The sequence below is a fragment of the Ranitomeya imitator genome, chromosome 4, assembly GCF_032444005.1.
Source record: "Ranitomeya imitator isolate aRanImi1 chromosome 4, aRanImi1.pri, whole genome shotgun sequence".
NCBI classification, from domain to species: domain Eukaryota; kingdom Metazoa; phylum Chordata; class Amphibia; order Anura; family Dendrobatidae; genus Ranitomeya; species Ranitomeya imitator.
In genome coordinates, this window is record NC_091285.1 from 638,490,128 (window position 1) to 638,555,132 (window position 65,005).

The following is a 65,005-nucleotide window of genomic DNA, read 5'->3' on the forward strand; positions in this document are numbered from 1 at the left end:
GTGGAGAAGATTTTGGATTCTCGTGTTTCTAGACGGAAACTCCAGTATCTGGTTAAATGGAAGGGTTATGCTCAGGAAGATAATTCCTGGGTTTTTGCCTCTGATGTTCATGCTTCCGATCTTGTTCGTGCCTTTCATGCGGCTCATCCTGGTCGGCCTGGGGGCTCTGGTGAGGGTTCGGTGACCCCTCCTCAAGGGGGGGGTACTGTTGTGAATTCTGTGGCTGAATTCACTCCTGTGGTCACAAGTGGTACTGCAGCTTCTGAGCTTCCTCCCCCAGGTGTTCTGGTGAGCTCGTTAACTGCTTCATTACTTAACTCTGCCTGATGCTGCTATCCTTGCTCCTTGTCAATGTTTCAGTGTTGGATCTGAGCTTCTCCTGATTGTTCCTGTGACCTGCTGCTCTGTATAGCTAAGTGCCTTTTGCTTTTTGTTGCTTTTTTTCTGTCCAGCTTGTCTTTTGTTTTGCTGGAAGCTCTGAGACGCAAAGGGTGTACCGCCGTGCCGTTAGTTCGGCACGGTGGGTTTTTTTTGCCCCCTTTGCGTGGTTTTGCTTTAGGGTTTTTTGTAGACTGCAAAGTTCGCTTTACTGTCTTCGCTCTGTCCTAGAATATCGGGCCCCACTTTGCTGAATCTATTTCATCCCTACGTTTTGTCTTTTCATCTTACTCACAGTCATTATATGTGGGGGGCTGCCTTTTCCTTTGGGGAATTTCTCTGGGGCAAGTCAGGCCTATTTTTCTATCTTCAGGCTAGCTAGTTTCTTAGGCTGTGCCGAGTTGCCTAGGTAGTTGTTAGGCGCAATCCACAGCCGCTTTTAGTTGTGTTTAGGATAGGATCAGGTGTGCAGTCTACAGAGTTTCCACGTCTCAGAGCTCGTTCTTGTATTTTTGGGTATTTGTCAGATCACTGTGTGCGCTCTGATCGCTAAGCACACTGTGTTTCTGGATTGCCTTCATAACACCTGTCATTAGCAAACATAACATTGTCGTCCTTTTCTGTCATGGCATTTGTGGATTCAGGTGCTGCCCTGAACTTAATGGACTTAGAATTCGCCAGGCGCTGTGGTTTTTCCTTGCAGCCTTTGCAGAGCCCTATTCCTTTGAGGGGTATTGATGCTACACCCTTGGCCAAGGATAAACCTCAGTACCGGACGCAGATGACTATGTACATGGCTCCAGCACATCAGGCAGATTGCCGTTTTCTGGTGTTGCATAACCTGCATGATGTTGTTGTACTGGGTTTTCCATGGTTACAGGAACATAATCCGGTGCTGGATTGGAAAACTATGTCTGTGACTAGTTGGGGTTGTCAAGGGGTACATAGTGACGTTCCTTTGATGTCAATTTCCTCTTCCCCCTCTTCTGATGTTCCTGAATTTTTGTCAGATTTCCAGGATGTATTCGATGAGCCCAAGTCCAGTTCCCTTCCTCCACATAGGGACTGTGATTGTGCTATTAACTTGATTCCTGGTTGCAAGTTCCCTAAGGGCCGACTTTTCAATCTGTCTGTGCCAGAGCATGCCGCCATGCGGAGTTATGTTAAGGAGTCTTTGGAGAAGGGGCATATTCGGCCCTCTTCGTCACCATTGGGAGCGGGTTTCTTTTTTGTTGCTAAGAAGGATGGCTCCTTGAGACCCTGTATTGATTATCGTCTTCTTAATAAGATCACGGTCAAATTCCAATACCCCTTGCCTTTGCTTACTGATTTGTTTGCTCAGATTAAGGGGGCTAGTTGGTTTACTAAGATTGACCTCCGAGGGGCATATAATCTTGTTCGTATTAAACAGGGTGACGAATGGAAAACTGCATTTAATACGCCCAAAGGCCATTTTGAATACCTTGTGATGCCATTTGGGCTCTCTAATGCTCCATCTGTGTTCCAGTCTTTCATGCATGATATTTTCCGCAATTATCTTGATAAATTCATGGTCGTATATTTGGATGATATTTTGATTTTTTCCGATGATTAGGAGTCTCATGTGAAGCAGGTCAGGATGGTGTTCCAGATCCTTCGTGATAATGCTTTGTTTGTGAAGGGGTCTAAGTGCCTATTCGGAGTTCAGAAGGTCTCTTTTTTGGGTTTTATTTTTTCTCCCTCGTCTATAGAAATGGATCCTGTTAAGGTCCAAGCTATTCATGGCTGGATTCAACCCACATCTGTGAAGGGCCTTCAAAAAAATTTGGGCTTTGCTAATTTCTATCGCCATTTCATTGCCATCTTTTCCAGTGTGGTTAAGCCCCTTACTGATTTGACGAAGAAAGGCGCTGATGTGACGAATTGGTCCTCTGAGGCTGTTGAGGCCTTTCAGGAGCTTAAACGCTGATTTACTTCTGCCCCTGTGTTGCGTCAGCCGGATGTTTCTCTTCCTTTTCAGCTTGAGGTTGACGCTTCTGAGACTGGGGCAGGGGCCGTTTTGTCTCAGAGGGAGTCTGATGGTTCTTTGATGAAACCGTGTGCTTTTTTTTCCAGAAAGTTTTCGCCTGCGGAACGCAATTATGATGTCGGCAAATGGGAGTTGTTGGCTATGAAGTGGGCGTTTGAGGAGTGGTGACATTGGCTTGAGGGAGCTAGGCACCGCGTTGTGGTCCTGACCGATCATAAGAATCTGATTTACCTCGAGTCGGCCAAGCGGCTGAATCCTAGACAGGCTCGATGGTCCCTGTTTATCTCCCGTTTTGAATTTGTGGTCTCGTATCTTCCGGGATCTAAGAATGTTAAGGCTGATGCCCTCTCTAGGAGTTTTTCGCCTGATTCTCCTGGAGTCCTTGAGCCGGTTGGCATTCTTAAGGAAGGGGTGATTCTTTCTGCCATCTCCCCTGATTTGCAGCGGGTGCTTCAAGAATTTCAGGCTGATAGGCCTGACCGCTGTCCTGTGGGGAAGCTGTTTGTTCCTGATAGATGGACAAGTAAGGTGATTTCTGAGGTTCATTGTTCAGTGTTGGCTGGTCATCCTGGTATTTTTGGTACCAGAGATTTGGTTGCTAGGTCATTTTGGTGGCCTTCCTTGTCGCGCGATGTCCGTGCTTTTGTGCAGTCCTGTGGGACTTGCGCCCGAGCCAAGCCTTGCTCTTCCCGCGCTAGTGGGTTGCTTTTGCCTTTGCCGGTCCCTGAGAGGCCCTGGACGCATATTTCCATGGATTTTATTTCGGATCTTCCTGTTTCCCAGAAGATGTCTGTTATCTGGGTTGTTTGTGACCGGTTCTCTAAAATGGTCCATCTGGTACCTTTGCCTAAGTTGCCTTCCTCCTCAGATCTGGTTCCAATGTTTTTTCAGCATGTGGTTCGTTTGGATGGCATTCCGGAGAATATTGTGTCTGACAGAGGTTCTCAGTTTGTCTCTAGATTTTGGCGGGCCTTTTGTGCTAGGATGGGCATTGATTTGTCTTTTTCTTCGGCGTTTCATCCTCAGACTAATGGCCAAACTGAGCGAACTAATCAGACCTTGGAGACCTATTTGAGATGCTTTGTGTCTGCTGATCAGGATGATTGGGTGTCTTTCTTGCCGTTGGCTGAGTTTGCCCTTAATAATCGGGCTAGTTCGGCTACTTTGGTTTCACCTTTCTTTTGTAATTTTGGTTTTCATCCTCGTTTTTCTTCTGGGCAGGTTGAGCCTTCTGATTGTCCTGGTGTTAATTCTGTGGTGGACAGGCTGCAGCAGATTTAGACTCATGTGGTGGACAATTTGACGTTGTCTCAGGAAAGGGCTCAACGTTTTGCTAACCGCCGTCGGTGTGTTGGTCCCCGGCTTCGTGTGGGGGATTTGGTTTGGTTGTCTTGTTGTCATATTCCTATGAAGGTTTCGTCCCCTAAGTTTAAGCCTCGGTTTATTGGTCCTTATAAAATTTCTGAAATTATTAATCCGGTGTCTTTTCGTTTGGCTCTTCCAGCCTCTTTTGCCATTCATAATGTTTTCCATAGATCTTTGTTGCGGAGATATGTGGTGCCCGTTGTTCCCTCGGTTGACCCTCCTGCCCCGGTGTTGGTTGAGGGAGAGTTGGAATATGAGGTTGAGAAGATTTTGGATTCTCGTTTTTCGAGGCGGAGGCTTCAGTATCTAGTCAAGTGGAAGGGTTATGGCCAGGAGGATAATTCTTGGGTTGTTGCCTCCGATGTCCATGCCACCGATTTGGTTCGTGCTTTTCACTTGGCTCGTCCTGATCGGCCTGGGGGCTCTGGTGAGGGTTCGGTGACCCCTCCTCAAGAGGGTGGGGGTACTGTTGTGAATTCCGCTGTTGGGCTCCCTCCGGTGGTTTTAAGTGGCACTTTTGTGAGTTCTGCTCTTGGGCTCCCTCTTGTGGTTTCAAGTGGTATGGCTGCTCCTTGGAGTTAGCTGTCTTCAGCTGCTTCCACTGATCATCTTTTCTGCTCGGCTATTTAAGCCTGGCTCTTTCCTTCAGCCAGTGCCACTTGTAAATGGTTATCTGTTATCCTGACCAGTTCAGCTAAGCTAAGTTCTTGCTTGCACTTTTCTGTTCACAGATTGTGGACTTATCCGTTCTGTGCTTTCTATGTTTGTCCAGCGTTATCAGTATGAATTAATTCTGTCTTGCTGGAAGCTCTGGGAAGCAGATTTACCCTCCACACCTTTAGTCAGGTGTGGAGATTTTTTGTAAACTCTGCGTGGATTTTTGTAGTGTTTTATACTGACCGCACAGTATTCCATCCTGTCCTATCTATCTAGCTAGACTGGCCTCCTGTGCTCATCCTGGTTTCATTCTGTGTATGTCTTTTCCCTCTCCACTCACAGTCATTACTTGTGGGGGGCTAATCTATCCTTTGGGGATTTTCTCTGAGGCAAGATAACTTTCCTGTTTCTATCTTTAGGGGTAGTTAGCTCTTAGGCTGTTACGAGATGCCTAGGGAGAGTTAGGAGCATCCCACGGCTACTTCTAGTGTTGTGTTGAGCTTAGGGACTGCGGTCAGTACAGTTACCACTTCCTTCAGAGCTTGTTCCATGTTGCTCCTAAACCACCGCATCATAACACTCGACCCTTTATTTTTATTTCAGTGGTTTGAGTTAACAGTGTATTATTTAAAGTTCAAGAAGCGGTTAATGAAAGAGCAGTATGCATTCTTTACTGTAAAAGCAGTGAAACTATGGATTCTTTACTGTAAGAGCAGTGAGACTATGGATTCTTTACTGTAAGAGCAAGGAAACTATGGATTCTGTACTGTAAGAGCAGTGAGACTATAGATTCTTTTCTGTAAGAGCAGTGAGACTATGGATTATTTACAGTAAGAGCAGTGAGATTATGGTTTCTTTACTGCAAGAGCAGTGAGACTATGGATTCTTTACTGTAAGAGCAGTGAGACTATAGATTCTTTTCTGTAAGAGCAGTGAGACTATGGATCCTTTTCTGTAAGACCAATGAGACTATGGATTCTTTACTGTAAGACCAGTAAGACTATGGCTTCTTTACAGTAAAAGCAGCGAGACTATGGATTCTTTACTGTAAGAGCAGTACGACTATGGATTCTTTACTGTAAAAGCAGCGAGACTATGGATTCTTTACTGTTAGAGCAGTAAGGCTATGGATTATTTACTTTAAGAACAGTGAGACTATAGATTATTAACTGTAAGAGCAGTGAGACTACGGATTCTTTACTGTAAGAGCAGTGAGACTATAGATTCTTTACTCTAAGAGCAGTGAAACTATGGATTCTTTACTGTAAGAGCAATGAGACTATGGATTATTTACTGTAATAGCAGTGAGACTATAGATTCTTTTCTGTAAGAGCAGTGAGACTATGGATTATTTTCTGTAAGAGCAGTGAGACTATGGATTCTTTACTGTAAGAGCAGTGAGATTATGGATTCTTTATTGTAAGTGCGGCAAGACTATGGATTCTTTACTGTAGGAGCAATGAGACTATGGATTCTGTACTGTAAGAGCAATGAGACTATGGATTCTTTACTGTAAGAGCAGTGAGACTATAGATTATTTGCTGTAAATGCAGCAAGACTATGGATTCTTTACTGTAAGAGCAGCAATACCATGAATTCTTTACTGTAAGAGCAGTGAGACTATGGATTATTTACTGTAAAAGCAGCGAGACTATGGATTCTTTACTTTAAGAGCAGTGAGACTATATATTCTTTACTGTAAGAGCAGTGAGACTATGGATTCTTTACTGTAAGAGCAGTGAGACTATAGATTCTTTACTGTAAGAACAGTGAGGCTATGGATTCTTTACTTTAAGAGCAGTGAGACTATAGATTATTTACTGTAAGAGCAGTGAAACTTTGGATTCTTTACTGTAAGAGCAGTGAGGCTATGGATTCTTTACTGTAAGAACAGTGAGGCTATGGATTCTTTACTTTAAGAGCAGTGAGACTATAGATTATTTACTGTAAGAGCAGTGAGACTTTGGATTCTTTACTGTAAGAGCAGTGAGACTATAGATTATTTTCTGTAAGAGCAGTAGGACTATAGATTCTGTACTGTAAGAGCAACGAGACTATAGATTCTTTACAGTAAGAGCAATAAGACTATGGATTCTTTTCTATAAGAGTAGTGAGACTATAGATTATTTACTATAAGAGCAATTAAACTGTATTCTTCACTGTAATATCAGTGAGACTATGGATTATTAACTTTAAGAGCAGTGAGACTATGGATTCTTTACTTTAAGAGCAGTGAGACTATAGATTATTTACTGTAAGAGCAGTGAGACTATGGATTCTTTACTGTAAGGGCAGTGAGACTATAGATTCTTTTCTGTAAGAGCAGTAGGACTATAGATTCTGTACTGTAAGAGCAACGAGACTATGGATTCTTTACAGTAAGAGCAATAAGACTATGGATTCTTTTCTATAAGAGTAGTGAGACTATAGATTATTTACTATAAGAGCAATGAAACTGTATTCTTCACTGTAAGATCAGTGAGACTATGGATTATTAACTTTAAGAGCAGTGAGACTATGGATTCTTTACTTTAAGAGCAGTGAGACTATAGATTATTTACTGTAAGAGCAGTGAGACTATGGATTCTTTGCTGTAAGGGCAGTGAGACTATAGATTCTTTTCTGTAAGAGCAATGAGACTATGTATTCTTCACTGTAATATCATTGAGACTATGGATTATTAACTTTAAGAGCAGTGAGACTTTGGATCCTTTACTTTAAGAGCAGTGAGACTATAGATTATATACTGTAAGAGCAGTGAGGCTATGGATTCTTTACTGTAAGAGCAGTGAGACTATAGATTATTTTCTGTAAGAGCAGTGAGACTATAGATTCTTTACTCTAAGAGCAGTGAAACTATGGATTCTTTACTGTAAGAGCAATGAGACTATGGATTATTTACTGTAATAGCAGTGAGACTATAGATTCTTTTCTGTAAGAGCAGTGAGACTATGGATTATTTTCTGTAAGAGCAGTGAGACTATGGATTCTTTACTGTAAGAGCAGTGAGATTATGGATTCTGTACTGTAAGAGCAATGAGACTATGGATTCTTTACTGTAAGAGCAGTGAGACTATAGATTATTTGCTGTAAATGCAGCAAGACTATGGATTCTTTACTGTAAGAGCAGCAATACTATGAATTCTTTACTGTAAGAGCAGTGAGACTATGGATTATTTACTGTAAAAGCAGCGAGACTATGGATTCTTTACTTTAAGAGCAGTGAGACTATATATTCTTTACTGTAAGAGCAGTGAGACTATGGATTCTTTACTGTAAGAGCAGTGAGACTATAGATTCTTTACTGTAAGAACAGTGAGGCTATGGATTCTTTACTTTAAGAGCAGTGAGACTATAGATTATTTACTGTAAGAGCAGTGAAACTTTGGATTCTTTACTGTAAGAGCAGTGAGGCTATGGATTCTTTACTGTAAGAACAGTGAGGCTATGGATTCTTTACTTTAAGAGCAGTGAGACTATAGATTATTTACTGTAAGAGCAGTGAGACTTTGGATTCTTTACTGTAAGAGCAGTGAGACTATAGATTATTTTCTGTAAGAGCAGTAGGACTATAGATTCTGTACTGTAAGAGCAACGAGACTATAGATTCTTTACAGTAAGAGCAATAAGACTATGGATTCTTTTCTATAAGAGTAGTGAGACTATAGATTATTTACTATAAGAGCAATTAAACTGTATTCTTCACTGTAATATCAGTGAGACTATGGATTATTAACTTTAAGAGCAGTGAGACTATGGATTCTTTACTTTAAGAGCAGTGAGACTATAGATTATTTACTGTAAGAGCAGTGAGACTATGGATTCTTTACTGTAAGGGCAGTGAGACTATAGATTCTTTTCTGTAAGAGCAGTAGGACTATAGATTCTGTACTGTAAGAGCAACGAGACTATGGATTCTTTACAGTAAGAGCAATAAGACTATGGATTCTTTTCTATAAGAGTAGTGAGACTATAGATTATTTACTATAAGAGCAATGAAACTGTATTCTTCACTGTAAGATCAGTGAGACTATGGATTATTAACTTTAAGAGCAGTGAGACTATGGATTCTTTACTTTAAGAGCAGTGAGACTATAGATTATTTACTGTAAGAGCAGTGAGACTATGGATTCTTTGCTGTAAGGGCAGTGAGACTATAGATTCTTTTCTGTAAGAGCAATGAGACTATGTATTCTTCACTGTAATATCATTGAGACTATGGATTATTAACTTTAAGAGCAGTGAGACTTTGGATCCTTTACTTTAAGAGCAGTGAGACTATAGATTATATACTGTAAGAGCAGTGAGGCTATGGATTCTTTACTGTAAGAGCAGTGAGACTATAGATTATTTTCTGTAAGAGCAGTGAGACTATGGATTCTTTACTGTAAGAGCAATGAGATTATGGATTCTTTATTGTAAGAGCAGTGGGACTATGGATTATTTACTGTAAGAGCAGCGAGACTATGGATTCTCTACTGTAAGAGCAGTGAGACTATGGATTCTTTACTGTAAAAGCTGTGAGATTATAGATTCTTTACTCTAAGAGCAATGAGACTATGGATTCTTTATTGTAAGAGCAGTGAGATTATTGATTCTTTACTGTAAAAGCAGTGAGACTATGGATTCTTCACTGTAAGAGCAGTGAAACTATGGATTCTTTACTGAGAGCAGTGAGACTATGGATTCTTTACTGTAAGAGCAGCAATACTATGGATTCTTTACTGTAAGAGCAGTGAGACTATGGATTCTTTACTGTAAAAGCAGCGAGACTATGGATTCTTTACTTTAAGAGCAGTGAGACTATAGATTCTTTACTGTAAGAGCAGTGAGACTATGGATTCTTTACTGTAAGAGCAGTGAGACTATAGATTCTTTACTGTAAGAGCAGTGAGGCTATGGATTCTTTACTGTAAGAGCAATGAGACTATGGATTCTTTACTGTAAGAGCAGTGAGACTATAGATTATTTACTGTAAAAGCAGCAAGACTATGGATTCTTTACTGTAAGAGCAGCAATACTATGGATTCTTTACTGTAAGAGCAGTGAGACTATGGATTCTTTACTGTAAAAGCAGCGAGACTATGGATTCTTTACTTTAAGAGCAGTGAGACTATAGATTCTTTACTGTAAGAGCAGTGAGACTATGGATTCTTTACTGTAAGAGCAGTGAGACTATAGATTCTTTACTGTAAAAGCAGCAAGACTATGGATTCTTTACTGTAAGAGCAGCAATACTATGGATTCTTTACTGTAAGAGCAGTGAGACTATGGATTCTTTACTGTAAAAGCAGCGAGACTATGGATTCTTTACTTTAAGAGCAGTGAGACTATAGATTCTTTACTGTAAGAGCAGTGAAACTATGGATTCTTTACTGTAAGAGCAGTGAGATTATGGATTCTTTATTGTAAGAGCGGCGAGACTATGGATTCTTTACTGTAAGCGCAATGAGACTATGGATTCTTTACTGTAGGAGCAATGAGACTATGGATTCTGTACTGTAAGAGCAATGAGCCTATGGATTCTTTACTGAGAGCAGTGAGACTATGGATTCTTTACTGTAAGAGCAGCAATACTATGGATTCTTTACTGTAAGAGCAGTGAGACTATGGATTCTTTACTGTAAAAGCAGCGAGACTATGGATTCTTTACTTTAAGAGCAGTGAGACTATAGATTCTTTACTGTAAGAGCAGTGAGACTATGGATTCTTTACTGTAAGAGCAGTGAGACTATAGATTCTTTACTGTAAGAGCAGTGAGGCTATGGATTCTTTACTGTAAGAGCAATGAGACTATGGATTCTTTACTGTAAGAGCAGTGAGACTATAGATTCTTTACTGTAAAAGCAGCAAGACTATGGATTCTTTACTGTAAGAGCAGCAATACTATGGATTCTTTACTGTAAGAGCAGTGAGACTATGGATTCTTTACTGTAAAAGCAGCGAGACTATGGATTCTTTACTTTAAGAGCAGTGAGACTATAGATTCTTTACTGTAAGAGCAGTGAGACTATGGATTCTTTACTGTAAAAGCAGCGAGACTATGGATTCTTTACTGTAGGAGCAATGAGACTATGGATTCTGTACTGTAAGAGCAATGAGCCTATGGATTCTTTACTGTAAGAGCAGTGAGACTATAGATTCTTTACTGTAAGAGCAGTGAGACTATGAATTCTTTACTGTAAGAGCAGTGAGACTATAGATTCTTTACTGTAAGAGCAGTGAGACTATGAATTATTTACTGTAAGAGCAGTGAGACAATGGATTATTTACTGTAAGAGCAGTGAAATTATGGATTCTTTACTGTAAGAACAGTGAGACTACGGAATTCTCTGCCACATAATAATGTAATGGTTCATTCGCTACAAAAGTTGAAGGAAGGTCTGCATGCCTTTAATAAAATGTTTTTCATTAAATCTGGAAGGAAATATCGACATAACAGCACCTGAACGTCCACCGTTGTCACATAGAGATGGAGCAATGATAACTAGTGATGAGCGAACATGCTCGCCACTACTTACTCACCCTGGTATCATTGTGCTCCATGTACTCGGCGAGCACCGAGTATTTCCTGGATTATACAGTCTGTTATATATTAACCAAAAACATTAAAAAAAATATACAGTCTCTTATCTCAGGCTGAGGCCTGTTGTATCTGTGGTGGAAAAATATTTGCGTCGCAGACATATGTTGCATAATTTTGTCTGCTATCCTTGTTCTACTCATTTTTTATTTTTTTCAAAAATTAACACAAAACATAAAAAAGGTGTCCAGTCTTTTATCTCAGGTTGAGGTCTCGTGTATCTGTGTTGGAAAAATATTTTCTTCGCAGGCATACGTTGCATAGTTCTGACTGCTAGCCTTGTTCTACTCATTTTTTATTGTCAAAAATTCACAAAAAAACATAAAAAAAATGTATACAGTTTGTTATCACAGGCTGAGGCCTGTATATTATACAGTCTGTTATCTCAGGCTGAGGCTTGGTGTATCTGTGTTGGAAAAATCTTTGCTTCGCAGGCATTCATTGCATAGTTCAGTCTGCTAGACTTATTCTACTCATTTTTTATTTTTTTCCAAAATTAACCAAAAACATAAAAAATTTTTATACAGTCTGTTATCTCAGGCTGAGGCCAGTTGTATCTGTGATGGAAAAATCTTTTCATCGCAGACATACATTGCATAGTTCTGTCTGCTATCCTTGTTCTACTAATTTTTTTTTTCTTCAAAAATTAGCACAAAGCATAAAAAAGGTTATACACTCTGTTATCTCAGGCTGAGGGCTGGTGTATCTGTGTTTGAAAAATATTCTCTTCGCAGGCATACGTTGCATAGTTTTGTCTGCTAGCCTTGTTCTACTCATTTTTTATTGTCAAAAATTAAAAAAAAAATACAAAAAAAATTATACAGTCTGTTATCTCAGGCTGAGGCCTGGTGTATCTGGGGTTGAATAATCTTCGCTTTGCAGGCATACTGATCACATATAATTTTTCGCCAAATAAATTCATTTGTATTGAGCTTTTCAAATAGTTCAGTAGTCCATTTAAAATGGGCAAGGCAAGGATCAAGGAACAGGAAAGTGGATGTGATGTTGATGTTGCATGCAGAGGATGAGTCAGTGGCCAAGCTGAAAGTGGGCCACAGCAAAGACCCACAATTTCGCGCTCGACTTTCCTGTCCCAGTTTCTAGGGGACCACAGCACACCACTATTGAAGCCAGAGCAGTTTAAATCGGTTGTTGCTTGGATAGTGGATAATGCTTCCAGTCACTTAGCCACCACCACCATGTCTTCCACACGGTCAAGTCTGAATAGCCGTGAGTGTGGACCAGATATTCCTCACCCTGATCCTGATTCCTCTCACCATGCCGAGTGCCCTGAGACAACTGTTCCCACACTTGGAGACTCCGAAGAGTTGTTCAGTTTTCCCTTTAAAGATTCTGGTCAACTTGAAGTGGGGCCAGATGAAATCACATGCAGTGATGCCCAAAGCTTTGAACAGCCATGATCACATAAAGGCGATGGTGGGAAAGTGTCATAAGAGGTGGACGATGATGAGACACAATTGCCAGGAAGTCAGGAGGAGGAGCAGGGTGCAGATGTGGAAGACAAGGTGGTGGATGACATAGTGACTGAACCAACCAGGCAGGAGGACATAGAGAGCAAGGACAGCAGCACACATGGGGAAGGAGGCATAATACCCCAACAGGCAGGAAGAAGCAGTGTGGTGGCCATAGACAGAAGTCATGCATCCATTCCCCATAACACCAACATGAGGGAAGTTGCCATTCCAATTGTTAGATCTCCCCGAGTCTGGTTATTTTTTAAAGACTCTGCTGATAACCCCAAACAGGCCATTTGCAGCACCTGTCATGCCCACATCAGCAGGGGTAGCAAAACTACCAGCCTGACCACCACCAGCATGATCAGGCACATGGCAGCAAAGCACCTGACTTTGTGGGCCGAACCCCATGCTCCAGGAACACTGTCTGCAGGTGACACCACTGCTTCTTCCACTGTTTTGCATAGAAGCCAATCCCCAGTCCACCGTGCATGTGAAGATGCCTCTGGCCCTGCACCTGTTGTTGCCCACAGTCAAGCAGCACCATCATCAAGCCCGTTCACGTCCTTGTCCCAGCACAGCCTTCAGTTGTCTATACCCCAGTCATTGGAACGCAAGCGGAAATACACAGCCAACGCCCCACAGGCCACAGTACTAAATTCTAACATTTCTCTTCTGCTTGCGCTTGAAATGTTGCCTTTTAGGCTCATTGAGACGGAAGCTTTCCGCAACCTGATGGCGGCTGCCGTCCCAAGGTACTCGGTCCCCAGTCGCCACTATTTCTCCCGATGTGCTGTACCGGCATTACACCAGCATGTGTCCCACAACATTACCCGTGCCCTCAACAATGCTGTTAATGGGAAAGTCCATCTAACCACGGACACATGGACAAATGCTTGTGGGCAAGGACGGTACATCTCACTGACGGCACACTGGGTTAACATAGTGGAAGCCGGGACCCAGTCGGACCTTGGGATGGAACACATCCTCCCCATGCTGAGGATTGCGGGCCCTGTTGTGAATTCTGTGGTAGAGCTCCCTCCTGTGGTCACAAGTGGTACTTCGGCTGATTCTCTCTGTAAGCTTCCGTTGGTGGAGGGAAGTGGTACTGCGGCTTCTGAGTTTCCTCCCTCAGGTGATGTGGTGAGGTCGTTAGGTGCTGCTCTACTTAACTCCACCTAGTGCTTTGATCCTGGCTTCCTGTCAATGTTCCAGTATTGGACTTGTTTTCCTCCTGGATCGTTCCTGTGGCCTGCTGCTCTGCATAGCTAAGTTTTCCTTTGCTATTTTGTTTGCTTTTCTTCTGTCCAGCTTATCTATTTGTTTGCTGGAAGCTCTGGGACGCAGAGGGTGTACCTCCGTGCCGTTAGTTCGGTACGGAGGGTCTTTTTGCCCCCTTTGCGTGGTTTTTAGGGTTTTGTGTTGACCGCAAAGTTACCTTTCCTGTCCTCGCTCTGTTCAGAAAGTCGGGCCTCACTTTGCTAAATCTATTTCATCTCTACGTTTGTCTTTTCATCTTACTCACAGTCATTATATGTGGGGGGCTGCCTTTTCCTTTGGGGTATTTCTCTGAGGCTAGGTAGGCTTATTTTCTTTCTTCAGGCTAGCTAGTTTCTCAGGCTGTGCCGAGTTGCATAGGTAGCGTTAGGCGCAATCCACGGCTGCCTCTAGTGTTGTTGGATAGGATTAGGGATTGCGGTCAACAGAGTTCCCACGTCTCAGAGCTCGTTCTATGTTTTTGGATTATTGTCAGATCACTGTATGTGCTCTGACCTCTATGTTCACTGTGGTACTGAATTGCCTAATCATAACAGTACAGGAAGCCAAAGTACTAATGATTCTCAATAGAGGGAAAAAAGAAGTTCTGAGACCATTTTTTTTTTCTCTGCACTGTGTTTTGCCTTTTTTTCCCCTAGACATTTGGGTGGTTCAGTACACAGGTGTAGCAATGGACATTAGAAGTCTGTCTTCATGTGTGGATCAGCTCTTGGCAAGAGTACAAAAGATTCAAGACACTATTGATCAGAAATCTATGTTAGAACCAAGAATTCCTATTCCTGATTTATTTTTTGGTGATAGAACTAAGTTTCTGAGTTTCAAAAATAATTGTAAACTATTTCTGGCCTTGAAACCTCGCTCCTCTGGTGATCCAGTTCAACAGGTTTTGATCATTATTTCTTTTTTGCGTGGCGACCCTCAGGACTGGGCATTTTCTCTTGCGCCAGGAGATCCTGCATTAAGTAATATCGATGCGTTTTTCCTGGCGCTCGGATTGCTGTACGATGAGCCTAATTCTGTGGATCAGGCAGAAAAAAATTTGCTGGCTCTTTGTCAGGGTCAGGATGAGATAGAGTTATATTGTCAGAAATTTAGAAAGTGGTCCGTGCTCACTCAATGGAATGAATCTGCGCTGGCAGCTATGTTCAGAAAGGGTCTCTCTGAAGCCCTTAAGGATGTCATGGTGGGATTTCCTATGCCTGCTGGTTTGAATGAGTCTATGTCTTTGGCCATTCAGATTGGTCGACGCTTGCGTGAGCGTAAATCTGTGCACCATTTGGCGGTATTACCTGAGCTTAAACCTGAGCCTATGCAGTGCGATAGGACTTTGACCAGAGTTGAACGGCAAGAACACAGACGTCTGAATGGGCTGTGTTTCTACTGTGGTGATTCCACTCATGCTATCTCTGATTGTTCTAAGCGCACTAAGCGGTTAGCTAGGTTTGCCACCATTGGTACAGTACAGTCAAAATTTCTTCTGTCCGTTACCTTGATCTGCTCTTTGTCATCATATTCTGTCATGGCATTTGTGGATTCAGGCGCTGCCCTGAATTTGATGGACTTGGAGTATGCTAGGCATTGTGGGTTTTTCTTGGAGCCCTTGCAGTGTCCTATTCCATTGAGAGGAATTGATGCTACGCCTTTGGCCAAGAATAAGCCTCAGTACTGGACCCAGCTGACCATGTGCATGGCTCCTGCACATCAGGAGGTTATTCGCTTTCTGGTGTTGCATAATCTGCATGATGTGGTCGTGTTGGGGTTGCCATGGCTACAAGTCCATAATCCAGTATTAGATTGGAAATCCATGTCGGTGTCCAGCTGGGGTTGTCAGGGGGTACATGGTGATGTTCCATTTCTGTCAATTTCGTCATCCACCCCTTCTGAGGTTCCAGAGTTCTTGTCTGATTACCGGGAAGTATTTGATGAGCCCAAGTCCGATGCCCTACCTCCGCATAGGGATTGTGATTGTGCTCTCAATTTGATTCCTGGTAGTAAGTTCCCAAAAGACCGATTGTTTAATTTATCTGTGCCTGAGCACGCCGCTATGCGCAGTTATGTGAAGGAGTCCCTGGAGAAGGGGCATATTTGCCCGTCATCGTCGCCATTAGGAGCAGGGTTCTTTTTTGTAGCCAAGAAGGATGGTTCGCTGAGACCTTGTATAGATTACCGCCTTCTAAATAAGATCACGGTTAAATTTCAGTACCCCTTGCCGTTGTTATCTGATTTGTTTGCTCGGATTAAGGGGGCTAGTTGGTTCACCAAGATAGATCTTCGTGGTGCGTATAATCTTGTGCGAATTAAGCGAGGCGATGAATGGAAAACTGCATTTAATACGCCCGAGGGTCATTTTGAGTATCTATAAACAATTTAAGTGTCAATCTGGTGATATGCTCAATAGGTTCAGAGAGAAGGGGTACCCGAGACCTGTCGTGAGCAGGGCCTATGACCTTGCAAGGAGGACCGATAGACAAGGGTTGTTGCAGAAACACAGAAGAACGGAGGTCGAGGACACTGTAAGGGTCATCGGCACTTTCGACACACAGCATCATGAGGTCAGAAGGGCCTTCACTAGACATTGGGATATCCTTAAATTAGATCCAGATTTGACTGATGTGGTGGGTGAACGCCCTAATATTACATTCAGAAAGGGCCGCTCCATAAAAGATCTGCTGGTACATAGCCAGTACCAGCGACCAAAATCCATTGGGACTTGGTTGGATAGGAGGCCCTGTGGCTTTTTTAGGTGTGGAAATTGCAGTTTGTGTCAGTGGATGAGACCGTGTAAACAGGTTCAGAGCTCCACTACAGGTAGAATTTTCTACCAACGTGATTTTTCAAATTGTAAAACCATTGGTGTGGTATATGTGGCAACCTGCTCCTGTCCAAAGGATTATGTTGGAAAAACTAAGAGAGAGTTCAGGAGAAGAGTGGGGGAACATATGGGCGACATTCGCCATAAGAGAGATACCCCACTGGCGAAACACATGCACACCCACCATAGTGATGATCCAACAGGGGTGAGATTCACCATCCTGGAGGTGGTGAAAGTGAACCCGAGAGGAGGTAATCTGGATAAATTGATTTTGAGACGCGAATGTGAATGGATTTTTAGGATGGAGTCCCTGGAACCAAAGGGATTGAATGAGCAAATATCATACACATGCTTTTTGTAACTGTTCACGTATTATATTATACTCTCGGGGCACGTATTCCTATACTGCCTGTCAGGTTCGGCTTTATGAAATTTCTGGTCTATCCATTTTTTCGAGGGGATCCTCATGTTTGAGGATTCACATGGATCTCCATGACGTATCTAATATGCATTTGCATCCTTAGGGGTTTATCCTTTTTTTCTTTTTCTATGTCTCACCGTCCACTATCTGCTACTGCCGCAGTATGCTGTTATATCTTCTTTAGGTGCCCTGAGCTTATTGGCCCATTATGTATAACCGTGTATCATGGAATATAGACATTTTGAAATTGAGATATATATATATATATATATAAATACACCTGTAAGTATGCTGTGCTCTTTCATTTATAAATCTTGAGAGATAATGACAGCTGATGTATCTATACAACTACGGTGTAAATTATACTCTGTATACCTTAATAGGGATGAAGATAAGAGTGATAATATTCTTGTGTAATCTTTCATCCTAAATAGATAACCCGCAAGTTGTGTATTGTGCCCTATGCCCAAGACGTACATCAGCATCACTGTGATAGGTGGGCATCATGTGGCGATGACATAATGCGTATGCTAGACTTTATATGTTATACATTGTGGGATGAGCACGCATTTATTAAAAGATATGTCCCTGTGCGGTTTATGCTACTTTATAAATCTGGGACGCGGTGTTCCTCGCTAGGTTCATCCAGTGGGTCAGCGGTAATATGCTGTGTTATGTGATTCTGACATGCGCAGTACTGCTTTCCAAACCTTTTGCTTTAGATATACACCGTCTTCAGCACGGCTGATGCGGGCTGACGATTTCGAGAGGCGGTGCCTGCGCTGTGTTCATGCAGCTGATCAGCGAGACTACTCGATGCGGCAGAGACATGCGCAGTTGTAAGTCTTGCTCCCCCGTCTAAGATACGTGCAGGGACACCTGCGCAGCAGGCGGTAGTCTATGTCCTCTTTGCGTAGACCGGCTTGGACATGCGCAGTTCAACTGGGGGCACGCTACAGGAAATGCTCAGATGGCACCGCGTGTGAGCATGGCTGGCGGCGGATATATAAGCGGCTCAGGTGAGACTGGGCGCTTTAGCTATCTATCATCATAAGTGGCACTACCTATCACTGTATCTGGCCTCCTGAAGAGCCGTGACAGGCGAAACGCGTAGAGGCGTTCAATATAAGATGGCGGTGGTGCGGATATGCCGACAGATGAGTACTGTTAGCCTATGTACATAGCGATGTTTTGAGTATGTTATAGAAACTGGTGGCGTATCAGGGGTGCTTAGTGAGGTTGCTCCAGTCGATGTGAATCAGATGGTTCGGTCTGGTAGTTATATATCCTATCTCCTTTAGCTACCCGCTATTGCCCACTCAATATCGGAGTACTATCTGTTGTTCTTATATATGCATTTTTTCACCTACCGCCATAGGTGTCTATTATTTTCCTTGTTCTTTTTGGGGATATAGGCTTTCCCTAGCATAGCAGATCTCTGTTAGCACTAGAGGATCCTTTAGATGCTGGGTAGAGGTGGTCATTAGTGGCTATAGGGTACACTAGGGCCCCTAGGGACAGTCATCGCGGAGCGGGGGCGCCAGTACGCTCCCCCTAGGGTGTCTACCTCCGCAGCCAGGTAGGAAAGTATATAGCTTACCTGACTAGGGTGATATAGCTATCCCCATCAGTTCAATGGTGTTTTTATAGCACTTGTTGTTTTTGGATTGTTTTTGTTTATTGGTCACTTTGGGTTGGGTTCGTCGCCTTGATTTTATTAATAAATAGTGGTTTTATAAGTTTTCTGAGGTCTACTCTATGATTTAAATCATTTTGAGTATCTAGTAATGCCATTCGGACTTGCCAATGCTCCATCAGTGTTTCAGTCCTTTATGCATGACATCTTCCGAGAGTACCTGGATAAATTCCTGATTGTGTACTTGGATGACATTTTGATCTTCTCGGATGATTGGGAGTCTCATGTGAAGCAGGTCAGAACGGTTTTTCAGGTTCTGCGTGCTAATTTTTTGTTTGTGAAGGGATCAAAGTGTCTCTTTGGTGTGCAGAAGGTTTCATTTTTGGGGTTCATTTTTTCCCCTTCTACCATCGAGATGGACCCTGTTAAGGTCCAGGCCATTTATGTTTGGACTCAGCCGACATCTCTGAAGAGTCTGCAAAAGTTCCTGGGCTTTGCTAATTTTTATCGTCGCTTCATCTGCAATTTTTCTAGTATTGCTAAACCATTGACCGATTTGACCAAGAAGGGTGCTGATGTGGTCAATTGGTCTTCTGCTGCTGTGGAAGCTTTTCAAGAGTTGAAGCGTCGTTTTTCTTCTGCCCCTGTGTTGTGTCAACCAGATGTTTCGCTTCCGTTCCAGGTCGAGGTTGATGCTTCTGAGATTGGAGCAGGGGCTGTTTTGTCGCAGAGAGGTTCTGATTGCTCAGTGATGAAACCGTGCGCCTTCTTTTCCAGGAAGTTTTCGCCTGCTGAGCGAAATTATGATGTGGGCAACCGAGAGTTGCTGGCCATGAAGTGGGCATTCGAGGAGTGGCGTCATTGGCTTGAAGGAGCTAAGCATCGCGTGGTGGTCTTGACTGATCATAAGAACTTGACTTATCTCGAGTCCGCCAAGCGGTTGAATCCTAGACAAGCTCGTTGGTCGTTGTTTTTTGCCCGTTTTGACTTTGTGATTTCATACCTTCCGGGCTCTAAAAATGTGAAGGCGGATGCTCTGTCTAGGAGTTTTGTGCCCGACTCTCCGGGTGTATCTGAGCTGGCGGGTATCCTCAAAGAGGGAGTAATTGTGTCTGCCATCTCCCCTGATTTGCGGCGAGTGCTGCAAAAATTTCAGGCTAATAAACCTGATCGTTGTCCAGCGGAGAAACTGTTTGTCCCTGATAGGTGGACGAATAAAGTTATCTCTGAGGTTCATTGTTCGGTCTTGGCTGGTCATCCTGGAATCTTTGGTACCAGAGAGTTAGTGGCTAGATCCTTTTGGTGGCCATCTCTGTCGCGGGATGTGCGTTCTTTTGTGCAGTCCTGTGGGATTTGTGCTCGGGCTAAGCCCTGCTGTTCTCGTGCCAGTGGGTTGCTTTTCCCCTTGCCAGTCCCGAAGAGGCCTTGGACACATATCTCTATGGATTTTATTTCAGACTAGCTGAAGAGCCCGGCGTTGCCTGGGCATAGCAAATATCTGTGGTTAGTTATAGCACCTCACTTCTCTTATTTTCCCATCACGCCTCTCATTTTCCCAATCACATCTTTCATTTTCCCCCTCACATCTCTCATTTTCTCCCTCACACCTCTCATTTTCTCCCTCACTCCTCTCATTCCCCCCTAACACTTGTCATTTCAACCTCACATCTGTCATTTTCTGATCACTCCACTATTTTTCCTCACTTCTCTCATTTTGCACTCACACCTTTTCATTTTCACCTCACACCTCTCATTTTCACCTCATCACCTCAGTATATACATGTTTGTCATCTCCCTTATATATAGTATACATCTGTATGTCATCTCCTGTATATAGTATATACCTGTATGTCATCTCCCCTGTATATAGTATATACCTGCTGTGTGTCATCTCCCCTATATCTACTATATAAAGCTGAATGTGTGTGTGTGTGTGTGTGTGTATGTGTGTATGTCCTGGATTGGCATCTGCACCGTCGCAGCTACAGCCACAACATTTTGCACAGTCACACGTCTGGACCCCGAGAGCGTCATAGGCTACGTTGTGAGGTGAAATTTTAACCCCGCGCGTTCCAATTCACCAAACAATTTTGCCCCTATCTACATAATGGGGAAAAAAGTGAAAGGAAAAGTGTTGGAAGCGTCGCAGCTACAGAAACAAAATTTTGCAGTCACACATCTGGACCCTGAGGGCGTCATAGGCTACGTTGTGAGGTGAAATTTTAACCCCGCGCTTTCCAATTCACCAAACAATTTTGCCCCTATCTACATAATGGGGAAAAAAGTGAAAGGAAAAGTGTTGGAGGCGTCGCAGCTACAGAAACAAAATTTTGCACAGCCACACGTCTGGACCCTGAGAGCGTCATAGGCTACGTTGTGAGGTGAAATTTTAACCCCGCGCTTTCCAATTCACCAAACAATTTTGCCCCTATCTACATAATGGGGAAAAAAGTGAAAGGAAAAGTGTTGGAGGCAAATTGACAGCTGCCAGATGTGAACAAGGGGGACTTAAAGAGTGAGAGCGATGGCGCCAAAGAGTATATACCATACAGTTGCTAAGGTAGGACCCCGACATGGGATACTCACCACACGGGGATATGAACACACACACAAAATGCGCCACACACTACCACGTGCTTGAACACATATACCACCCTCAGCACACATTTCACCACACATACGCCAACCTCGCCACATAAAAGTCGAAACACAAAAGTCGCCGCTCAAAACTCACCACGCGCAAAACTCACCACGCGCAAAACTCACCACATGCAAAAAATAAGCTCACGCAAAACTCGCCACAAGTGCAAAACTCACCTCATGGAAAACTCGCCACACGCAAAACTTGCACATGCGGAAAAATTGCCATATGCACAAAATTTGCAACACATGCAAAAGTTGCCTCACACAAAACTTGCACATACTCAAAAGGCACCAGACATAAAACTCACCACGCGCAAAACTCGCCATGCGCAAAACTTGCTGCACACAACTTGCTACACTAACCTGTCGCATGCAACTCGACACACAAAAAGTTGCTACACGCATGTTGCCACACAAAACTCATCTCACAAAAGTCGCTACATGCATGTCGCCACACACAACTCAACACACACAACTTGACAAACGAAACTCGCCCTAAAACACACACAAGTCTGGTATTAGCCTTCAAAAATAAAATTCTGATTAATAAGCAGACAAACTACAAGAGCAACAAATGTACCATATAGGAAATACGGCAGCTGTCAGTCACATGACCTGTCTATTATGTGTATGTGTGAGCTAATATATACTGCCAGGGGGAGGGCTTCCTGTTGGCTAGGGATTTATCAGGCTGCCAATTTATCTTACAAATACTGAGGTAAAAATACTGAGCAAATAACGTGATAACGAGGTCTAATACAGGAGATCACACAGGTATATACTATATACAGGGGAGATGACACACAGATATATACTATATACAGGAGAGATGACACACAGGTATATACTATATAAAGGAGGAGATGACATACAGGTACATACTATATACAGGAGGAGATGACATACAGGTATATACTATATACAGGAGGAGATGACACACAGGTATATACTATATACAGGAGCAGATTACCTACAGCTATATTCTATATACAGGAGGAGATGACATACAGGTATATGCTATATATAGAAGATGACATACAGGTATATACTATATACAGGAGGAGATGACACACAGATATATACTATATACAGGGGAGATGACACACAGGTATATACTATATACAGGAGGAGATGACATACAGGTATATACTATATATAGAAGGAGATGACATACAGGTATATACTATATATAGGAGGAGATGACATACAGGTATATACTATATATAGGAGGAGATGACATACAGGTATATACTATATATAGGAGGAGATGACATACAGGTATATACTATATACAGGGGAGATGACACACAGCAGGTATATACTATACACAGGGGAGATGACATACAGGTATATACTATATGCAGGAGATGACATACAGGTGTATACTATATATAAGGGAGATGACAAACATGTATATACTGAGGTGAAAATGAGAGGTGTGAGGTGAAAATGAAAAGGTGTGGGTGCCAAATGAGAGGAGTGAGGGAAAATAGTGTAGTGATCGGAAAATGACAGATGTGAGGTCGAAATGACAAGTGTTAGGCGGGAGTGAGAGGAGTGAGGGAGAAAATGAGAGGTGTGAGGGAGAAAATGAGAGATGCGAGGGGGAAAATTAAAGATGTGATTGGGAAAATGAGAGGCGTAATGGGAAAATAAGAGAAGTGACGTGCTATAACTAACCACAGATATTTACTATGCCCAGGCAACGCCGGGCTCTTCAGCTAGTATAGTATATACCTGAATGTCATCTCCTTCTATATATAGTATATACCTGTATGTCATCTCCTCCTGTATATAGTATATACCTGTGTGTCATCTCCCCTGTATATAGTATATATCTGAGTGTCATCTCCTCCTGCATATAGTATATACCTGCATGTCATCTTCTATATATAGCATATAACTGTATGTCATCTCCTCCTGTATATAGTATATACCTGTGTGTCATCTCCCCTGTATACAGTATATATCTGAGTGTCATCTCCTCCTGCATATAGTATATACCTGCATGTCATCTTCTATATATAGCATATACCTGTATGTCATCTCCTCCTGTATATAGTATATACCTGTGTGTCATCTCCCCTGTATACAGTATATATCTGAGTGTCATCTCCTCCTGTATATAGTATATACCTGTATGTCATCTCCTCCTGTATATATATGTACCTATATGTCATCTCCTCTATATAGTATATACCTGTGTGTCATCTCTCCTGTATATAGTATATATCTGTGTGTCATCTCCCCTGTATATAGTATATACCTGTGTGTCATCTCCTCCTGTATTAGACCTCGTTCACACGTTATTTGCTCAGTATTTTTACCTCAGTATTTGTAAGCTAAATTGGCAGCCTGATAAATCCCCAGCCAACAGGAAGCCCTCCCCCTGGCAGTATATATTAGCTCACACATACACATAATAGACAGGTCATGTGACTGACAGCTGCCGTATTTCCTATATGGTGCAATTGTTGTAGTTTGTCTGCTTATTAATCAGATTTTTATGTTTGAAGGATAATACCAGACTTGTGTGTGTTTTAGGGCGAGTTTCGTTTGTCAAGTTGTGTGTGTTGAGTTGCGTGTGGCGACATGCATGTAGCGACTTTTGTGAGATGAGTTTTGTGTAGCAACATGCGTGTAGCAACTTTTTGTGTGTCGAGTTACATGTGACAGGTTAGTGTAGCAAGTTGTGTGCAGCAAGTTTTGCGCATGGCGAGTTTTGCGCGTTGCAAGTATGTGGTGCCTTTTGAGTATGTGCAAGTTTTGTGTGAGGCAACTTTTGCATGTGTTGCAACTTTTGTGCATGTGGCAATTTTTCCGCGTGTGCAAGTTTTGCGTGTGGCGAGTTTTTCATGAGGAGAATTTTGCACTTGTGGCGAGTTTTGCAAGAGCCTAGTTTTTGCATGTGGCGAGTTCTGCACGTGGCGAGTTTTGAGTGGCGACTTTTGTGTTTTGACTTTCATGTGGCGAGGTTGGTGTATTTGTGGTGAAATGTGTGCTGAGGGTAATATGTGTTCAAGCACGTGGTAGTGTGTGGCGCATTTTGTGTGTGTTCATATCCCCGTGTGTGGTGAGTATCCCATGTCGAGGCCCCACCTTAGCAACTGTACGGTATATACTCTTTGGCGCCATCGCTCTCATTCTTTAAGTCCCCCTTGTTCACATCTGGCAGCTGTCAATTTGCCTCCTACACTTTTCCTTTCATTTTTTCCCATTATGTAGATAGGGGCAAAATTGTTTGGTGAATTGGAACGCGCGGGGTTAAAATTTCACCTCACAACATAGCCTATGACGCTCTCGGGGTCCAGACGTGTGACTGTGCAAAATTTTGTTGCTGTAGCTGCGACGCTTCCAACACTTTTCCTTTCACTTTTTTCCCCATTATGTAGATAGGGGCAAAATTGTTTGGTGAATTGGAACGCGCGGGGTTAAAATTTCGCCTCACAATATAGCCTATGACGCTCTCGGGGTCCAGACGTGTGACTGTGCAAAATTTTGTGGCTGTAGCTGCGACTCCTCCAACACTTTTCCTTTCACTTTTTCCCCATTATGTAGATAGGGGCAAAATTGTTTGGTGAATTGGAACGCGCGGGGTTAAAATTTCACCTCACAACGTAGCCTATGACGCTCTCAGGGTCCAGACGTGTGACTGTGCAAAATTTTGTTTCTGTAGCTGCGACGCCTCCAACACTTTTCCTTTCACTTTTTTCCCCATTATGTAGATAGGGGCAAAATTGTTTGGTGAATTGGAACGCGCGGGGTTAAAATTTCGCCTCACAATATAGCCTATGACGCTCTCGGGGTCCAGACGTGTGACTGTGCAAAATTTTGTGGCTGTAGCTGCGACGGTGCAGATGCCAATCCCGGACATACACACATACACACACACACACACACACACACACACACACACACACATTCAGCTTTATATAGTAGATCTTCCCGTTTCTCAAAAGATGTCAGTCATTTGGGTGGTCTGTGATCGCTTTTCTAAGATGGTCCATTTGGTACCCTTGTCTAAATTGCCTTCCTCCTCTGATTTGGTGCCATTGTTCTTCCATCATGTGGTTCGTTTACATGGCATTCCAGAGAATATCGTTTCTGACAGAGGTTCCCAGTTTGTTTCGAGGTTTTGGCGAGCTTTTTGTGGTAGGATGGGCATTGACTTGTCTTTTTCCTCGGCTTTCCATCCTCAGACTAATGGCCAGACCGAACGAACCAATCAGACCTTGGAAACATATCTGAGATGTTTTGTTTCTGCTGATCAGGATGACTGGGTGTCCTTTTTGCCTTTGGCTGAGTTCGCCCTTAATAATCGGGCCAGCTCGGCTACCTTGGTTTCGCCATTTTTCTGCAACTCTGGGTTCCATCCTCGTTTCTCGTCAGGACAGGTTGAGTCTTCGGACTGTCCTGGTGTGGATACTGTAGTGGACAGGTTGCAGCAGATTTGGACTCAGGTAGTGGACAATTTGACCTTATCCCAGGAGAAGGCTCAACGTTTTGCTAATCGCAGACGCTGTGTGGGTCCCCGACTTCGTGTTGGGGATATGGTTTGGTTATCTTCTCGTCATATTCCTATGAAGGTTTCCTCTCCTAAGTTTAAACCTCGTGTCATTGGTCCGTATAGGATTTCTGAGGTTCTTAATCCTGTGTCTTTTCGTCTGACCCTTCCAGATTCTTTTTCCATACATAACGTATTCCATAGGTCATTGTTGCGGAGATACGTGGCACCTATGGTTCCTTCTGTTGACCCTCCTGCCCCGGTTTTGGAGAAGATTTTGGATTCTCGTGTTTCAAGACGGAAACTCCAGTATCTGGTTAAGTGGAAGGGTTATGCTCAGGAAGATAATTCCTGGGTCTTTGCCTCTGATGTCCATGCTCCAGATTTTGTTCGTGCCTTTCATGTGGCTCATCCTGGTCGGCCTGGGGGCTCTGGTGAGGGTTCGGTGACCCCTCCTCAAGGGGGGGGTACTGTTGTGAATTCTGTGGCAGAGCTCCCTCCTGTGGTCACAAGTGGTACTTCGGCTGATTCTCTCTGTAAGCTTCCGTTGGTGGAGGGAAGTGGTACTGCGGCTTCTGAGTTTCCTCCCTCAGGTGATGTGGTGAGGTCGTTAGGTGCTGCTCTACTTAACTCCACCTAGTGCTTTGATCCTGGCTTCCTGTCAATGTTCCAGTATTGGACTTGTTTTCCTCCTGGATCATTCCTGTGGCCTGCTGCTCTGCATAGCTAAGTTTTCCTTTGCTATTTTGTTTGCTTTTCTTCTGTCCAGCTTATCTATTTGTTTGCTGGAAGCTCTGGGACGCAGAGGGTGTACCTCCGTGCCGTTAGTTCGGTACGGAGGGTCTTTTTGCCCCCTTTGCGTGGTTTTTAGGGTTTTGTGTTGACCGCAAAGTTACCTTTCCTGTCCTCGCTCTGTTCAGAAAGTCGGGCCTCACTTTGCTAAATCTATTTCATATCTACGTTTGTCTTTTCATCTTACTCACAGTCATTATATGTGGGGGGCTGCCTTTTCCTTTGGGGTATTTCTCTGAGGCTAGGTAGGCTTATTTTCTTTCTTCAGGCTAACTAGTTTCTCAGGCTGTGCCGAGTTGCATAGGTAGCGTTAGGCGCAATCCACGGCTGCCTCTAGTGTTGTTGGATAGGATTAGGGATTGCGGTCAACAGAGTTCCCATGTCTCAGAGCTCGTTCTATGTTTTTGATTATTGTCAGATCACTGTATGTGCTCTGACCTCTATGTTCACTGTGGTACTGAATTGCCTAATCATATCAGGGCCCTACATCAATCAGGGTTGCTCCCATAGTCTACAGCTCCTGCACCTCTTCCTCCTCCTCTTCAGCCTCTGTCTGTGAAATGAACACATCAGTCAGGAGCTGGAAGCAATGCAGCACTGCCTTAGCCCAGCGGCAACAGGCTGTGCTGAAGGTAATCTGATTAGGTGACAAACCGCACAATGCAGAAGAGTTGTGGACAGCGCTAAGAGAGCAGTCAGATATTTGGATGACACCGCTGAACCTGCAGCCAGGCATGGTTGTGTGTGACAATGGCCGTAACCTGGTGGCTCTGAGCCAAGATGAGCTCACACATGTACCTTGCCTGGCCCATGTGCTTAACCTTGTGGTTCAACTTTTTCTGAAAAGCTACCCGGAGCTGCCGGATCTGTTAGTGAAAGTACGCCGTCTGTCTGCCCATTTTAGAAAGTCAGCTACAGCTTCAGCCACCCTTGCCGTGCTTCATCAGCATTTGCAGCTTACGGCTCACAGACTGGTGTGTAATGTACCCACGCGTTGGAACTATACACTGCATATGTTGGTAAGGATTTGTGAGCAGAAGAGGGCAGTCGTTGACCACCAGCATTAACAAGGCCTTCGATATTCAGTTCAGACTCCACACATAAGACCTCAGGAGTGGACATGGATGTCAGACATATGTACCATCCTCCAAAACTTTGAGGACTGCACCAAGATGGTGAGCGGCGATGACGCCATAATTAGCATCACCATCCCACTTCTCTGCATTCTGAATACCTCTCTGCTCACAATTAAAGAGGATGCATTGCAGTCAGAGCACGTGGACATGGATCAAGGAACCATACCAGGTGATTACACTCAGCCCAGCCTCATCTCATTACTGGTTGGTGATAATTCTAGACCCACGCTACAAGGAGAACTTTCAATCTCTTATTCGAGAGGCAGACAGGTGTACTAAAATGTTGCAGTACCAGAGGACCCTGTAGCGGAATTACTTAAAAAATTCCCATCTGAGAACGCTGGCAGCAGATGTCAGAGTTTGTTGTACAACCAAGGAGTCCAAGCGAGAGACAGAAGTACAATCTAGCTCAGGCAGGGGAACAATGGCAAAGTTCTGGGACAGTTTTCTCAGACCCTCCCATCGTGCTGGCAAAGAGGCAAGGGGTGCTGTCACAAGAAGTGCAATGTTTGGGAAGATGCTGAGGGAGTACCTTGCAGATCATACAAACGTCCTCTGGGATACCTCTGTGCCTTTTAATTACTGGGTATCCAACCTGGACACGTGGCATGAACTGGCTCTCTATGCCTTGGAGGTCTTGGCCTGCCCTGCTGCTAGCGTTCTGTTAGAGCGCGTTTTTAGTGCCGCTGGTGGAATTATAGCAGATACGCATATCCGCCTGTCAACTGAAAATGCTGACAGGCTGACTCTTATAAAAATGAACAAGGGCTGGATTGGGCAAGACTTCAGTACACCACCAAGTGAAAACAGCGAAACATAACCTCTAATACATTGTCTTTTTTTGTGGAGGTGTGTTCTCATGCACCTCTTCACAACCACACATTGGTATACGGCTACGCTTCCTGATTTGGTCTGTTTGGTGTTATCTTCCTCCTTATCCTCATCCTCATCATCCACAACCACTAGCAAACCAGGGGGAATGGATTCCGTGATGCAAAAGTCACTAATTTTTTGTACAAGGGTGTTTTTATGATGCCCGTTACTAATTGGAAACCAAAACAAATGTTACTCCCCCAGGGGGAAATGTCATAAAATTGAGATGCACATGTATTCTTCACATTTCTTCGTATATTTTCCAGTTTTACTATCTGGACAGTCCTTTAATGAGGTAGTGTGTACCTCTACAATAGAAAATGATTCAAATACTTTTATATTATATTTTTATTTATATCCCTGTCTCTGAGCTGTTGCTAGGGACAAACATATCTCGTTGGAGACATTCTGGCTTCATATTTATGAACTTGTGTTCACCCCTCCCTTTTGTTATTTTCTGTCATAGGTGGATTCACATTTTTTATTTATTTCTTTGATTTCAGTATGATTTATCTTATGTCTCCTCATTCTCCACCACTACATCACCAAGGTTAACTGGTTCTGTGCTGCTACAGGCAGTGGAATTTTTGGCAAGGGTGTCTATGATGCCCATAAAATATTTTTTTTAAATTTACTTCCAATGGAGAAATGTTTGGCAGCCCATGCACTTCGTGCATGGGGATTACAAGTCTAGGGGACCCGTTCCTTAACATTGGGCCTAGTTTTTAATAAGGCCTTTATCAATGTTTCCTCATTCTCCACCACTAGATCAGCAGGGTTAACGGGTTCTGTGCTGCTACACCAGTGCAATTTTTGGCAAAGGAGTCTATGATGCCCATAATTGTTTTTTTTATAGATTTACACACAATGGGGAAATGTTTGGCAGCCCATGCACTTCGTGTATGGGCATTACAAGTCTAGGAGACCCGCTCCATAACATTGGGCCTAGTTTTTAATAAGGCCTTCATCAATGTTTCCTCATTCTCCACCACTAGATCAACAGGGTTAACAGGTTCTGTGCTTCTACAGCCAGTACAATTTTTGACAAGGGTGTCTACGATGCCCATAAAATATTTTTTATAAATTTACCCTCAATGGGGAAATGTTTGGCAGCCCATGCGCTTCATGTATGGGCATATTTTAGTCTAAGAGACCCGCTCCTTTACATTGGGCCTAGTTTTTAATGAGGCCTTCATCAATGTCTTCTCATTCTCCACCACTAGATCACAAGGTTTAACGTGTTCTGTTCCCATTTTCCCTATCTCTGGACAGTCCTCTAAAGAGGTAGTGTATACATCTATAATATAAAATTATTCAAATACTTTTATATGTTCGCCCCTCCATTTTGCTATTTTCTTTCATAGGTGGATTCACATCTTTTATTCATTTCTTTGATTTCAGTATGATTTATCTTATGTCTCCTCATTCTCCACCAGTAGAACACCATGGTGAATGTGTTGCATGCTGCTACAGCCATTAAATGTTTTGGGCAAGGGTGTCTATGATACCCATAAATAATTTTTTAAAACTGTAACCCACATGGGGAAATGTTAGTCAGCCCAATCACTTAGTGTATGGGCATTAAAAGTCTAGGAGACCCGCTCCTTTAAATTGGGCCTACTTTTTAATGAGGCCTTCCCCCACATCTCATCATCCACTGACACTAGATCACCAGGGTTAAAGTGTTCCACGCTGCTGCAGCCAGTCAATTTTTTTGGCAAGGGTATCTTATGATCCCCATAAAAAATTGTTTAAAAAAATATACCCCCTATGGGCAAATGTTTGTCAGCCCATACACTTAGTGTATGGGCATTATGAGTCTAGGAGACCCGCTCCTTGGTAATTGGAGAATTGCGCAGGTGTGTACTACGGAGGACATAGAATGATCTTCAATCCAATATTGCGACCAGCATGCAGCCAGCGGGTAAGGAAAGGGTGAATCAAACACCCGAAAACTCCGCCCATATGACCGAAAACCGGTCCCGCGAAATTCAGGTGACAGATTCCCTTTAACATATTTTCCAGCAAAATCCATTTTGGTTTTGTTTTTGTATGTCTTTTGGTGCACCTGTAAAAATGGCGTGAAACTCTGACAACATTTCTTACAGCTGTGACCTAGGAGTCAGAAATGCTTCCAGGGGTGATCCCCATGATGTTCCCGTGTCATTTGAGCAGTGTTTCCATCATTGGCAGACATTTTTAGACCTTAAAATGACCCCCCGGGGGGATCGCGGTAAAAATACTCGGGTTTCTCATAGACTTACATTGGGCTCGTTGCTTGGGTCGAGTACCCGAGTATTCCAATTTGCTCGACCCGAACAACGAGCACCCGAGCATTATAGTGCTCGCCCATCACAAATTATAACATAAGTATTAGGTGCATATACTTGTGTGTTTTGTGTATTCAATTGGAGAATTTTTATTTTTTTTATCAATGAGGCTTATGTGAAAAATTATTTAAAAAAAAGTGTTTGGACTAAAAGCATTGAACTTTTGCCTTATGATTGTCGTCCTTAGCAAGAGCCATTGGTTTGATTTTATTTGAGAAATTTGTTAGAGAATTTGCCGTTCTTTATTGTCTCCTGTAATCTTTTTTTCTCTGTCTTCTCACTTACCGTCTGATTATCTCGTAATACACTGGAACATGATGACAAGACAAGGGCATGTTAGGACAGTGATTCCAAATTGAGGGTGTACTAACTTACAACGCCTGGAGCGTCCTGATCTCTATTGCATCCTAACCCTTTGCAGACACAGGTAATTGTGGCATTTCGGTTGGCAGCGATTTTTCAGCTTCAGCTCTGTAGGGCTCAGAATAAAATTTCAGTCTAAATAAACTTGTAAGAAAAGTTTTAACACAGAATAGATGGAATATTTTTTTAATCCCCTAAAGGTTTTTTACTGTCTCATTCTTAGTGGATCTCAGTCTTCAATGGGGAAAAAGTGTCAGAGCTAAATGATCACGAGATCTTGTTGTCCTTGTCCTCCACCATCGAGGTTCTTCCATGACATCCTTGGGATAATCCTTTTTTGAATGCTGGAAATATTTTTATGGTAATTTATGAAAAACATTAGTTGTGGTTTGTGATATATTCATATATTTTAAAGGGAACCTGTCACCCCGTTTTTTCAAGAAGAGCTAAAAATAGCGTTAAATAGGGGCAGAGCTGGGCTTTACATTAGTGTATTTTGGAGCCTTTATTCCCCACCCATACTGCCGAAATACCTTTGTAAAGTCGCCGTTTTGGACTGTCACTCATGCTGGTCAGGTCATATGGGCGTGGTGACAGCGCTGTTTCTTCCCCAGATCTCCGTTGGTGGCGTAGTGGTGTGCGCATGTCCAAGTGGTGAATCCACTGCGCAGCTTCAAGGAAAATAGCGCGATCTGCGCTATTCAGCCGTTTATCGGTGGGCGCGGTCATCTTTGTGAGGCCGCGCGTGCGCAGATGGTTCTTCTCGGCTTCCCGGGGCTTCAGGAAAATGGCCGCGGGATGCCGCGCGTGCGCAGATGGCGATCTCGACGGCCATTTTCCAGAAGCCGAGTTCGCATCTCGGCTGCAGGAATATGGCCACCGTGATCTCCATCTGCGCACGCGCGGCATCCCGTGGCCATTTTCCTGAAGCCCCGGGAAGACATCGGATCGCAGATATGAAGGTATCATTTTATTCAGCTTCTTATGACGTACATGGCCATATAGACGGCTTTGGAGGGTTAATTCTACTGACAAACTCCCTTGACGCCACTGCTTTTGCATTATGTGGTGATCCCAAAGGACAAACACCCCAGGAAATACCCTTTTTGGCCCTAGGAGAAGTTGGGATCATAACATGATGCCACTCGTTAGCTCTGTCTATACCCATCTGGCAGTGGATGACCAATCATGGTAGGTATAGGACAAAGGTCTATAATGTCACATTTCTGTAGGCCCCCTAAAAAGTATGACCAGTTAGTCCTCAAGTTATACTATCACCTTCAATTTCCAATATAGTAAATATATGTAATTATTTTTTCCAATTTTTTTTTTCGCATTATCACTGTCTGGAATTTTACTCATACATTTATGATAAATATTTCATGAAGTTGAGGCGAGTGGGAATAAATGTAGATCCTTTCTGACTCATGTTGGTGGCGTCATTGACAGGTACCAGCTGTGCCAATTTTTGATTCATAGAAATTCAGTTATATAATGGCACGAATCCATAAGGCGGAAACTGTGTACACCCCATAGGTGGGGAATAAAGGCTCCAAAATATACTAATGTACAGCCCAGCTCTGCCGCTATTTTTAGCTCTTCTTGAAAAAACGGGGTGACAGGTTCCCTTTAAGAGCATCATTGATATATTTTCCTGTCCGTGAAAAATGTAGGGGACGGCCACTTAAAGTTGAGCCCAGTGCCAGCGGCTGAAGCTCATAGGCCCCAATGCGAAATCTCCAACAAGTCCCCCAACTTTCAGTGCCATCTTTCATTTAGAATGAGCTCTGGAGGCAGATTCTCGGGGAGATCTATGTCCGGCCCATAGATCTTAAAAGCTCATTTACATATTAAGAAAAACTTGGATTTCTCAGGAATGAGACATTGGATCGCAGATATGAAGGTATCATTTTATTCAGCTTCTTATGACCTACATGGCCATATAGACGGCTTAGGAGGGTTAATTCTACTGACAAACTTCCCTAGCGCCACTGCTTTTGCATTCTGTGATGATCCCAAAGGACAAACACCCCAGGAAATACCCTTTTTGGCCCTAGGAGAAGTTGGGATCATAACATGATGCCACTCGTTAGCTCTGTCTATACCCATCTGGCAGTGAATGACCAATCATGGTAGGTATAGGACAAAGGTCTATAATGTCACATTTCTGTAGGCCCCCTAAAAAGTATGACCAGTTAGTCCTCAAGTTATACCATCACCTTCAATTTCCAATATAGTAAATTTATGTAATTATTTTTTCCAAATGTTTTTTTTCGCATTATCACTGTTTGGAATTTTATTCCAATTTTTTTTTAGTAAAACGTAATCATACATTTATGATAAATATCTCACGAAGTTGAGGCGAGTGGGAATAAATGTAAACCCTTTCTGACTCATGTTGGTGGCGTCATTGACAGGTACCAGCTGTGCCAATTTTTGATTCATAAAAATTCAGTTATATAATGGCACGAATCCATAAGGCGGAAACTGTGTACACCCCATGCCAGGCACACCCTAGATTTATTAAAGTTCTGGCTTGACCTTATGAAACATCAATTGTTTGTTTATCTAGGTTTTATTGGTAACCATATTAATCTTCGTCTGTGTCACGAAATGTAAATTACTTGAATTAAGTCAGGTTTTTCTTACTGTGGCAATTTTCTACTTGTCAAGGCGGCATTACATCATCAATGGCATCAGATGAGTGCCCCCTCGACTTTAAAACTATTTAACCCCTGTCCTCATTTTTACTCCACCCATATCACTACCCCATGAACAATTGCCTTGGTCAAACGTATATGTGTTTGAGATGGGGGTCACCTCTGATGGACTGCTTGGACCGAAACAAGCACCTTCACATGTGGGTCTGAGCACATGAAGACCCACATAGATCTCCAAAACTGATGAGCCTAGACATGAATAAATTTGGGGATAGTATGGGCACATATCCATTTTCCTGAAAGGTCACTTTAAGAGCATGTCAAAACTAATAATTGGGATTTGTAGTTAAACCCATTGCCCTTGATCCTGTCTTGGTGACATGATAGCAAATAACTGCTTGCCTATACAAATACGGGTCAAACTACCCATTGTAGACGGATGGTGGGTTGACTTTATTGTTGCCCAAGATGATTTAAAAAAAAGTGTAGCCTAATAACTCAAGAAGGACATTTACAGTCATGGCCGAAAGTGTTGGGACCCTTGAAATTGAAATTACACGTTTTGTTATACACATATTTATTTCCTTTGTGCGTATTGGAACAACACAAAAAAACTGAGGAAAAAAAGGAAAACTGGACATAATTTCACACAAAACCACCAAAACGGGCCTGGACAAAATTGTTGGCACCTTTGCAAAATTATGGGTAAACAATTTTTTTTTCAATCATGTGATGCTCGTTCGAACTCACCTGTGGCAAGAAACAGGTGTGGGCAATCCTATGGGGGGAGTGAGCTGCATGATGCCCTATGGGGGAGTGAGCTGCATGATACCCTATGGGGGGAGTGAGCTGCATGATGCCCTATGGGGGGAGTGAGCTGCATGATGCCCTATGGGGAGGGTGAGCTGCCTGATACCCTATGGGGAGGGTAAGCTGCATGATACCCTATGGGGGAATGAGCTGCATGATGCTTTATGGGGGGAGTGAGCTGCATGATGCCCTATGGGGGGAGTGAGCTGCATGATGCCCTATGGGTAGGGTGAACTGCCTGATACCCTATGGGGAGGGTGAGCTGCATGATGCCCTATGGGGGAAGTGAGCTGCATGATGCCCTATGAGGGTGAGCTGCATGATACCCTATGAGAGGGGGCAGCGTGATACCCTATGAGGGGGCTACATTATATTCCATGAAGGGGCTGCATTATACCTTATGAGGGGGGTTGCACTATACTCTAAGGAGGCTACATTATACCCTATGGGGGCTGCATTATACTCTGAGGCTGGTTGCATTATATTCTATGGGGGGGGGGCTACATTATATTCTATAGGGGGCTGCAGTATATTCTGTGAGGGGGATAGATTGTACCCTATGAGGGGGCTACTTTATTTTGTTTGAGGGGCTACCCCAACCCCTGCTATATAATTAAGATGTGTACTACCTTATATTATACCCTGATGTTTTATCGCACAATTGGTGGTCTTGTATTTATTTCTGTGTAGCTACATAGTGGGCCCCAAGAATGATTTTCTCTAGTGGGCCCAAGGTGCTCCAGTCCGATGCTGACTGGGAGCCATCTTGCAGGTGAACACTAACACTAAATGTTTCTCATCTATAGACTGAGGGCATTTTACTATATGTTCATGCTGCCTTTTTAAGAGCAGTGGCGCTTATGCGCCCTAGGCAAGCTGCTGTTACTCAGAACAGTATGGAAGGAGGGAACACGCTGATGTCCCTGCATGGATGTGGAAGGGGAACCATGTGGGGCACCGGAAATACCGTTACAGTCTGTATGTGCCAGACTAAACACAGAGAACAGAAAGGGGAGAAGAGAACTGAGGACTTGAGAATCAACATTTTTAAAAATATCAACAATCTCAAGGTTACAAGTCCATCTCCAGAGATTTTGATGTTCCTTTGTCCATGGTGTGCAATGTAATCAAGAAATTTACAACCCATGGCATTGTAGCTAATCTCTCTGGATGTGGTCAACAGAGCATTATTGATGAAAGGTTGCAATGCAGGATAGTCTGGATGGTGAACAAGCAGCCCCAATCAAGTTCCAAAGAAAAACTGTCCTGCAGGCTCAGATTGCATCAGTGTCACAGTGAACTATCCGTCAACATTTGAATGAAATGAAATGCTATGGCATGAAACCCAGGAGGACCCCATTGTTGACACAAAGACATAGAAAAGCTAGACTGCAGCTTGGCAAAATGTATGTGGGTAAGCCAAAATCCTCCTGGGAACGCTTCTTGTGGACAGATGAGACCAAGATAGAGATATTTGGTAAAGCACATCATTCTACCATTTACAGAAAAGGGAATGGGGCATGCAATGGAAAGAACACAATACCTACAGTCAAATATGGTGGAGGTTTTAAGATGTTTTGGTTTGTTTTGCTGCCTTTGGTACTGGGGTGCCTTGACTGTGTGCAAGGCATCATGATATCGGAAGATTACCAATGGATTTTGGGTCGCAATATAGTGCCCGGTGTCAGAAAGCTGGGCTTACGTCCTAGGTCATGGGTCTTACAGCAGGACAATTACCCCAAACATATTTCAAGAAGCACCCAGAAATGGATGGAAACAAAGCTCTGGAGTGTTCTGAAGTGGCCAGCATCTAATCCGGATCTAAATCCCACCGAGCACCTGTGGACTGCCTGGACTGTATTTTGTGATATCTATTAAACGGAGAGTGTGACCGAAATCTACCAGTCGTGTCCATCAGCCATAGACCTCAATATTAGGAACATTTATTCAATTTTTACTATATTCTGCATGATGTAAAAGGCCTAATAACCAGAAAAAAAGTACCAGCTAGATGGAAGCCAAAAGAAGGCTTTTGTGTCCTCCGTCTGGCCATGACGATGTATGGACATAGCTTATTTATATAGCATTTTCTATAATAATGTCCTTATTTATATTAGACTAGATTGTGGCCCGATTCTAACGCATCGGGTATTCTAGAATATGCATGTCCCCATAGTATATGGACAATGATGATTCCAGAATTCGCGGCAGACTGTGCCCGTCGCTGATTGGTCGAGGCAACCTTTATGACATCATTGTTGCCATGGCAACCATTATGACATCATCGTCACTGTGCCCGTTGCTGATTGGTCGAGGCCTAGCGGCCTCGACCAATCAGAGACGCGGGATGTCTACGTCCTTTATGACATCATCGTCGCTGTGCCCGTTGCTGATTGACGCGGGATTTCTACGTCGATGCTGTGCCGGTCTCTGATTGGTCGAGGCCTGGCGGCCTCGACCAATCAGAGACGCGGGATTTCCAGGACAGACAGACAGACGGAAAAACCCTTAGACAATTATATATATAGATGTATAGCATGAAAGAACCTCAGCCCTAATACTTCTCTCCTACCATGTGCCATTTATAACACTATTGGATTAATATGCCCCTTCAGTTACCAGAGACTGGGTGTGACTGCTATCCCACACCCCCGGTAGCTACGCTCCTGTCATACAGCTTTCCTAGGCTTTTGATTTTGGTGATACAGGAATAGGGGATGTTTGATTGATCAGGAAGGAAAATTTGAGACCTGTAATGGCAGCCATATTGATTGTCATTCTTGCCTACTTTTCCAAAAAAAAAGGAGGCAAGTTTTCCAGGTGTCACATTCGGACTGCGTGAGGTGGAAATATGGTACATGGATGAGGAAACATGCAACTGAGGGCACATAGTACACAACTGCAGTGTCTGAGGTATTGTCTGTATAGTGGCTCCATTATTGGCAGAAAGGGAGTTCAACCATCTATGGAGAGGGGTTGGCCATGAAGGAATTTGCCGAGATGATTCGTTAAGTCAAATGAACTTTACTTTCTCTGAGGAGGCCCTCAAACATAGACTTAGATATGAGCAGATAGGTTTGAAAGACCCTGAACCAGTGGCCATGTCAGTAGATTCCTTCAAACTGCCTCCTGCCTACTGGAATGCCCAACACCTTTTCTGATTTGTAGGCCTGGTGTGACGTCATTGATGTGGCATGACTGATGCATGATGTCACATCGGGTCTACTAATCTACTGGACCAGTGTCCTTCTAACTGATTCTCTCGTCTCTAATAGCGGTACATCACACATAGTTACAATGATTAAAGTCATCGGTTAGAACACTATGGCCTAGGTGAGCTGTGCCTTAGTGAATAGTGATCCTTTAAGGGGGTTATATATAAATGAGTTTCCAACCTGCCGTACCATTTTGTAATGGGGATATAAAAGTGCCTTCGTACGGTACAAAAATTCCCCGTTATGCCAATCGGTGCAGGTCCCGGTGGTCGGACACCCACAAATCACCAAGTCCCGGTGTACTTGCAACTTGTGTAATTCAAATTCTTTACCACCTCTGTAGTCAGACTTATGGTAGTCCCCTGGAAGCTCTGGCAAATGGATATTTATTTCTTTGGAGGGTCTCTAGTGTAGTCTGGGGTTCAAACTTGTTTTGGAGTCTGGTGTAGGATCTGAATTTTTTTATGGATTTTTGTGTGTGTGTATGTGTGTTGAGGTCTGGTATTGGGTCTCAAATTATTTTGGGGCCTGGCCTAGGGGTATAAATTAATTTTATGATCTGGCGTTTCTATTTTTTTTTTTTTTTTAATGCTTAGAATTATTTACTTTTTTGGCATCTGAATAAAATGTTGGTTCTGGCTTGAGGTCTGCATTTATTTCAGGGGAATGTGTTTATTTTGGTGTCTGGTCCGGGGTCCTAATTTATTTAAGGGTTTGGTTTGAAGTATGAATTTATTTTAGTGCTCAGTTAGGGATATGCTTTTATTCTGTGGTTTATATTTCCTTTTAGGTTTGGTCTGAATTTTTTATGGGGTTTAGTCTGGGGTCTGAATTTATGTTATGAATTTGGCAGGAGTAGTCTGGTCTTGGGTCTGAAATTATTTTGAGGCCTAGTGTGGGATTCTAAATTGATTTTTCAATCTGGGGTCCTAATTAAATTTTGGGTTTGGTCTGAAGTCTGCACTTTGCAGAATGTATTTATTCTGGTCTGGGGTCCTAATTTATTTTAGTGTCTGGTCTGAAGTATGACTTTATTTTGGGGTCTTGTTAGGGTTTGAAATTATTCCGGGGTCTGAATTTATTTTAGGTATTGTTCTGGGGTCTGATGCATTACTTCAAAATTTGGGCATATGTTGTGGTTTATTTAAATAAATACGGTATATATAACAAGTCTTACCATAATCTTGTTGATACTGTTCAGTAATGCCCAAGTTTACACAATGAACAATTATTTTTAAGGCTTAAAAAAGTCATTTTATAACAAATGTGCCTATTTATGGGATATGGAAAGCAATATCTGAATCTCCGCACTATGAACCAGAGTAAAGGCAGCGTCTCCCACCATGGTGGACAATAAAGAGATGCCATGTAATACTATTTTCCAATGCACTCAGTGGGTTTAGAAAATCCAGATTTGGTAAAAAATGGGGCTGTCCAACTTCTATCAATCCATTTGCATCTCCATAAGGAGCATCGAGGAGCAAATCCAATAACGTGATCCCGCTGACACTATGATTTTCACCTAAATTTCCAATGAGTTTAATGTATTTATCATCCAAAGGAGGAAGCACAATTTTCTTTTGTTCTCATGAAATTAAATGGCACGTAAAATAGGTATTTGCATTATTATGGGGTGGTGTCAGGCGGGTCCACACCTATTAAAATTATAGGGTGAAATCCGGTGTCAAAAATTCTAGTGTATGTGACTGAAAATGTAGCAGGGTATAAAAAGGGACTGGATGCAGACTTTGCACATTTGCACCTTGCAAAGAAAGGTAAGTAGCTGGGATAATAGGGTGATAGCAGGAAAGGAAGAATAGATGGTTCAGTAAAGGGGCAGTCAGTAGATATTAGGGTCCTGTAAAAAGAATGGTTATAGGGGATGCCAGGTCAAGGCAGAAAATCTAATATCTCATGTGTGTCCTTTTGATTTGCAGAAAAATGGCGTTTCTTACGCTCCTGGTGTGCAGCCTGCTGGTAACCTCGGCATGTAAGTATCCGAATCAACTACAAACACAACTCACTGGTAGACAATAGACTAAAGATATCATCTGCACCACCTCAACCAGCTAACCAGATGGTCCTCGGGAACATAGAAGTAGTCGAGAATGGGTAGTAAAAGAAAGGCTGGAATTATAGATTAGCAAATTGACTCAGTGCAAAGCTAATTTGTGTAAAAATGTTGGTAATTCACAGAACTTGACAAATATTTTGACATTTGAATTGTGCAAATCGCTATTGAGCAACTGCTATTCTACACATTATCGAAAATTGTGTCACCAAAAGAAGCCTCACATGACCTCAGTGGCAGCTGGACTTCCAAGTAAAGCCTTGCAGCTATAACATCACATGGTATAGCACAGCCAATTAGGAGGTACTGTCATTGCCTGTATAAAAGCTGAGGCAGGTAATGCAGCAGCCATTTTGTGGTGAATCTTAATAGTGAGAGGACGTCTCAGCTCACAGCTTAGCAATAGAGAGAGATAGAGAGAGAAAGCCATAAAACACAGAACAAACTGTACAGACGTGTGACAGCACAGCAGTGAAGAAAGATTACCATCCGCTAGCCTATATCTATATATGTTCAGGTCACTTTGCCATTATTAAGGCTGTGTTTGAATTAAATGTGTGTAATACTTCACTTCTACTGTGGCGGTGTTGCACTATATATACATTGGCTAATTCTAGTATTAGTCCAATACTAAGATATTTAGGGGTAAAAGTCTTTTCCAGGCATTGAGAGATGAGAGACAGCTTGCTCACTAACTCAAATTTAGTTTAAGATAGATGGGTAGTTTTCCCATAATCTGTTGAAGGAGAAAATCTCACACAAATCAACACCAGTTATGGAGACAAACTGTGCAGCATTTGTGGAACTCACCAAATAATCTGTAACTTGTGGATTTGCAGATACACAGCTTTGGTGGTTAACTAACGGAGTTTATGGTGGTGGAAGCTCTGGAGGAAGCAGAAGTTACGGTGGTGGAAGCTCTGGAGGAGGTGGAGGTTACAGTGGTGGAAGCTCTGGAGGAAGTGGAGGTTATGGTGGGGGAAGCTCTGGAGGAAGTGGAGGAAGCTCCGGAGGAAGCGGAGGTTACGGTGGTGGAAGCTCTGGAGGAAGCGGAGGTTACGTTGGTGGAAGCTCTGGAGGAAGCGGAGGTTATGGTGGTGGAATCTCTGGAGGAAGTGGAGGTCATGGTGGTGTAAGCTCTGGAGGAAGTGGAGGAAGCTCTGGAGGAAGTGGAGGTTACGGTGGTGGAAGCTCTGGAGGAAGCGGAGGTTACGGTGGTGGAAGCTCTGGAGGAAGTGGAGGTTATGGTGGCGTAAGCTCTGGAGGAAGCGGAGGAAGCTCTGGAGGAAGCGGAGGTTACGGTGGTGGAAGTTCTGGAGGAAGCGGAGGTTATGGTGGTGTAAGCTCTGGAGGAAGTGGAGGAAGCTCTGGAGGAAGCGGAGGATACGGTGGTGGAAGCTCTGGAGGAAGTGGAGGTTATGGTGGTGGAAGCTCTGGAGGAAGCGGAGGAAGCTCTGGAGGAAGCTCTGGAGGAAGTGGAGGAAGCTCTGGAGGAAGCGGAGGTTACGGTGGTGGAAGCTCTGGAGGAAGCGGGGGATATGGTGGAGGAAACTCTGGAGGAGGTGGAGGAAACTCTGGAGGAAGTGGAAGCAACTCAGGAGGAGGCACCAATACTGCAAAATGTGCATGCTCTTTGACTTGCGTAGATGTAAGAACAAGCGGGAACACCGCCAAGTGCCAAACTGGTAAGATAACTGTCACCATTGTCTTGTACATGTCTTCTAAATGGCTTAGCATGTCATTATTTATGTAGCTTGGAGGTAATGTTCAATATACAGGGGCTCATATCAGGGGTCTCATATTATCCTGTAACTCCACCAATGCCATTCTATAGAAACCATAGAAAAAAATTACATAAAATAATAGCGGGAGCTCAATGTATATGGATTTATGGTTATGTAGAAAGATGACCTCTTCACAGTGGGCGCCATCAAGCATGGAGCCCTTCCTTTTAAACATTTTGCGTTTGCCCCTGGTTTAGTAAATTTATCTGGCTATCTAGTGTTATGTAACAGGTAGTTAGCTATTAGGTTTACCTTTCACTAGGTCTGATATATCAATAGCTTTAAAGGGGTTAGGATTGGCCTTCAATATTGGACCAATGGAGGTCTGCCTATCAGCTGATTGAAGAAAACATGACTCTCCAGCAAGTATGGCGTCCATTAATTATTCACCAGACACAGCACCTTACTTTTGGCTGTGGCTATACCTGTTACTGCAGCTCAGTCCCATTCACTTGAATAAGGGGTAAGGCTTCTCCTTATGGAGAGTGACATACCAGCTCTGGCTTGTCAAGGTAAGGAGGCTTATTTGCCGTGCAATGCTCCTCTGGGAAATTTAATATGCAAATTGCCTCTTAAGAGAAAAAGAGGACTTGAACTCTATAGTTCAAGGTGGTGCTATAGAGATGAAGTTCTCTTTTTCTCTGAAGAGACAATTTGCATATTCACTTGAAAAGGAATGTGCCTCAATACTGTGTGTGCGGTGGCCCCTTCCATCAGCCGACCGGTGCGAATGCCAAAAGTCAGACCCCTGAACCGATCCAATAATATATTGCTGGACTAGGATAGGCCATCTATTTTGTGTCAGGGATACATTAGGGAGACCATCACCTTTCTTGACCTCCAAATTAGTAAAAATGAGAAGGGGGGGTATTACCATCAAGACATTCAGAAAACCTACATCCACCAATAGCCTCCTGAGGTGGGATAGTTATCATCCGGGCTCCCTTCGGAGGGGAATACCTAAACGTCTGACGTTGTCATACAGGCTCATGACCTTAAAAGAAGGTTCCGTCAGAGGGGTTATCCTCCTGGATCTATTTTATCAGAGATTTTGCCAACTGTAAAACAGAAGGTGCAGTTTACATGGCCACGTGTTCATGCCCACTTAATTACATCGGGAAAACCAGAAGGGAACTACGTAGACATGGTGAACATCTTGGTGATATTAAACATGAGAGACACCTTTGGCCAGTCACGTGAGGCACGTTCACCAGAATAACCCAAAGGTGGTGTCATTTTGTGTCCTTAAGGTAGTGCGACGGAACCCACGTGGTGGGAAACTGAACAAGCTTCTTCTACGAGAATGTCAGTGGATATTTAGACTACGAATTCTTGTGCTGGACGGCTTGAATGAACAGCAAAATTATTGCTGTTTTTTTCTGACCTATTGTCCATTATTACTAGCCAGAACCAGAAGTGGTACGTTAGGTCCAGTTATTGTATTTTGCATCTGATTTTTGTTACTGTAATCCCCCCGTTTTCTTCTTCTCCCCTCCCACGTACTTTATGTTATTTGGGCACTGCATTATTTTAAATGGTTATGTATTTGCTAGCAACTTATATGGGTGAGCATAGTGGCTAACTGGTTATGTGCGCTTTTTCCCCCTTGTATATATATCTTGCGTAATGGCGCAGCTATTTGTCAGCATTTATACAGCATTAGGCACAGTTAAACTTGGTCATTATAATGTATTGATGGCCCTTAATAATATATGTGCATTTACAAATGCTGCACATAGATGGGGGAAGATCTGTGCTGTTACACGCTAATTGTACCTGCGCTGTACCCCGACTACTTGCGCATGCGCAATCCCTGTGTAAATCCAATGGTCCGGAGATGATGATATGGTCAAAATTGTTATGCTGCTATAGTACCTGGATACCAATAATTTTTGTGACTGCATATCGGTGATATGCATGTGCATTGGTTATGAGTGGCAAGGATTGAGTGTACTGTCCCCCTTTTTTTTTTCCACATTTACATATCTTTACCCTTTACTGGTTATATATATTTAATATCTGTGCACAAACTATGTAAGGCTACGTTCACATTAGCGTTTTGCGTGTTTGCGTCCAGCGACGCAGCGGCGACGCATGCGTCATGCGCCCCTATATTTAACATGGGGGACGCATGGACATGCGTTGTGCTGCGTTGTGCGACGCATGCGGTTTTTTTGCCGCAAGCGTCGGGCGCAGAAAACGCAACAAGTTGCATTTTTCTTGCGTCCAAATTTCGGCAAAAAAGGACGCATGCGTCGCAAAACGCAGCGTTTTTGTGTGCGTTTTGGTGCGTTTTTATTTGCGTTGTGCATTGCGTCGCCGACGTAGTGGCGCACAACGCAAATGTGAACGTACCCTAAGCACGTTGTCATATAGTTGGCACAGGCTGTCTGGGCCTCTGTTTTTGACTGAAATCTTATAGGGTGTGACTAGGAGATAAGGGACAGCCGTCGTACGAGCGGGGGTGCCATTCTTGGTTTTCTTAGGGTGCCAACCTCCGCATCTGGGTAGGCATCCAGGCAGATTGGTATCTAGGGATAGATCACTCATATCTACACATCTGCTGAGTGACAGCAGGGCTGCCACTAGAAATTTCGTGGCCCCATACTGGCAAAATTTTCGGGGCCCCCTTGAGACTCCGCCCAGGCTCCACCCCAGCCCCGCCTCCGCCCCTCGAACTGTCCACAGTCCCACCGCACTCTCTTGGAAAAACTCCACTTCTTACCTATCACACATTAACAGGTCCCATCACCAGATCACACATATAGCCGGCAGCTTTTGTTTTGGCCAAAAGATTTTTTAAGCCGCCACCAGTAGGGGCCCAGTGAGCAGATGAGACGGGGACCGATGCGAGCCCCTCTACCCACTGGGCCCCATACGCCAGTCTGGCAGTAGTGACCTGATGGCGGCCCTGAGTCAGAGTGTTGCTATATGTCAGCACAACTATGTCACTTTTATATTAAGCAACTGATTTTGGGTTTCCTTTACGTGAGGCACTAGAATGGGCTTACCTCTGCATCCATTTTTGTAAGCAGAGGTGGTTATTGGCTAGATTAACATTAGACTAGCGATACTACGAGACTTCTGTATAGGTGGTAACATGCATAGGTGGAGCAATCAGCAATGCTAATTAGCTGATGGTAATTATAAATTCTATATAACGCAATGATTACGCACAAGGCATTGTAGTATGCTGGTTTGTTACAATGTATCGGTGTGTAGATAGTGTTTCAGCAAATACTCCGAATTGTGCAGATCAGGAGTCGGCAGGACCAGGCTTTTATACACTCTGCTATTTATACTATGGTTAAAGGGAAAGTCTGGTCTGGCTAATAAAGTACACCCAGTAATATGGATTATGAAATGAAGTCGTTCAAAACAAAACAGCTCTGTAACCTCGTCCTGACGTCTGCAGTCTATATGTGGAGAACAGCAATCCTGGCTGTCTAACCCCTTAGATGCTATGGTCAATAGTGACTTTGACATCTAAGCGGTACGAGAGGAGATGTTTCCTATTGTATTCTCATTGCCCTTCTCTAATACACCATCTTGGGGTGCCATTGGTTATCTATGACAGCCGTTGACTCAATGATGGCCCCCAGGTCTACTGTTATGTCACATGTATGTATGATGATGATGATGCAACACCCAATAGTACGACCATCAGCATTACAATGAAAAGTGCAAGAAATAAAGAGCTATTGCAATTTAGTGATGAGCGAACGTGCTCGGATAAGGTGTTATCTGAGCACAGGTTTTAAAAATATAAAAAAGAAAAAGTATAAAAGTATGATTTACCCCTTCCCCTATTTTCCGAGATAAAAAAAAAGCATAGTCAGTCTTGCCGTTTTTGGAAAACTCCTATTTATATACAGGTCCTTCTCAAAAAATTAGGATATAGTGTTAAATTTCATTATTTACCATAATGTAATGATTACAATAAAACTTTCATATATTATAGATTCATTATCCACCAACTGAAATTTGTCAGGTCTTTTATTGTTTTAATACTGATGATTTTGGCATACAACTCCTGATAACCCAAAAAACCTGTCTCAATAAATTAGCATATTTCACCCATCCAATCAAATAAAAGTGTTTTTTAATAACAAACAAAAAAACCATCAAATAATAATGTTCAGTTATGCACTCAATACTTGGTCGGGAATCCTTTTGCAGAAATGACTGCTTCAATGCGGCGTGGCATGGAGGCAATCAGCCTGTGACACGGCTGAGATGTTATGGAGGCCCAGGATGCTTCAATAGCGGCCTTAAGCTCATCCAGAGTGTTGGGTCTTGCGTCTCTCAACTTTCTCTTCACAATATCCCACAGATTCTCTATGGGGTTCAGGTCAGGAGAGTTGGCAGGCCAATTGAGCACAGTAATACCATGGTCAGTAAACCATTTACCAGTGGTTTTGGCACTGTGAGCAGGTGCCAGGTCGTGCTGAAAAATGAAATCTTCATCTCCATAAAGCATTTCAGCCGATGGAAGCATGAAGTGCTCCAAAATCTCCTGATAGCTAGCTGCATTGACCCTGCCCTTGATGAAACACAGTGGACCAACACCAGCAGCTGACATGGCACCCCACACCATCACTGACTGTGGGTACTTGACACTGGACTTCAGGCATTTTGGCATTTCCTTCTCCCCAGTCTTCCTCCAGACTCTGGCACCTTGATTTCCCAATGACATGCAAAATTTGCTTTCGTCAGAAAAAAGTACTTGGGACCACTTAGCAACAGTCCAGTGCTGCTTCTCTGTAGCCCAGGTCAGGCGCCTCTGCCGCTGTTTATGGTTCAAAAGTGGCTTTACCTGGGGAATGCGGCACCTGTAGCCCATTTCCTGCACACGCCTGTGCACGGTGGCTCTGGATGTTTCCACACCAGACTCAGTCCACTGCTTCCTCAGGTTCCCCAAGGTCTGGAATCGGTCCGTCTCCACAATCTTCCTCAGGGTCCGGTCTCCTCTTCTCGTTGTACAGCGTTTTCTGCCACATTGTTTCCTTCCAACAGACTTATCATTGAGGTGCCTTGATACAGCACTCTGGGAACAGCCTATTTGTTGAGAAATTTCTTTCTGGGTCTTACCCTCTTGCTTGAGGGTGTCAATGATGGCCTTCTTGACATCTGTCAGGTCGCTAGTCTTACCCATAATGGGGGTTTTGAGTAATGAACCAGGCAGGGAGTTTATAAAAGCCTCAGGTATCTTTTGCATGTGTTTAGAGTTAATTAGTTGATTCAGAAGATTAGGGTAATAGGTCGTTTAGAGAACCTTTTCTTGATATGCTAATTTATTGAGACAGGTTTTTTGGGTTATCAGGAGTTGTATGCCAAAATCATTAGTATTAAAACAATAAAAGACCTGACAAATTTCAGTTGGTGGATAATGAATCTATAATATATGAAAGTTTAATTGTAATCATTACATTATGGTAAATAATGAAATTTAACACTATATGCTAATTTTTTGAGAAGGACCTGTAGTATAAAAGTAATAAAGGGGCTGTCCATCCCTCAGACAACCTCTTCTCAACTAATAAATTCCCCCATGTAAAATAAAAACAGCCCACACCAGTGCCGGAACCGTTCCTGCAAAGTGAGCGCCGAATCTCTTGGGGCCCGTGTGACATGACGTGCTTGCTGGAGGGGAGTACAGGCATGATTTGTTTTGTTTTTACGTGGGGCAATATAGTAATTGGGAAAGTGTTGTTTGATTGGTGGACAAGGGCAAAAGAAGAACAAACACCAGAATTGCTGTTTCTCAGTTGCTGCACCTTCCCCTAAAAGATCCAATTAAAAGTGATCAAACTATCACATATACCCAAATTGCTACGACAGATGAATAAAAAAAAAAAAATTACGGCTCTTGGAATTAGGGGGGAAGGAATAAAAAAAAAAAAAGAAAATCGTTCGGTCATGAAGGGGTTAAAAGAGGTATTTTTTTTTATACTAGAACGTTATGACATACAGTATACGTAGAATATGTCACAATTGTGATGTGGATCTAGCCTCTAAGACTTATAGGAATCTCAAGAATAGGGCCCCACAACTCAGCGCCACAAATGCAGAGGTGGATGCACCTGCCTGTCCCTCTGCATTAACTTCTATGCGACTTCTGAAAATATCCAAGCAAGTATGGAGGAGCGTGGACCTTGCAGTGTGTTCTGCAGGATGACATTTCCTTTTTTTACACTTTCAGGATATACTCCCGTCTCCTGTTCCTGTGGAATGGGCTGTGGATCATACAACTTCAAGACCGCCAACTCATGTGTCTGCGAATGCCTTAACACAGACTGGACGAGTGCCCGATGCTGCAAGAGCGCCTAGTAACCGGTCATCTGGGTTCATTAACACAAATACTCATTTTTTGTAACAATAAAATACATTTAAAAATAAGTCAGAAGCAGCTTCATTTCTTCATGCAGAGACTGCAGAAAAATGCTCTCATTTGTGCTTTCACTATAGGGAGCTTAGTTTTATCACACAGTTTAGACCTGGGCAAAGTGCAGCCCTCATACTGTATATAGGGGGCTATGCGGGGCCTCACACTGCATACAGGAGGTTATGTGGGGGGGCGGACACAGATCGCAAAGAGCCCCTGTGCACCAGGGCACGATCCACAATAACTGCTGAGAATGAAGCTCTCGTCATAGAGAATCGCCATTATGAAGGCATTCAAAATTAAAGATTGCCCCATTGTGACCCATTTTGAAATATGGATACTATAAAAGGGAGTTATCCAGGAGTATATCATTTTTTTTTCAAGTGCCTAAGAAGTGACAGGCAGGTAGTTACTACCTACCTGCCTGTTGTGCCCCGCGCCGATCTCTGTCAGCACAGATTGGTCATTGACCACTCCTGCCGGCGATTCTGTGGCTTCTCCGATGTCATGTTGATAGAGCAGCGGCTTCTCTTCCACCCTGCTCTGTTGATGGGGCGTGATTTCCAGACGTCATGCTGATTGACAGCCGGTTCCCTGCTGCCAAGCTGTCAATCAATCAGCATGACGTCAGCAGTCACGTCCTGTCGACGGAGCAGCCCAGATGAAGAAGAGTTGTTCTGGTAACGTGGAGCAGCTGAATCGCCTACGGGAAGGAGTTGGTGACCACACTGAGCTGGCGCCGGATACAACAGGCAGGCGACTGCTTCTATTAGAAACTCTCTGCGCATTAGTTTTAAGGCTCATAGTAAAAATATAGAGTAATCATGGACAATCCATCTAAAGTACTTGGCTATTGGTGCTATAGGACATGGATGCTTGATACGAACACGCTTCTTCAGGCAGGTATCTAATAAAGCTACAATATATGGAATTAAGAGGTAGTTCCAGCTCCTTAAAATTCCGCGCCCTGTGGTATCGGTGAGCTGGCAGAGGCTTTTAGCCTTTTTTTCTTTTGTTTATCTAATAAAGCTACAAAGCTATATAGCAATAAAGTAGATAATCTGATAATTGCTGCACCAATATACCGTAATTAACACGACCTTATGTCTGTAATCTCAGTAAATCCCTCATAGTTGCCTGGACTGTATTTTGTGATATCTATTAAATGGATGCTGTGACCAAAATCTACCAGTGGTGTCCATCATCCATAGACCTCAATATTAAGAACATTTATCCGATTTTTACTATATTCTGCATGATGGCCTAATAGCCAGAAAAATATACCAGCTAGGTGGAAGCCAAAAGAAGACTTTTGTGTCCTCCGTCTGGCCATGACGCTGTATGGTCATAGCTTATTTATATAGCATTTTCTATACCAATGTCCTTAATTATATTAGATGTATAGCGTGAAAGAACCTCAGGCCTAATACTTCTCTCCTACCAAGTGCCATTTATATCACTGTTGGTTTAATATGCCCCTACATGTACCAGGGACCGGGTGTGACTGCTATCCCACACTCCCCGCAGCTACGCTCCTGTCATACAACTTTTGATTTAGGTGATACAGGAACAGGGGATGTTTGGATGATCAGGAAGGAAATTCGAGACCTGTAATGGCAGCCATGTTAATTGTCATTCTTGCCTACTTTTCCAAAAAAAGAGGAGGCAAGTTTTCCAGGTGTCACATTCGGACTGCGTGAGGTGGAAATATGGCGCAGGGATTGAGGGAACACGCAGCTGAGGGCACATAGTACACAACTGCAGTGTCTGAGGTAGTGTCTGTACAGTGGCTCCATTATTGGCCCGAAGGGAGGTTTAACCATCCATGGAGGTGGGGTCGGTCATGAAGGAATTTGCTGAGATAATTTCTCAGGTCAAATGAACTTTACTTTCGCTGAGGAGGCCCTCAAACATAGACGTTAGATATGAGTGAATGGGTTTGAAGGACCCTGGACCAGTGGCCTCGTCAGTAGTCCATTGCCATCGGACAGATCCCTTCAATCTGCCTCCTTCCTGCTGGAATCCCCAACACCTTTTCTGATTTGTAGCCTGGTGTGACGTCATCGATGTGGCATGACTCAGCCATGATGTCACCTGGGGCCTACTAATCAGAAGAGGCATATGAATAAATTAAATCGGATAAATATTCAATATATACAATATCTGACCATGTCAGATGATTTTGACAGAAAAACTCCCATAAACATGAAAAATTAGAACAATTGGAGTCATGAGAACTGTCTTTAAAGTAAATTAAAAAAAATTTATTTATACATAGACAGAGTATGAATGGCAATAAAATCACTAAAATATTAAGTAGACAAGTATTATGAAGGTGAAATTACATGTGAAGGACACAAGGCAAAAAGAGGAGGGTCTGGAGAGCAACACTACAATAAATAGAAGTATATGACCGGTAGGACAAAGTTTTTTAATATACTAAACCATAAATAACTGAGTGCATGGACTTTTAAGAGGCAAACAATGCAGTGTATAGTTCAAAATTGATCCTTACCCATACCGGTCATATAGTGTTGCCACCAGACTGCCAGCCCCTACGCGCGTTTCGCGTACGCAGATTTGTGTGTCACTAGTAATATATATATGCCTAGCACCAGCTGTTTGAAAGGCGGGACATTTGGTATGGCGCATGAGCACGCGATCCTAGCGCCTGAAGTTGCATCACTGCTCGGTATCCGATATGACGCGAGGGGTCAGGTAGTCATTCCCCTAGCAACCGTGACCCGGAAGCGTCACACATTAAGGCGCCGGCGGCGATGATCCGGAACGCACGCGCCACGAGCATGCGCACATGTCCCTTACACAGAAGTCTAAGCATGGAGAAAGTAAGTGAAAGAGCACAGTGTCTAATATATTAAATAAGCAGATCCACTGCAATATCCATTGATGAAGAAAGTGCAAAAAGTGTCATCTAAAGTGCATATGTGGCAATAAAAATTGTATCTCATTAAGCGAAATATGATCATAATGAAAATATACCACAATATACAATTTGCAAAACAACAGTTATACATGCACAAAAACTGTGTATATTGATTCAATCATTTAAAGAAAAAATTAATAATAAATTAAAAATAATAATGGTGAAATACTGTGATACAATAGTAAACAACACCATAATTGAGTGAACAACAGATCTAAAAAAAAAATTAAATGACACTCTCCACATTCCATAGACAAAAACATCATACATCATAGATATTAATGAATAGTACACACAACCTAACTCATTAATAGCATTATTCACATAGATACTGGCTTAGTATGATGACATTCACATCACACCACTGGTTGATGATTATTGTATCCATTCAATAGTCCAAAATTTATGAAGGTACTTCATATGATGTACAGATGATGCGGCAGCAATGTAATAAAAGTCACCAAATAATACAACAGCTGTAAGAAAAACAAAAAATAACAAACATAAATAACCATAAAGCCAGACACACACAACATAGAATAAAGCCAATCCAGAGAAATTAACCAAAAAAATGACATGGGGTCCCCCTATATTTTATAGCCAGAAAGGCTATATAAGATGACATTAAGCCTGGTTAATAATAGAGAAGCATCAATAAGACGCCTATCCATCACTAATGCTATTGTACTGAAAGTGTAAAAAAATAAAAAATAAAGACACAGCCAGAAAAAAGTATTTCATTATTCTTAATTTCACCATACTTACCATATTCGAGCGCCTGCAAAAATAAAAGGAAAAATAATAAACCAACCATATACTTACTTTCCGCCATAGTCCGATTAATAACGAATATCCCACGACGATCTCCCCTATAGAACAGTGACATCGGGTCACCCTTAGTGTTCGGACATTTAGTTTTCATCGCCCCAGCTGAATGATTTACAGCTACTAGCCAGCCCGAGTACATGTGGGGGTTGCCTGGTTGCTATGGAATCCCCACATGTAATCAAGCTGTCTAGTAGCTGTAAATCATGCAGCTGCTGCGAGGAAAACAAAATCTCCGAGCAGTCACAAATACTCGGAGCCCACCCGAGCAACGAGTACACTCGCTCATCTCTAGTGTTTAGTCTTGCAAGCCTTTGCTTGGTGCTGGGAGTTAAATGAGGCCTGAACATATCCCACACCAATAGACTCCATTTTTGAATAAGTCCACCTGGTCGCCTGCTCCATACTTTACCAACCCATAGCTTTACACCTTCCTCATCCATCCAGCCATTTTCATTCACATGTACGAAACAACCAACAGGGAGCTTGGGTCTAGGCATTGTTTTTCTTTTAAAAATAATCATTGTTCTCAGTTTGGCGCCATCAGCTGTGCATCCTAATACCACTGTAAAACTGGATTTCTCATGCCCCGTTGTTTTAATTATAATTTTTTTTTTCACTTTTTTGATGGGCAGTTTTATTATCAACCATATCAAAATTCATCGGAATTTCATCCATATTTCCAATACTACTTAACGGACAGTCATGTTTAGTGCGCTGTTGTATTACGTATCGATGGAAACTATTCACTTTGCTATAAAGATCTGCGGGTAATTTTTGGGCAATTTTCATTTTTTGCCTCAGTACCATATTATGCCTTGCCATGAATCTAGTACACCAGGATACAGTGGCCTTTAAGCTGTTGCTGTGATCTGGGTTAGATTTGGCCCACTGAAGTGCAAACTAACGTATCTGATTTCGTCTCACTCCATAACCGCTTTGGCGGTGCTCATTCACCATGTCTGCTACAGGTCTTTCAAGTTCTGGCCAATGTGTGGTGCCTCTTCTTAACGCACACTTACCCCTTGGCATACTCTTTAATGCTTTTTAATTTCCTTTCCAGTCCCGGACCATCTTTTCTGTTACTCCATATTGTCTTGCAGCAGCGCAGTTATTATGTTCCGTGGCAAAGTTTACAACTTTAAGTTTGAAACTGGCTTCATATTTCTTTCTTCGTGGTGTAGCCATGATGGGGTTTTGACGGCTGGATATTTGTATACTGTACTGCATGTACTGGTGCTATACTGTATGAACAGGTACTGGTGATGTACTGTATGTGGTATCCAATATACACCAACCAGCCAATGTACCTTACCAGCGATTGGCTGGTTGTTGTATACAAATCCGGCTTGGATTGGTCAGCCCTCCCTGTCTCCAAGAGCGGTAGCACATCCCTCTGGTCCGCCCTTGTACCCATTACTGGTACCTCCAGAGAGCGCGCTGTGCCCAGAAAAACATGCCTCTTTCACCCCTCTGGCCCGCCCTTGTACCTATTACTGGTACCTCCAGAGCGCGCGCTGTGCCCAGAAGAACATGCCTCTTTCACCTATCTGGCCCGCCATTGTACCTATTACTGGTACCTCCAGAGAGCGCGCTGTGCCCAGAAGAACATGCCTATTTCACCCGTCTGGCCCGCCCTTGTACCTATTACTGGTACCTCCAGAGAGTGCGCTGTGCCCAGAAGAACATGCCTCTTTCACCCGTCTGGCCCGCCCTTGTACCTATTACTGGTACCTCCAGAGAGCACGCTGTGCCCAGAAGAACATGCCTCTTTCACCCATCTGGCCCGCCCTTGTACCTATTACTGGTACCTCCAGAGAGCACGCTGTGCCCAGAAGAACATGCCTATTTCACCCGTCTGGCCCGCCCTTGTACCTATTACTGGTACCTCCAGAGAGCACGCTGTGCCCAGAAGAACATGCCTCTTTCACCCGTCTGGCCCGCCCTTGTACCTATTACTGGTACCTCCAGAGAGCACGCTGTGCCCAGAAGAACATGCCTATTTCACCCGTCTGGCCCGCCCTTGTACCTATTACTGGTACCTCCAGAGAGAGCGCTATGCCCAGAAGAACATGCCTCTTTCACCCATCTGGCCCGCCCTTGTACCTATTACTGGTGCCTCCAGAGAGCGCGCTGTGCCCAGAAGAACATGCCTCTTTCACCTATCTGGCCCGCCCTTGTACCTATTACTGGTACCTCCAGAGAGCACGCTGTGCCCAGAAGAACATGCCTCTTTCACCCGTCTGGCCCGCCCTTGTACCTATTACTGGCACCTCCAGAGAGCACGCTGTGCCCAGAAGAACATGCCTATTTCACCCGTCTGGCCCGCCCTTGTACCTATTACTGGTACCTCCAGAGAGAGCGCTATGCCCAGAAGAACATGCCTCTTTCACCCATCTGGCCCGCCCTTGTACCTATTACTGGTGCCTCCAGAGAGCGCGCTGTGCCCAGAAGAACATGCCTCTTTCACCCCTCTGGCCCGCCCTTGTACCCATTACTGGTACCTCCAGAGAGCACGCTGTGCCCAGAAGAACATGCCTCTTTCACCCGTCTGGCCCGCCCTTGTACCTATTACTGGTACCTCCAGAGAGTGCGCTGTGCCCAGAAGAACATGCCTCTTTCACCCGTCTGGCCCGCCCTTGTACCTATTACTGGTACTTCCAGAGAGCGCGCTGTGCCCAGAAGAACATGCCTCTTTCACCCGTCTGGCCCGCCCTTGCATCTCTGCCTCTCAGATCTTGCTCCTGAGGACTGCACAGTGACGAGGTGAGGGAGCACAGTGAAACTGCGCAGGCACACGTGCAAGATCTGAGAGGCAGAGAAAGAGGTAATAAGATACAAGGGCGGGCCAGACGGGTGAAAAAGGCGTGTTTTTCTGGGCACAGAGCCGCTGGCTGTTTTCCATACCCCGTGACACTTGCAGCTTGCTTCACCTTCCCCGGTGAGGTGCCACCTCACCTCTTCATCGGTTCCGCTCCCCCCACCATATCTGCCGACCGCAGATTGCTCCGCAACCACTCTATAAGACGACACCCGGCGTATAAGACAACTCCCTGACTTTTGAGAAGATTTTCAGTGGTTAAAAAGTCATCTTGTACACCGGAAAATACGGTATATATAACGATTCTTGCCATAATCTTGTTGATGCTGTTCACAAATACCCAAGTCTACACTATAAAGAATTATTTTTAAGGCTTAAAAAAGTAATTTCATAACAAATGTGCCTATTTATGAGATATGGAAAACAAGATCTGAATCTCCGCACTATGAAACAGAGTAAAGACAGCGTCTCCCACCATGGTGGACAATAAAGAGATGCCATGTAATACTATTGTCCAATGCACTCAGTGGGTTTAGAAAACCCAGATTTGGTAAAAAATGGGGTTGTCCAACTTCTATTTTCCTATCAATCCATTTGCATCTCCATAAGGAGCATCGAGGAGCAAATCCTATAACGTGATCCCACTGACACAATGATTTTCACCTAAATTTCCAATGAGCTTAATGTATTTATCATCCAAAGGAGGAAGCACAATGTTCTTTTGTTCTCATGAAATTGAATGGCACGTAAAATAGGTATTTGCATTATTATGGGGTGGTGTCAGGCGGGTACACACCTATTAAAATTATAGGGCGAAGTCCGGTGTCAAAAATTCTAGCGTGTGATTGAAAATGTAGCAAGGTATAAAAAGGGACTGGATGCAGACTTTGCACATTTGCACCTTGCCAAGAAAGGTAAGTAGCTGGGATAATAGGGTGATGCCAGGAAAGGAAGAAAAGATGGTTCAGTAAAGGGGCAGTCAGTAGATATTAGGGTCCTGTAAAAAGAGTGGCACTGCGGTTATAGGGGATGCCAGGTCAAGGCAGAAAATCTAATATCTCCTGTGTGTCCTTTTGATTTGCAGAAAAATGGCGTTTCTGACGCTCCTGTTGTGCAGCCTGCTGGTAACCTCGGCATGTAAGTATCCGTATCAACTACAAACACAACTCACTGGTAGACAATAGACTAAAGATATCATCTGCACCACCTCAACCAGCTAACCAGGTGGTCCTCGGGAACATAGAACTAGTCAAGAATGGGTAGTAAAAGAAAGGCTGGAATTATAGATTAGCAAATTGACTCAGTGCAAAGCTAATTTGTGTAAAAATTTTAGTAATTCGCGGAACATTTTGAAATTTGAATCGTGCAAATTGCTTAACAAAGCAATTGCCATTTTACACATTATCGAAAATTGTGTCACCAAGAGAAGCTTCACATGACCTTAGTGGCGGCTGGACTTCCGAGTAAAGCCTTACAGCTATAACATCACATGGTATAGCACAGCCAATTAGGAGGTACTGTCATTGCCTGTATAAAAGCTGAGGCAGGAAATGCAGCAGCCAATGTGTGGTGAATCGTGTCAGCTCACAGCTTAGCAATAGAGAGAGATAGAGAAAGCCATAAAACACAGAATAAACTGTACAGATGTGTGACAGCACAGCAGTGAAGAAAGATTACCATCCGCTAGCCCATATCTATATATGTTCAGGTCACTTTGTCATTATTAAGGCTGTGTTTGAATTAAATGTGTGTAATACTTCACTTCTACTGTGGCGGTGTTGCACTATATATACATTTGCCAATTCTAGTATTAGCCCACCACTAAGAAATTGAGGGTTAAAAGTCATTTCCAGGCATTGAGAGATGAGAGACAGCTTGCTCACTAACTCCCATTTATTTTAAGAGAGATGGGTAGTTTTCCCATAATCTGTTGAAGGAGAAAATCTCACACGAGTCAACAACACTTATGGAGACAAACTGTGCAGCATTTGTGGAACTCACCAAATAATCTGTAACTTGTGAATTTGCAGATGCACAGTTTGGGTGGCCAAGCGGTGGAGGTTACGGTGGTGGAAGCTCTGGAGGAGGCGGAGGTTACGGTGGTGGAAGCTCTGGAGGAGGCGGAGGGTACGGTGGTGGAAGCTCTGGAGGAGGCGGAGGTTACGGTGGTGGTGGAAGCACTGGAGGAGGCGGAGGTTACGGTGGTGGAAGCTCTGGAGGAGGCGGAGGTTACGGTGGTGGAAGCTCTGGAGGAAGTGGAGGTTACGGTGGTGGTGGAAGCTCTGGAGGAAGCGGAGGCAATAATGGAGGAAACTCTGGAGGAGGTGGAGGCTATGGTGGAGGAAACTCTGGAGGAAGTGGAAGCAACTCAGGAGGCACCACTACTGCAAAATGTGCATGCTCTTTGACTTGCATAGATGTAAGAACAAGCGGGAACACCGCCAAGTGCCAATCTGGTAAGATAACTGTTGCCATTGTCTTGTACACGTCTTCTAAATGGCTTATCATGTCATTATGTAGCTTGGAGGTAACATTCAATATACAGGGGCTCATATCAGGGGGCTCATATTATCCTGTAACTCCACCAATGCCATTCTATAGAAACCATAGAAAAAAATGACATCAAATAATAGCGGGAGCTCAATGTATATGGATTTATGGTTATGTAGAAAGATGACTTCTTCACAGTGGGCACCATCAAGCATGGAGCCCTTCATTTTAAACATTTTGCGTTTGCCCCTGGTTTAGTAAATTTATCTGGCTATCTAGTCTTATGTAGCAGGCAGTCCTCCATTAGGTTTACCTTTCACTAGGTCTGATATATCTATAGCTTTAAAGGGGTTAGGATTGGCCTTCAATATTGGAATAATGGGGGTCCGCCGATCAGCTGATTGAAGAAAACATGACTCTCCAGCAAGTATGGCGTCCATTAATTATTGACCAGTCACAGCGCCATACTTTTGGCTGTGGCTATGCCTGGTACTGCAGCACAGTCCCATTCACTTGTATAGGAATGAGCTGCAATACTGCGCGCAGTGTGTGCGGTGGCCCCTTCCATCAGTCAGCCGGTGCGAGTGCCAAAAGTCAGACCCCTGAACCGATGCAGTAATATATTGCCGGTCTAGGAAAGGCCAACTATTTTGTGGCCCGTGACACTTTTTATAGTCCTTATTTCTTAGGAGGAGCTGCTATTTGTTCCTTAGAAATAACATAAACCAAAAAACTTTCTTCTTTGTTTTTGGAGGGGGGGATTCAGTCTTAATTTAGGATATAAAAACGCACACAAATCTTTACAAGACTGAATTGTATGAAAAAGACCTAAAGCACTAAGCAGTGCCATTAATTACGTCTTGGGTAACATGTATAGGTGGAGCAATCAGCAATGCTAATTAGCTGATGGTAATTATAAATTCTATATAACGCAATGATTACGCAACGAGGCTGGTTTGTTACAATGTATCAGTGTGTAGAGAGTGTTTCAGCATATTCTCCCAATTGTGCAGATCAGGAGTCGGCAGGACCAGGCTTTTATACACTCTGCTGGTTAAAGGGAAAGTCTGGTCTGGCTAATAAAGTACACCCAGTAATATGGATTATGAAATGAAGTCGTTCAAAACAAAATCTCTCTGTAACCTCGTCCTGACGTCTGCAGTCCATATGTGGAGAACAGCAATCCTGGCTGTCTAACCCCTTAGATGCTACGGTCAATAGTGACTTTGACATCTAGGCGGTACGGGAGATGTTTCCTGCTGTATTCTCATTGCCTTTCTCCAATGCATGATCTTGGGGTGCCATTGGTTTGTTATGACAGCCGTGGGCTCAATGATGGCCCCCGGGTCTGCCATTATTTCACATGTATGTATGATGATGATGACGCAATACTCAATAATATGACCATCAGCATTACAGTGAAAAGTGCAGGAAATAAAGAGCTATTGCAATAAGTGATGACGAACGTACTCGGATAAGGTGTTATCTCAGCATGCTCGTGTCCTAATTGAGTATTTTCGGCGCGCGCTCCAAAAATATATTCGAGTTCCCGCGGCTGCATGTCTCGTAGCTATACGACTGCCACAACACATGCAGGGATTACCTAACAAACATTGTATCCCTGCATGTGTTGTGGCTGTCAAACATCCGTGAGACATGCAGCCGCGAGGACTCAAACTCATATTATTCCAGCACGCCGAAGATACTCATTTAGGACACGAGCATGCTGAGATAACACCTTATCCCAGCATGTTTGCTCATCACTAATTGTAATGTATGATATAAGTGATCAAAAAATTCTATTGTTAATCCTCCAAAGGGGCTGGAAAAAAATATATACAAAAATCTTTTTTTCTCCCTTATGCAAATAAAATGAAAAAATCTAAATGGCACCATAATTAGTAGTATCATCATGTCTGTGATGAAATCACAGGATACAGATGGATTGCCTGGGCCCCCATGGTTGTTATCTTAGTTCTCCTGTGAAACCCAGCCATCATTTTTCTTACGTACTATACTATACTACACTATACTGTGCCCAAAAACATGTTTTAAAAATATAAAAAAGAAAAAGTATAAAAGTACGATTTCCCCCTTTCCCAGATAATTTTTTTTTTTTAAAAAAGCATAGTCAGTCTTGCCGTTTTTGGAAAACTCCGATCTATAAAGTATAACAGTAATAAAGGGGCTGTCCATTCCTCAGACAACCTCTTCTCAACTACGATATCCCCCCATGTAAAATAAAAGCCCACACCAGTGCCGGAACCGTACCCACAAAGTCAGCGTCGAGTCGCTTGGGGCCCGTGTGACACGACGTGTGATGGGGCTTGCTGGAGGGGAGTACAGGCATGATTTTCTTTTTTTTTTTTTTACATGGGGCAATATAGTAATTGGGAAAGTGTTGTTTGATTAGTGGACAACCCTAGAGGACAGAGAATAATAGAAAACACCAGAATTGCTCTTTCTCAGTTGCTGCACCTAGCCCTAAAAGATCCAATTAAAAGCTATCAAACTATCACATACACCCAAATTGGTACCAATTAAAACGTCAGCTCGCCACCCCAAACCCTAGAGGACAGAGAATAATAGAAAACACTAGAATTGCTGTTTCTCAGTTGCTGCACCTAGCCCTAAAAGATCCAATTAAAAGCTATCAAACTAATCACATATACCCAAATTGGTACAAATTAAAACGTCAGCTCGCCACCCAAAAAAAAAATCCATACATAACCATACAAACCTAGGAATCATGTCACCTGGTCATTTTTTCAACACAATGAACACGTTAAAAAAAATAAAATAAAAATATAAAATAGTACAGTAAATGGTAAAATAAATGGATCAAAACTATAACTCGTTCCACAAAAAAACGAGCCCTCATACGACAATGTCGACAGACGAATAAAAAAAAAGTTAAGACTCTTGGAATTAGGGGGGAATGAAATAATTAAAAAAAAAAAAACCCCAGTCATGAAGGGGTTAAAAGAGGTATACTAGAAAGTTACAACATATACATAGAATATGTCACAATTGTCTAATAGATGTGGGTCTAACCTCTAAGACTTATAGGAATCTCTAGAATAGGGCCCCACGTCTCAGCGCCACAAATGCAGAGGTGGATGCACCTGCCTGTCCCTCTCCATTAACTTCTATGCGACTTCTGAAAATATCCAAGCAAGTATGGAGGAGCGTGGACCTTGCAGTGTATTCTGCAGGATGACATTTCCTTTTTTTACACTTTCAGGATATACTCCCGTCTCCTGTTCCTGTGGAATGGGCTGTGGATCCTACAACTTCAAGACCGCCAACTCATGTGTCTGTGAATGCCTTAACACAGACTGGACGAGTGCCCGCTGCTGCAAGAGCGCCTAGTAACCGGTCATCTGGGTTCATTAACACAAATACTCATTTTTTGTAACAATAAAACACATTTAAAAAGGAGTCCGAATCGGCTTAATTTCCATATCCAGAGACTGCAGAAAAATGCTCTCATTTGTGCTTTCTCATTAGGGAGCTTACAGTTTTATCACACAGTTCAGACCTGGGCAAAGTTCAGCCCTCATACTGTATATAGGGGGCTATGTGGGGGCTCATACGGAAGCTAATTGGGGGCTCATAAGGTATATAGGGGGCTATGTAAGGGGTCATACTGGTTATCTTGGGCAGATATTGTATATAGGTGGCTATGTGGGGGTTCATACTGTATATGGGGCTATGTAGGGGCTCACACTGCTTATAGTAGGCTAAGTGGGTGCTCATATGGTATATAGTGGTCTATGTGGTTGATCATACGGTATATAGGGGCTACGTCATCATCTCGCGAGACCGCAATGCACTCTTCAGACCGGAGCGCGCGAGAAGCGTCGGTAACCGCTTCGATCCGGGGGCCAACAGAGGGCGAGTATATGACTATTTTTTTATTTTAATTTTTTTTTTTTTTCTAAACAGGGATATGGTGCCCACATTGCTATAGACTGCGTGGGCTGTGCAATATATTACGTGGGCTGGGCAATATACTACGTGGGCTGGGCAATATACAACATGGGCTACGCAATATACTACGTGGGCTGCGCAATATACTGCGTGGGCTGCGCAATATACTACGTGGGCTGCGCAATATACTGCGTGGGCTGGGCAATATACATGGGCTACGCAATATACTACGTGGGCTGTGCAATATACAACGTGGGCTGCGCAATATACTATGTGGTTGGGCAATGTACTACGTGGGCTGGGCAATATAGTACGTGGGCTGCGCAATATACAATGTGAGCTGGGCAATATACAACGTTGGCTGCGCAATATAATACGTGGGCTACGCAATATACAATGTGGGCTGCGCAATATATAACGTGGGATGCGCAATATACAACGTGGGCTGCACAATATACAACGTGGGCTGCGCAATATACTATGTGGTTGGGCAATATACTACGTGGGCTGCGCAATATACTACGTGGGCTGGGCAATATAGTACGTGGGCTGCGCAATATACAATGTGAGCTGGGCAATATACGTGGGCTGCGCAATATAATACGTGGTTGGGCAATATACTACGTGGGCTATGTGGTATCTAATACTGTATATAGGGGCGCACACTGTATATAGGGAGCTGTGTGGAGGCTCATACTGTATACAGGGGGACTCTGTGGGATCACACTGTATATAGGGGAAGTGTCACCATAATAATAAAAAAAAAATAGTTATATACTCACCCTCCGGTGCCCCCCCCCCCCCCCGGATCAGGAACCGGCCTTTCCGGCTCCTCGCGATGCCCCGGTGACCGCTCCATGCATTGCAGTCTCGCGAGATGATGACGTACGGTCTCGCCAGACCACTACGTCATCATCTCGCGAGACCGCAATGCACTCTTCAGACCGGAGCGCGCGAGAAGCGTCGGTAACCGCTTCGATCCGGGGGCCAACAGAGGGTGAGTATATGATTATTTTTTATTTTAATTCTTTTTTCTTTTTTTTTTTTAACAGGGATATGGTGCCCACATTGCTATAGACTGCGTGGGCTGTGCAATATATTACGTGGGCTGGGCAATATACTACGTGGGCTGGGCAATATACTACGTGGGCTGCGCAATATACTGCGTGGGCTGCGCAATATACTACGTGGGCTGGGCAATATACAACGTGGGCTACGCAATATACTACGTGGGCTGTGCAATATACAACGTGGGCTGCGCAATATACTATGTGGTTGGGCAATGTACTACGTGGGCTGCGCAATATACTACGTGGGCTGGGCAATATAGTACGTGGGCTGCGCAATATACAATGTGAGCTGGGCAATATACAACGTTGGCTGCGCAATATAATACGTGGTTGGGCAATATACTAAGTGGGCTGCGCAATATACTACGTGGGCTACGCAATATACAACGTGGGCTGCGCAATATACAACGTGGGCTGCGCAATATACAACGTGGGATGCGCAATATACAACGTGGGCTGCGCAATATAATACGTGGTTGGGCAATATACTAAGTGGGCTGCGCAATATACTACGTGGGCTACGCAATATACAATGTGGGCTGCGCAATATACAACGTGGGCTGCGCAATATACAACGTGGGATGCGCAATATACAACGTGGGCTGCGCAATATACTATGTGGTTGGGCAATATACTACGTGGGCTGGGCAATATAGTACGTGGGCTGCGCAATATACAATGTGAGCTGGGCAATATACAACGTGGGCTGTGCAATATACTACGTGGGCTACGCAATATACAATGTGGGCTGCGCAATGTACTACGTAGGCTGCGCAATGTACTACGTGGGCTGCGCAATGTACTGCGTGGGCTGCGCAATGTACTGCGTGGGCTGCGCAATGTACTGCGTGGGCTGCGCAATGTACTGCGTGGGCTGCGCAATGTACTGCGTGGGCTGCGCAATGTACTGCGTGGGCTGCGCAATGTACTGCGTGTAAAGAACAAGGCAAACACTGAAGGCTGTTATAAACAAGTGCAATCATAATAATAGATGTAATCATATAGTATAATCAGCCAATACATGGAAAGTGTAGGACACACCACTGCTAATAAGCTAAACCTCTAAAAAATAGTGCAATAGTCCAAATACATAGAAAAAGTTTATTAGATAAATACAAAAATGAACAAACAAAGTCAGCAAGGTCAGCAAGGTAGGGAGCGTGAGACAACAAACCTCATGGAGCTAAAGAGCAAGGAAGTGTTCCCCAAACAAAAATCAATAAATAGGACCTTAGATGGTGCATATAAAATATAGTGGGCTCACATATAAACCTAACATACCGTCTGATAATTGTATCAAGATCATATTATACATAGTACAAAGTAGCAAACCACAGATGTGTGTAGATACAAATAATGCACATATAAACATAAGAGCATACCACTATAGAATGGGGAAACACACCAGCTCCTGCCCATCCCGACGCGCGTTTCAGTAAAGTCCTTCCTCAGCGTGCGTGCCATGTATTGAGGCAGGTGGAATATATAGCTGCCAGATCGCCAAGTACAGCCAACAGGCTCCCACATCACCGCAAAACGGCCACACATGGCACCATCGGAAATACACGGGCCCATGTATATACTGCGTGGGCTGTGCAATGTACTGCGTGGGCTGTGGAATATACTACGTGGGCTGTGCTATACACTACGCATACATATTCTAGAATACCCGATGCGTTAGAATCGGGCTACCATCTAGTCTACTATATAATTGTCTAAGGGTCACTTCCGTCTGTCTGTCTGTCACGGATATTCATTGGTTGCGGCCTCTGTCTGTCATGGAAATCCAAGTCGCTGATTGGTCGTGCCAAAACGCCCATGACCAATCAGCGACGGGCACAGTCCGGCAGCAAAATGGCTGCTCTTTCCTCCCCGCAGTCAGTGCACGCTCCATACTCCCCTCCAGTCAGCGCTCACACAGGCTGTGCAATATACTACATGGCTCTACAATATACTACGTGGCTATGTTATATACTACGTGGCTGACCAATATACTACATACCTGTGCAATACACTACGTGGCTGTTATATACTACGTGGCTGTGGTATATACTACGTACGCTGTGTTACATACTACGTAGCTCTGTTATATACTACGTCGGTTGTGTTATAAACTACGTCACTGTGCAATATAGTACGTAGCCTGTGCTATATACTACCTACATATTCTAGAATACCCGATACGTTAGAATCGGGCCACCATCTAGTATTGTATATATGTGGCTGTGTAGGGAGCTGTGAAGGCTATCCTGTTATTTATGGGGGATTATGGTGGCTATCATCAGGCTGTGGGGGATCATTATAGGGAAGCACAGGCGTCATAGAGGAAAAATTAAAATCCATAAAGACATCTTCAGAGAAGGGAGAAAAGCTGACACTTTAACTTCCCTTAAAATAGGTCTTCACATTGAATATATGGGATTAATTAAACTTAGAAACAGAGGGACTAATGAAAACAAAGGAAATGAGAGCGAGAGCGAATACTTTCATCTCCACTGAAGTAGGAGCCTCCTGCGATGACCGGATAATTACAGCAGCGAGATTTGATCCGAAAAAGACCCAAAGTCTGAGATCTGTATATTCAAGAGACAGAGGGATGCTTAGCCCAATGTAAACAGGGATTAAAATGGGATGATCGGGACAAGGCCCCTTCTTTCTTTACTCTGTATAGTGTTTCTTTTTCTGTAATGATGGGCAATATTTAATTCTGGCATATTACACCATTTTGTATGCCTGACAAAGA

The 65,005-nt window shown here is 43.5% G+C and overlaps 2 protein-coding genes across 2 annotated transcripts; both read left to right on the top strand.

Moving 5' to 3' along the window:
* Nucleotides 1–39,660: 39,660 nt before the first annotated feature.
* On the top strand, nucleotides 39,661–48,193 carry LOC138677038 (uncharacterized). Its single transcript, XM_069766846.1, has 4 exons — nucleotides 39,661–39,714; nucleotides 39,877–39,929; nucleotides 40,850–41,695; nucleotides 47,997–48,193. Exons 2-4 carry the CDS (start codon nucleotides 39,881–39,883, stop codon nucleotides 48,122–48,124), a joined length of 1,023 nt encoding a protein of 340 aa, XP_069622947.1. The 5' UTR covers nucleotides 39,661–39,714; nucleotides 39,877–39,880; the 3' UTR covers nucleotides 48,125–48,193.
* Nucleotides 48,194–55,607: 7,414 nt separating this feature from the next.
* On the top strand, nucleotides 55,608–60,700 carry LOC138677039 (ATP synthase subunit b-like). Its single transcript, XM_069766847.1, has 4 exons — nucleotides 55,608–55,683; nucleotides 55,854–55,906; nucleotides 56,800–57,225; nucleotides 60,504–60,700. The coding sequence occupies exon 3, from the start codon at nucleotides 56,800–56,802 to the stop codon at nucleotides 57,175–57,177; it is 378 nt and encodes a 125-aa protein (XP_069622948.1). The 5' UTR covers nucleotides 55,608–55,683; nucleotides 55,854–55,906; the 3' UTR covers nucleotides 57,178–57,225; nucleotides 60,504–60,700.
* The last annotated feature ends 4,305 nt before the right edge of the window (nucleotides 60,701–65,005 follow it).

Bases quoted from the DNA above. Each gene is read 5' to 3' on its own strand.
- LOC138677039 (XM_069766847.1), top strand. From the start codon at position 56,800: ATGCACAGTTTGGGTGGCCAAGCGGTGGAGGTTACGGTGGTGGAAGCT.
- LOC138677038 (XM_069766846.1), top strand. From the start codon at position 39,881: ATGGCGTTTCTTACGCTCCTGGTGTGCAGCCTGCTGGTAACCTCGGCA. The intron at 39,930-40,849 runs GTAAGTATCCGA...GTGGATTTGCAG, and splicing joins CCTGCTGGTAACCTCGGCAT to ATACACAGCTTTGGTGGTTA. The intron at 41,696-47,996 runs GTAAGATAACTG...TTACACTTTCAG, and splicing joins CACCGCCAAGTGCCAAACTG to GATATACTCCCGTCTCCTGT.